At 38.1% G+C, this 65,572-nt stretch overlaps 2 protein-coding genes across 2 annotated transcripts; both read left to right on the top strand.

The window, feature by feature from the left end:
- Nucleotides 1-9,674: 9,674 nt before the first annotated feature.
- LOC121419251 (retinol dehydrogenase 10-B-like) lies at nucleotides 9,675-48,650 on the top strand. Its single transcript, XM_041613636.1, has 8 exons — nucleotides 9,675-10,138; nucleotides 30,087-30,232; nucleotides 38,650-38,886; nucleotides 43,124-43,369; nucleotides 44,134-44,405; nucleotides 46,103-46,353; nucleotides 47,066-47,191; nucleotides 47,497-48,650. Exons 4-8 carry the CDS (start codon nucleotides 43,129-43,131, stop codon nucleotides 47,618-47,620), a joined length of 1,014 nt encoding a protein of 337 aa, XP_041469570.1. The 5' UTR covers nucleotides 9,675-10,138; nucleotides 30,087-30,232; nucleotides 38,650-38,886; nucleotides 43,124-43,128; the 3' UTR covers nucleotides 47,621-48,650.
- Nucleotides 48,651-50,418: 1,768 nt separating this feature from the next.
- On the top strand, nucleotides 50,419-62,936 carry LOC121431426 (sialin-like). The gene is made up of 10 exons (XM_041628999.1): nucleotides 50,419-50,768; nucleotides 53,174-53,376; nucleotides 53,800-54,036; nucleotides 55,560-55,647; nucleotides 57,593-57,688; nucleotides 58,804-58,925; nucleotides 59,634-59,789; nucleotides 60,623-60,755; nucleotides 62,140-62,381; nucleotides 62,775-62,936. Exons 1-10 carry the CDS (start codon nucleotides 50,531-50,533, stop codon nucleotides 62,934-62,936), a joined length of 1,677 nt encoding a protein of 558 aa, XP_041484933.1. The 5' UTR covers nucleotides 50,419-50,530.
- Nucleotides 62,937-65,572: the final 2,636 nt, after the last annotated feature.

Genomic DNA, 65,572 nt, shown 5'->3' with positions numbered 1-65,572 from the left:
CCCCATTGGCATCTCAAAGTTGATTTTTGTTTGTTTCTTTGAAGGGACCCTCACAGAAGTCACTTATTAGCTATATTCTTATAAAAACAACGTGAATATGAAATCATCTCATAAGCCCTATTTGTTATTATTGTTATTATTATTATTTTTTTTGGGGGGGGAGTTATATATTTTTTCCTAAAAATTCGAAATCCTGTGCAATGTTTGTGATCCTGAACAAGATGCTGTAATTATTTAACTAAAGGCATGGTCACACCGCCCGAGCGTTGTTGGAGCGGTCGTGGAGCGGAGAGAAAAAAATTATCACCGCTCGCTACCGTTCACCATTTTCGATTTCGATTGTTTTTTTTTTTGTTTGGTTTTTTTCTCGGTTTTTCCCCCAATTTTGTGAGCGAAATTCGGCCCTCTTTCCCTACCGCTCCACGACCGCTCCAACAACGCTCGGGCGGTGTGACCTTAATAAAAAAATAACAATGAACGTTCTGGTCTGATCGAAAAGGGACCCGTTAAAGATTGTTTGCAGTGAACCATGAAGACCAAACATAATGTCAACAATGAGAGCGCAATGCGCGAGCTGACAATTTTTGACATTGAAAAAGGGTAATTTTAAGCACTTTTTGTAATCATGATAGAGATAGATATATAGATCTAAACAATAATGAGAGCGCGAAGTGCGAGCGGGAAAAAATTGAGATTTTAGACCTAAAAACGGGACACTCTATAAATATTTTGTAAACTATTAGTAAGATGGGATATGGGATATGATCCTATATACATTAATAATGCGATCGTGAAGCGAGAGCTGAAAATTATTGATATTCTGATTTTTTTTCAGGGGGGGGGGGGGCTCGTGGCCCACAGGATCCCCCTGATCACAATATTTCATATTTTTCAAAAAGCATAACCGTGATAAAATTGCAAAATTGTGTTATAAAAAAAGAAAGACAAAAATGCAAAGAGGGCTTCGTGAAACGGCTAGCGGACAGTAATGGCTCACTATCTCCGTTTTGGTCAAGAAGTTAGACTAATATGACGGTTTCTGAGAAGCGGGCCACAACATTCCATAAGCCTCAGTTTAATTATTATGATATCACACACATACTCTTTAGAGGTCACGTCCATCTTAGATTCACGTTATTCGAATAAATAGAGTAATATCAAACAATCAAGCATAACGCTGAAAATTTCATCAAAATCGCTTGTTAAATAAGAAAGTTATGACAGAATTAGGCTTATTTTTCACAAAACAGTGATATGCACAACTCAGTGACATGCAAATGAGACAGACGATGATGTCGCTTACTCACTATTTCGATTTTAATTGTTTGAATTATACAATATTTCATTTTTTTGTACAGATTTGACAACAAGGACCAATATGGCTGAGCCATATAGTATTAACAATGCTAATTCCATATGTTCAGAAAGGATTAACTGTTGTTTCACTTGACAACGAGGAGAAAATTAAAATATTTCATATAATAAAATACAAAAGAAAAAGTGAGTGGATGACGTCATCATTCTCCTCATTTGCATATTTTATGCATGTTTTGTTCATGTTTTGTGAAATCAAGCGAAACTTTAAAACTTTATTATTTCCGATTTTGATGAAATTTAAATGCTATGCTTGTTGGACTTTTCACTTTTTATTCAAATCAACTTTCTGTTCGGGTGGACTTGTCCTTTAACAAAATACATTATCGCATACCCTGCGTTGCTATGGAACATTGTTTATTCTAAATAATATTGTAGAACCAAAGCTTTTGAGTCTTCATACATGGAATAATATATCTCATTAAGGTTTTCGATGAAACCTTTGAAAACATTTTTTTCTTTCTAATTACGATTCCTCTATGGTATAGTAGTTCCTATATGGTATAGTATACGAAATACTTCGTATAACTCCGAACGGTATAGGTTTCAAGTTGATTTTTATTGATTTCAAATCCAAACATAAAGGATGATAATCAAAATAAAATGAACTGGTATATGACAGGGAGAGAGGGAGAGATGGGAGAGGGGGGGGGGGGGGATGGGAGGGGAGGGAGAAGGAGAGGGAGGGAGAAGGAGGGGAAGAAGAAAGAAAAGGGGGATATTAACACCATTATAAGCATCAACATCACTTTGTTAGGTCGAGCCCGAGATAAATCCCCATTCAATACAAATTTTATTTGGCGTTGATTGAAAAGTCACGGTTATTTACTTTGCGGAATTTTTCAATTTGAAGATCTACTTATCATCCTATGTCTCTTTAGAGGAAGGTAAAATTTGTAACAGTTTTATCATTACTTTTATTCATTCATTTCATTTCCTTTCATTTATTTCCACAATAGCAGGATAGTAGATACATTTTGTACGTCTCAACATCTTTATGGAAAAGGTACAATATACATTACACTGAAAATAACAATACAATACATTTGTGAAGGCATATACCATACAAGCTGTCATGTGGAGGAAAAGTTATAAAAGCAAGGCTTGTGAAACAGTTTCCCTTTAGCATAGATAATGGTATCATTGTTCATAATTTGAATCAATATATATATCCCATAAATACTGAGTTTTATGCTTGAACAGTCGAAGAACCTTATCTATTTTGAAGTTGGCAGACAGCTCTGGTAATCTGATCGAAATTATTTTTTTCAGAAGGTAAAATTTGTAACAGTTTTATCATTACTTTTATTCATTCATTTCATTTCCTTTCATTTATTTCCACAATAGCAGGATAGAAGATACATTTTGTACATCTCAACATCTTTATGGAAAAGGTACAATTTACATTACACTGAAAATAACAACACAATACATTATTTTGTGAAGGCAGATACCATACAAGCTGTCATGTGGAGGAAAACTTATAAAAGCAAGGCTTGTGAAACAGTTTCCCTTTAGCATAGATAATGGTATCATTGTTCATAATTTGAATCAATATATATATATATGTATATATATATATTATATATATATATATATATATATATATATATATCCCATAAATACTGACATTTATGCTTGAACAGTCGAAGAACCTTATCTATTTTGAAGTTGGCAGACAGCTCTGGTAATCTGATCGAAATTATTATTTTTTTTCAGAAAATAAAACGAATTTAAATACTCAGAATTTATAGGACTTCTTGAACGGATTACATGCAAGGCGACATGGTCATACGCAGCGACGGGCAGTGGCACCCAGTAATTTTGAAAACTTACATTTTTATACTGAAAATTTTCACGAATTTACCAAAAGGATGCACGAAATCCTTTAATTTCACTTCACAAAATGCAGGAGTTTCCCAATGACAAGCTCGGTTGCTTTGCTCCCCCCTTTCGAGTTTGTTAAAAAAAAAAAATTACGCATCCTGCCCCCCCCCCCCCCCGCCTCCCCCCAGCAAAAAATCTGGTTCGGCCATGCATGCAACTCGAGAGTCAGAAACTCAGACCAAGGTGGTTTTATATAGGCCTACTTCCATTCTGATTTTCAATTATTTATTCATGTACAATTGATTTATCGTTTTACGTAAAATTGTCGAAGATAGATCGATGGGGATTCCGTCTACATCGTCATCCAAATCTGTCACATGATTATAATTTGGGAACAAGTTTTCCACGGAACTTTTGCATGATGAAAAGGGTGCACGGAAGCAGAACAACTGGGTGGGGGTGGGCCGGAGGGGGAGGGAGGGGGGTCCAACTAGACGTGTTATAACAGTCAAACTTGAAATAAACTTTGCACTGACTGAGTGTGATAATATTTCAGTAAATGACATTTCAGCTGAGCGGTGGATGTCCTTGAGGACGCGATATAATGTTCATAAAACTATCCCAATGCAAATGGCCCGAGTTTGACGTCGCTTTGCGTTCTCGTCAATGAGATGGCTGAACCCAATACGTTAGGAACACTTCCATTCCAAGGCGTTTAGGGGACAATTTTGAAGACGTTGCCCTCTGACCTTGGAAGGGTGCGATTCGATCCGTCTTTGACCTTAATATCTGAGGACATCTCGGTCGCCTGGAGACTCTTATACAAACAAGTCCTGTCGAGATCTGGTGTAAGGTATACGCGGTATGATTTGATAGAATGATGGAGAGTTATTGCACGCCTGGGAGATATTGAGAAAAATGGAGAAAGATGAGGAATCCTATAAAGCGGGAAATGGATATAAACCATGCATAAGGACAGAATAATTGTTTGAGAGACCGGAGTTCGTCAAGCGAAAAATATACTCTAGGCACCAGTCTTTGCTTTAGTTTGTGAGGGTAAGTAATCAGTATTACATGTACTTTATTTGCTGTTCAATTATCTACAATCAATAATTTAGTGTAGGAATATCAGTCAAGAAGTAGTCCAATAGTCCAGTAGTCCAATGCGAGCAATGTAAATTTGATCGAAAGCATGGCCAAGGGGGCAGAGGGGGCTGATGCCCAGGCAAAATGGTCCGATTCGAAGGCGCCCGACCACACCATGAAAGTTTGGCGTTCGATTCCTGGCATGGCTATTGATGCCGACATGGGCACGTTTTATTTTTGTGAAGCTACATCATTATTAGGCCGATACATTTTGAAATAGTGTTTGGCCTACATTGATCGCATGGGTATTATCAAGGATTTGCATAGCACACTTATCCACCCTGCTAGGTGCTCTAGGCACTCCTACATTACCCCGACTACACACTAAGAAATAAAGGTTCAAAATTGAACCCCGAAAGGATGATGCAAAATCAGCACCCTATGGGTTCAAAAATTGAACCCTGCGGTTGGGGGTCATTAATTTTTTGCACCCTGCGGGTTTAAAACTGCACCCCTAAATTTTAAATTGAAACCCAAGGGGTGCAGTTTCGAACCCGCAGGGTACAAAAATGAACCCCAACCGCAGGGTTCAATTTTTGAACCCCAAAATGAATTTTTTAACCCAAAGGGTGCTGATTTGCATCAACCTTTCTTGGTAAAATTTTGAACCTTTGTTTCTTTGTGTCTAGGCCGATACATTTTGAAATAGTGTTTGGCCTACTTTGATAGCATGGGTATTATCAGGGATTTGTACAGCACACTTATCCACCCTGCTATAGGAGCTCAAGGCGCTCCTATAAATACCCCGACTACACACTAGGAAATAAAGGTTCAAATTTGAACCCCGAAAGGTTGATGCAAAATCAGCACCCTATATGGGTTCAAAAATTGAACCCCTGATTTGGGGTTCAAAAATTGAACCCTGCTGTTGGGGTTCATTTTGCACCCTGCGGGTTCAAAACTGCACCCCTAAATTTTAAATTGAAGCCCTAGGGGTGCATTTTTGAACCCGCGGTTGGGGTTCATTGAACCCTGCGGTTGGGTTTCATTTTTGCACCCCAAATCAGGAGTTCAATTTTCGATTCCGGTGCGCGCAGATTTTTGAGGCATTTTTTAAAGCATTTCTGCTGGTACCCATTTTCTGCACCTGGGTTGTGTGTAGCACAATGTGGGTAAATTTATTGCTGAACGAACTTACGAAATTGGAATCGAACATACGTCCTTTAGATTGAGTGTTAACCACTCGACCATGACACCTCCACATACAGAATGAACAAACAAGTGGAAATTAGTATGACCGCATGAACTAAAGATCTATTCCTTCGAAACAGTATGAAGTTATACTGTTAGTTTCTACTTGTTTGTTTATTGCTCCTATGTCGAGTACTCTTACGGCCATGGTGTTTTGCACCACTACTACTACTACTACTACTACTACTACTACTACTACTACTACTACTACTACTACTACTACTACTACTACTACTACTAATAATATACTACTACTACTAATATACTACTACTACTGCTGCTGCTGCTGCTACTACTATACTACTACTACTACTACTACTACTACTACTACTACTACTACCACTACTAATATATTTTTGTTTTGTTCTGTAATAGTATTTATTAAAATCATTCAGTTCAAATCATAAAAGTAATAGTATATCAACAAAACACTGTTCACAAAGTCAAATAATTATTCATAATACAAAAAATGTACCAAAAAATACAGAGTATAACATTCAAATCATCTAGAACAAAGCCTGTAGAAAATAAAAAAATAGAATAGAGATATTACAAAAAAGAAATTTACAGCGACGCAATTAAACTGAATGAGCATTAAAAGTCAAACACCCTCCCATCCCAACTGCCCCCCCCCCCATATCCCATCCAAGCCCAGGAAGCGCGGCCTGCTTCCCTCCCCTAAACCCCAGCCTACCCTCCATTTCAATCTACATTCTGTACCTCAACCGTGATCTAACTTGCGCACCTGAATCTTCAATGCAAAAGAGCCACTCCGGCATCCTATCAGAGACTATATAGTCACTCCAGAAGCGGGATTCATATCCCCGAGAGCGCGCCATAGCTGCAGCTCCCTCTGGAGCGAACAGCGTATATTTTTTTCTTATATAAATATATATAAATATATATATATTATATATATATCGCTTTATTTATGGATCTAAGTAAAGCCTTTGACACCATTGATCATAAGATTTCATTACATAAATTATATAATTACGGAATACGTGGAGTTGCCTGGTCATGGATTAAAAGTTATCTTTCAAATCGACAACAATTCGTCTCAATTAATGATATTAAATCTCCGTTGTCCTTTCTTAATTGTGGAGTGCCACAAGGTTCGATTTTGGGGCCACTTCTGTTTTTGATATATATTAATGATATAGTAAAATTCTTCCCCAAATTCTTTCGTTTATTTTATATGCTGACGACTCCAACATTTTATTGTCTCACAGGAATTTAGATGAATTGATGGATACAATGAATTTAGAACTAAAAAATGTTTCGTCGTGGTTTAAATGTAACAAGTTATCCTTAAACATAAGTAAAACTCATTTTGTTCATTTTCAAGCCACTCATAGGAATGACGATTTTCCCAAAGACATTCTAATTGACAATGAGCCAATAGATAAAAAAGAATCTGTGAAATTTCTGGGCATAACAATAGACAAACATTTACCATGGAACCAACACGTAAGCAAAATGTCCTCATCAATGGCTAAAGGAATTGGAATATTATACAAATTGAAGTATTTTTTGCCAGAGCACTCCCTTTTAATGATATACAATGCATTGATACTACCATATATTAATTATTGTAACCTTATTTGGGGAAACTGTAGTAAAACCAACCTTGAACATTTACTTTTATTACAAAAGAAAGCTGTTAGAATCTGCACAAAATCAACATATCTTTCACACACTGATCCTCTTTTTTATCGTCTAAAAACGTATAAGATATATGATATAAATACCATACAAATAGCTATTTTAATGTATAAATATCATTACAAACTGCTTCCTTCTGTATTTACCGATTTCTTTTCATATAATAACAAATTACTTTCATATCCAACACGGACTTGTCAGAATATTCACTTAGAAAATCCTAGAACACTATTAGCACATAAAACACTTAGACATCATGGGCCTGACATATGGAATACATTGCCTAGTTCGCTGAAACAGTTAAGATTCATTTCTCCTTTCAAAAAAGGTATTAAATCACTATTATTGAATAAATATTCACAAAGTTAATAGGCTATTTCTCTATATCTTATGAAATACATGTTTTAAAAAACAGGAAAACAACAACTATAAGAATACAAATAAAGCATACATTATGAGGACCAAGCGCCCCCCCTTCCCTGTCATTATGCACCTGCACCCTTACGTTAAGATAATGTAGTAAGAATAATTATCATCGTTTTCTGGGGTTGCCACGCAGTCAAGCTCAGCTTATAGTGGCAACCCCTGCAACCTTCTAATAATCGATGTTTTAATAGAAAATGCATTATTATTATTTTTTTGTATGTTTTGCTTGTCAGTTATATGTATATTATTATTGTATTTTCTTTGTTAATATGTTCATGAAAAAGTGTTGCAGAAACCAATAAATAAATGAATATATATATTTACATTTTCACTCCAGAAGGAACCACAATGCATTCCAAAGACACAAAACCCACCCCTAAGTGACTGCCCTGACCCACTCCAAGAGGAGTGCGACTCAGGGACCAGACCATCTCCCTTGCATTTAGAGTGTTAATAACTATATGCGTGAACTTTCTTTGCCCCAGCATCCCTAGAAAATAAACTTGTCCCATTTCATAAAAAGCCCATACAAAAATAATACTAAAATGGTAATTTTTAAAATTCATGTGCATACACTGAATCTTAACGTAGACAGGCCCGCTAAGCGGGCGGACCTCAACGAGGTTTTGTGTTTCTTCGAGGAAGGAGTGCATTTCCATCCCCCTTTCTACGGGTTGCACTTTGATAATTATAAGCATTGGTTCTTTTCATACATCGTTATTAGAAATTCCGATCTTTTTTCAAATCCCCTCAGGAGTTTGGAATGCAATTTCAAATATAAATGAAGTGATCACCTTTTCACCGAGGCTTGTCCGCCCATTTCCTTTGAAGTTGATCCCTGCTATTGTTGGCTTTCTTTGCATTGTTAACGAACTAAATCAATATTATGGCCCTGGAGTTGATGTGCTTGACGTTTTGGAGATTGAATGATCCATTAGCTTACTTTAACCCGTCTACCACTGAATTTTACTTACATCTCCAATAGAGTTTGCACATGGGTGACCAGTCGATGCGAGTTAGCAAATGGTTAACTCGTGCCGTGAGTGTGATGTCTTTGAAAAGCAAACTATTGTCATTCTTGTACATGATCTTTTTATATGCATCCTTTATACCCTAAAGTGATAAGAGGGGAAAAAGAGGAAAATTAGGTTAATCTCATATCGATGTGAATGGTATTTCATACTTCATGGCCATGACGGCAATAAAGCAGGTAAATGAAGGATATGAAATAAGATGAATCTATATAAAAAAAATATTTTGTGTTGTTTATGGAGGGGGCATGCAGGATGCGAAATGAGTGTATGATGCCACTGGCTTCCACATTATACAGGCCAGGAATGCACTGACATACATATGGGGGGGGGAGGGATAGGGTGAAATATATGATATTATTTTCTGAATATTATGTCACAATCTATTACAAACTTAGACTTTTGTAATGAAAAATGTCGGAATTGTTGCTCACTCGCAACTTTAAATCATTTTACACGATACGCCATATCGAGCCCCCTCAATTTTTGTGGCTCATTACGCCACTGCAGAAATATTTTTGAGAAAAAGGTGAAACTTGAAAAAAAAACTAAGGGATCCGTTGCATAAAACTTTTCGCCATGAAAAACTCTGGCAAATAAAAAAATCACTCTTGAAAATTACACATTAAAAAACTCTGGCCAAAAATTTGCCAGATTTTTCTATGGCAAAAGTTTTATGCAAAGGGTCCAAGGTCTTCCCAAGGTCTTTCTTATTTCAAATAATATTTTGATGAAATGTTTAGTGTTGCATTAATAATTGACTTACAATCTTTTTAAATTATAATTTTTTTTACATCGCGTCGTTGTTTGGTGTGGAACTCGCATGTTGATCATAAGCCAGCTTGTAATATCAAAAAGCGCACAAAGCCTCATTATTTGCATCTAACGAGAGAGCCAATTATTTCTAGATGGCTGAGTTTTGAAATTTTATTCTGCAAGGTGAACGACAAAACGTCTTTCATTCAACTGTTAATCAAAACACCGAGGAGTATGTGGTCTCTCTGTACACCGTGGTATACAACCTTCGTCCGTTGAACGTTGAACCAATACAGAATTGGTCTGTTGACTTAATACAACAACCTCGTATTCATATTCAAAGAAAGTTTATTGTACCCGGGATCGTACATACACGGTATGTAAATGGTGTGAAGGAAAGGGCTTTATATAGTACTTTCTTTGGAGCCGTGATTGACTGAGTGTTCGGAAGATGACAAAACGAGTTCACTAACTCAGGATTGTTCATCATACGTCAGAGAGCTAGGAGGGAAGAGAGCGGGATTATTCGGTGATGTCATCCCTGGCATCTTCCTCTGTAGATCTCCCCCAACGTCATTCGACCTCTCGTGCACACTCATCCACATCATCATTAGATGCTCGTATTCGTCCCTCAGTGACTTGAACCACCCAGTTTGAGCGGATCCTAGCTGGCGAGGAAACCCGTAACCTCCTCGTAGGAAATCAGGAGCAACCCGATCCAGGTAAGGATCCTTGGGGTGTGAGGGAGGAAACGTTGAAAATGGGGGAAAAAGTTGCGGATTTTCGACATTCCTGTTGATTTGGGACAAAGATTGTGTTTGGGATCCCTACTTAGTTGGCTATACTAGAATTTCGCAAAACAGGACATCTCGCTTAGGTCATGTTGTATCTTTGTGACGTCATGTGACATCATTTGATTCAAGAAGAGGCTGGAGAGCAATTCTTGAAACTTAGTACGTCTTCATATAGCCGAAGTGAGCCCTTCTCTATCATGTCTATGAGCTTGAAAGCTCAATGCTTTTTTTTTGTCAAATCTTAAAAAGTTTTATTTACTTGCTGTTGCTTAATGCTTTTATAACTAAAGAATTGCTACTATATCATGTATATAGTGTTATTTCCCCCAAAGCTGTGTTGTGTATGCTTCCGACTAAGTTCTGTCTGGGATGGCACGGGAATCTTCCAACGGTTTGACGTTTGCATTATCATTATTTTGCAAAAGCTAACCATTATAATCCACTCTCATTTGCCAAAAAAAATAATTGTGATTATACTTTAGAAAGAATGCGATAGCTGGAAAGTCACTATCTTTCTTTAACTTCTCTTTCATTTTGTTTTCTTTTCATGTTTTTTTTCAAAAGTTTTTATATAGGAATACAATTTCCCGCTTGACATAATATTAGGCTATAAATGGGGAGCAACCAGTTTGTTTGCGCAAATTATTTTCCAAGGGATTGTATGTGTATGTGCACTTTTATCTGCATTTTGAATATAGGCCTGCCAAGGGCTAAAATTACAAAACAATAAACAAAGCCTTGTAGTATTACACGACAAGTGGCGTAAAATTTCGTGCTTTGATTACACGTTACCATGGCAACTTATGACCTACATTCGACTATATTATTTTACCCATTTTGTAGAAACCTGATGGTGAGACTGTGTTTTTATTTGCTCTTGCATCAAGCGATCCCTCCTGTCTTTTATATGTATTAACATAATGGATTAAGGTTAAAGTCGGAACGGGGGAATGTGTTTGTAATAGTATAAAAATCAGGTTGAAAAATCTTGAAGGATATAATAGACATTAGCTAGCTCGAAGCCTCTCGAAGCTCGGGAGGAGAGACCTGCGGGTCATAGTGATTCAGTTCGCTATACTCCTCTCAGGCACAGGTGATGCCAAACAAATAATAATAATAACATTTGTTCGTCTTTCGCTGACATGCACGGTGAATAGTTTAATGGATTCAATATAGGTTTGGGGTTGAGGTTAAAGATATCATTTATGTTTAATAAAAACTGTTTTTAGAAGGAACATGTTTACAAAAGGATGAGTTTAATAACTTCTTGAAAAATATCTGCATCCTTCCCCAAGTAGAGCGGTGTATGGCGAACAATATTGCTTATTTTGTTTGAAAATCAGCACTGTCTATGAAACGCTGTCAACCGTGACCTTATACCTTACAACTCTCTTGGTTTCTCTTATTGTAGGATTTCAAGAAAGAGATCCAAAAGACTCAATAACCTCCGTTAAAGGGAAAGTTCACCCTGACGAAAAGTTTGTGTAAAATTACCCCCAAAAATATATTTGGAAAATATGCATGAAGGAAGGTTTGAGAAAATTCCATTAAACATTAAAAGTAATCTGAATTTTATTTGTTTTATTATTATTTTTTCTGCTGTTTCTTGAACAAACTTTTGACAAGGTGAACCTCCCTTTTAAAGATAGTATAATCATGTTTAGCAGGGGGAGGGGTTTCAAGTAAGCGAGGGGGCGACGTTATGGTTAGTGTTAATCCATGGGCGGCGATCGGGTGTGTGTGTGTGGGGGGGATGGGAGGTTGGAGGCGTGTCCCCTCTTGTACAGCATCCAGTAGGGGAGCATCACCCCCCCTCTGAATGAAAGACTCACGATATCACTGCGTCCTATGATGGCATCCTTGATATCAGAGAATAAAAAGTGAGCTACTGACGTCATAATTGGAGTTGATAGATTTTTAACCTATGTTCCTTTCACATTATTTTGTTTCATGTTTCTTTGGTTGGATATCGATGTCTACTTACGACCGTGGGGAGGGGGGGGGGGGCGGCGGTGCCGCCTTGAACATCTTTAATCTCTTAACATGAATAATGCTGATTACTAGTTTACTAAAATGTGTTTATTCTACAGTTGCATGTGCTTGCTACTTATCATGCTAATGCTTATTGTGAGTTAACGTTGTGTTTGCTCCAGCGTTTAGGGATTTTCTTCGATAAAATCTCAGAACCATGCCTACATTTTTCACCTATTATGTGAAAACCAGTCTTCTAGACTAGTGTTAAATTTCTCTGCATAGCTTTCCTTGATCCCTTTATGTTTCGATTTCATGCTCCTTGATTCGGGTTGTTATAAGATTATATACTTAATAATAGATTGTGTTATGAGATTATCCAGCATGTCAAGGGACCGGGAGAAGATTTAGCAGGTGCTTGGGAAACTGAGAGGGTTCTTAGTTGATACATCACATTACAGGTATTTTGAAGAGTCTGGTAAAACTGAATGACGCGAACATAGGGTTAAGTAAATGAATGAGAGAATACTGGGAGGGGAGAGGGAGACGTGTAGAAGAAAATAAGGGAGGAGTATAAGGGGCTGGAGGATAAGGGAGAGAGTGAGGGTGCGAAACTCCTGTAGCCCGGGTTTGATGATAGAGATCTCCATGGGGGTTGACCCCCCCATTGGAATTGCACTGCAGCTTCACAATGCTTTGCCACTGCTCTTGGTGGTCGCAACGCAAATCAAATTTATACTACTACTACTACTACTACTACTACTACTACTACTACTACTACTACTACTACTACTACTACTACTACTACTACTACTACTACTACTACTACTACTACTACTACTACTGCTACTACTTCTACTTCTACTACTACTACTACTACTACTTCTACTACTACTACTACTACTACTACTACTACTACTACTACTACTACTTCTACTACTACTACTACTTCTACTACTACTACTACTACTACTACTACTACTACTACTACTACTACTACTACTACTACTACTTCTACTACTACTACTACTAATGACAGTAACGATAATAATGTTAAAAATGATGATAATGATATTAATACATGAGGCTTATAAAACGCCCAATCCACTGTCTGTATAGAATGCTCAAGGGGCATAAAGAAATCAAAAAGTAAAAAGAAAGGTTTTAATAACCTTTTTAAAGACTCAACAGAGATACAATATGTGATGTCTTCAGGAAGTCTGTTCCATAGTATGGAACACGCATGAGCAAAGGACCACCCCCGCCACCATATATGTAATTAAATGACTTTCTATTCTGGTTGCAACAGTAAAATTTCTGACATTATCGGGTGCTAAGGTTAAAATATTATTTCCCTTTGTCTAGACTGCTGAATTATTAATTCATTCACTATCAATGTCTGATAAAAGAGAGTAGAATAACCATGGCAACATGGAAAGCGACTGAACTTCATGAACATAAAATCCTGCAGTGGCGGAACCAATAATAGATAGACATTATGGGGCGGGGTGCGACATTATTTTTCCCATCGCAGTTGTGGAAGCCAATATGAATCTTCAGGACTTGCATACTCTTATTCCGAAGACGCAGTATTCAGAAATATTGGTTTCCACATGCGATGAAAAAAATAATTTCGCGGGCGGGGTGAGGGCCCAGAGGGCATCTATTTTTATAATGATGTGGGGGAGCCATAGTTCTACCTCCCCCTCTCTCTGTCAAGGTGAAATATTAAGCATAACAAATTCTTATGTTTTCGTTCTTCCTTTTATTAAAGGAGGGGTGTGTCTTTTGTTTTTTATGCATTTTCTCTTGTTTTTCCTGAGATGCCTGCCACAGCAAGAGAAATGGTGCATAATTATGCAACCAAATATCCAATACCATTCAATGGTAACCATTGTACATGAAGCATAGAGCAATGAAGGTATAATTCCCCGCGTTTAATATCCATTTCTCTCTCTCTCTCTTTCTCTCATCCTATTTTAATATGCACAATTAAAATTCCCATTAAGGGGATCTGGTAGCTGACGTGTGAAATTACCTGTTAATTGAAGCGCAGTATCATATACACCCAGGCACTTCACTTTGGAGCTATCCACCAAAGTTCAAGGCTGCTATCATTGATAAAATTGATTACTGATAGTTGTTTCCGTCTTTATCATTTTTACATTAATCAGTATACGCCATGATAGGATGATTGGACCTAGTGATAAACGCAACCCTGAATTAGCCCTGAATGTAAACCAGGACGCGTGTGTATTGGCAAGGTGATATTGGCTTATAACTTCCAAACAAATTTATAATTGAAATAGGACACCGAAAAAAAATCATTACGTCCGTACGCAGTATTATCACGTACTTACGTAATAAATACCATCAATATGAAATATTACGTACATGCTTAAAAACATATATTTTTTTGTAAAAAATATTCGGTTTGGGGCTTCGTAAATTTAGCTGCCAGGGTAACAAAATTACCCTAATCTCCTCAACCTTTTTCGTACATTAAAGTGGTACTCCGGGTTGAAAACATTTGTGTCTTAATAAATAGAGTAAAATACACATAGCGTAAATGCTCAAAAAATAAAAATAATAACAAAAATCTCATAACAAATAAAGAAGTTATTGGATTTTAATGTTTAGCAACATTTTGTGTTAACAGTGACTTTATGCACGCCGTGATGAATACCCATTAGATGGGCTGATGACGTCACGTCTCCACTTTCCTTTTTTCTTATGTTATTACACTATGAAACCATTAATATTTCATATTTTCAAAACATGTATGTATGATATGTCTCCCTCTGATAAAATAAATTGCAGTAATGAATATCTAATGCATTAAATCGGGGGAGCGTTTCATGAAAGGACTTGTCGGACGTTTAATCCGACAAGTCCCATTTTATCCGACAGTTACAGTAACAGTGACTCTCAGCCGATCATAATCAAGGAAAAAAAACTTGGCGGACAAAACTGTTGATGAGACGGTCCCCGGGTGTCGATCAATATTTCAATCCTTGAAAGACAAAATTTGAAGAACCCCTCCCCCCCACAAAACAGAATAAGTGGAAATCGGCAGTTTGCCCATTGAATATTCGTGAAGACACGCAAAGAAATGTTTCCCCGAAATAATGAATATCTTGTATCCTAACTTCGTTATTCCGTGTACAATTTTTAATAAAATGTTCCGTGTTTTGTCTATTTTGTCTGTATATGTTCAAATCATATTATTTTCAGCCTTGCGTAGCCTTTTAAGCTCAAAATTAATATCAGAATCCAATGCCTCCATGCAGTATTATCGATCATTTAAACTTCTGACCATGATATGGCGTATTTATCATCAGAAAGTCATTGTCGAATGCTTTGTTGTACTGTCATAACTGTTATTTTTATGCGTAATCAAGGTATCGGATTGCTTTGGTACTGATTTTTTGGACGAAGAATCGTAAAATATGTAGAAAGAGGTCAATGAATACAGTTAACAATGTCAGGTGTATCATCAATCATTATAAACAAGTTTATTAACAATTGATCTGTGATGATTTGTCAGTCATCGTACCCGTGTTTGGATCGACGGGCTTCCATAGCTCTCAGTTGTTCGTATGATGGTAAAGTAGTTCAGGTCTTTCCCTTGAAGGTTATGCGCTTTACCTTGGTAGATGTGGTCAAACCCACTTTCATGAAAAGAAAAGAGAAAAAAAACAAGCACGATATTTACGAAAACATGAATTATCAAAAGCTAACATACAAAAAACATCAAAACCTTGATACACTTACATTAAATCGGGTGTGGCTCTGCAATAAAAAATGTCCCTTTGAGATGGTTTATTATACACTTTTTTGCGCGTTTTATACACATAAATGCTTAATTTTGTTTAGGGGGTGCTGACACTTCACGACGTAACCATAAAATGGTAATATTTACATTTTTTACACACGTTTACTGTAAAAAATTGGGAAGGGAGGCCGAGACGACCTCTTCAGCTCACCCCCACAACCTGGTCCCACGGCCCCTATAGGGCCATTTAATACACTTTTGAGTTACCAATTATGCTTTATGCAAATCAACAAGGAACAAAACTACTCGCTGATTTGCAAAAGGGTATGTAGGCATGGATCCTTCTATTTCTTGTGAGATCGACCATGTACTAGACTTGCTAGATAAAAATTAATATAGAAGTCTCATAACGGCTTAACGCCTATTGGTGTATGCCGTCACAACCCTGCCAACTAGTCATTCCTACCCTACCATGGACCCTACGTGGCTTCATCTCATGCACGAACTCATATATAGAACGAATTTAAGTTTTTATATCGATATGTCAATGGGAATACATATAATTCGTAGTGGATGAACTGGATGAAAAAGGGATCAGTGTGTGACGTATGTTTAAAGCTAGTCGGCCGATTTAGACAAACATCTATTTATATCGGTAACAGTTTGACGCAAAGCAATTATGAACAAATCCACGTGTGACACCCCTCCCCCACAAAAAACCCAACAAAATTTGAGGATAGACATATTTTCGTCGCTTTTGTTTAGAGCAGGTGGAACAGAAATCATATTATTGAGTTATGAATAACAATGAACACAGAGAGGATATTAGCCTATTATTTAAATTACAATAATATTGATAGTAATAATAATAATAGTTATAATAATAATAATATTAATGATAATGAAAATAATAAATACCACTACTACTACTACTACTACTAATAATAATAATAATAATCATGATGATAATAATAATTATTATCATTGTAGTAAAAAAATAATAAAAGTGATATTTAATATAATTATGATAATATTGATATTGACAGAATCATTCAAAAAAGTGATATTGATAATAATTATTAAAAACAATGTAGATTGATAACCGCGATTATTCCTTGACGGGTCATCTTGTCGGCCGTGGTCATGTGAAGTAGGCAAAATAAATATTACCTTTGAAATATGGGATCATAACTCGCGTGCAGCTGTTGAGCATCAGGGGCCTAGCAGAGACAATTAAGTGATTTTCCAGACGTCGTGCATTCCAATGAAATGGGTTTGACATATTCAAGTTCAAATCAAATGTAGGTCATGGAGAGTGTATAGCTCCCATCGGATAGGGGGTCGTCCAGTGTATAGGCCTTTATCATGAAAAGAAACGGATGTATGTCTGTCCTATACGGCAAGGGCGGCGTCACGGGGGGGGGGGGGTCATCGCTCCCTATGATTTTACCAGAACAAAGAGGATAGGGGGAGGTGAAGATTAAAGAGAAGAAGAAACTAAAAGAAAGAAGGACAAGTTTTAGAATTAGAGATATGGGTCATGCACTGAAAAAACTCCGGTGTTGATTTAGCACCAGCCTGGAATATATCCATACCAGAGAAGTGTTAATCAACATCGGTTTCGTTTTGGTCTAACACCAGTGGGTGTTCATACAACACCAATTAGTATTAAAACAGCATCGGTTCGATTCCAAACTGGTGTTGTTTCAATACTTCTCTGGTGTGGACATACATAGATTCCGGGCTGGTGTTAAATCAACACCGGAGTTTTTGCAGTGTGTAGTTTCATACAATAATACCCCAATAATTGAATTAGTAACTTATTGAAGATGAAATAGATGACGTATTTACTTCATGCTGCCCTTTCCCTGCAAAATATTCTGGCCACCCCCAAACATGCCAAACGTCGCCAATGATTCCATTTTCCTTATTCTCTCCTCCCCTGCACAATGACAGGTGTGGAATGGTATCGACTGCGATGCTCAGATGACACCACCCAGATGAAAAATACATCAATATCATTTTTGGTTTGAATGAAAGTCACAAATTCTCGTAATAAACCACGTTACCCGATACCTATATTTCCTACATGGGCGTTTTCACCTTCAGAGAAAAGAAGCTGGGGCAGTACAGGTCCATGGTTTCATAAAATTTCATTTTTTTTTGGGGGGGGGAGCCATGGACCCCAAAAAATTAACGACTGAGAAAGGAGAAAAAATGTCAGAAAAGGAAAAAAAAAGGTGAAATGTGATATATTGGTTAAATATCATTTCAAAATTCATCACAAAATTAGATATTTGCATTGAAAAGGGTCGAAATTTGTGCTCGCTCTCTTCGCTCCCTCCCATTATGAAAACCCTCATAGGCAAAGAACAGTATTGTGCCAGTCGTCGTCCTCAATCATGAACACTCATCGACAGCCATGCATACATAGCATGATCAGAGAAATTCATCATTTTGAATTTAATACTGAGATAGCAGGTCATCATATAACTAGGGGTTCCACGCACAAGTATATATGCATAATAATGCAATGCTCATTTCCATATTGTGTCTGACATCATTTTGTAAAAGTACTCTACAAGCTTTCGTTATGCTTATTTAAATATGTATTTGATTTATTTGATTTGCATTTTTAGTTTGACATGTTTGATGTATATTTGTTATGGAAATTCATTTTTTTAAATTTAGGACAAGGTGTCCCAAAATGCATATAATTGGGACACATCATAGATTCTATAAGGTTTTTATCTCTGCGGGACACATCCACCTCATCCAATTTATCACCGTTGTTATCACCCTTTTTCACAATGCCCAGCTAGTCTAGCTTTTTCCCACATGCCCAGGGAAATCGCATAGTATAGATCATAAACCGTGGGTATTAACGAATTTTTTAAGGATCCTTTGTTCTATTGATTATCTATTACCCGAATTCATTAATTTGCAAGGTCATAACTCAATTAATTTGAGCTTCCATCCACCGCACGATCAATGAAGTTATGACGCCCATATTTCCGATCCTGCTGATTTAGTGCCCCCCCCCCCCGCCCTCGGATGAGAAAATCAGCAACGTGATTGAAATTGTGCGGCTGCATCGGGCTTCATGAATGGTATCACCTTCATATCCTTACAAAGCATAACAAATGATGGCCTGACATTTGTAAGAGAAAGGTGGAACGAAGAAATTGGACTATGGCCTCTAAATTTCATCAATAAATTACTTATGATTTTATAACTCTCAAGCCCAACCTACTTCAATGCAGTACTTAATGCCCCATCATTCCAGACTGCCACACTGTTAGAAAAAATAAAAGAAGTTCCTGCAGCAGAGTCTCGAGAACACCTGTAATCTTACCGAATTGCGTAATCTTACAGGAAATTGGTATTTGATGTATGGAATCTTACAAATTTCCTTGAATAAAACACCCTTTTCCCTTTTTAAACAGACCTGTTCTGTTGAATTGCAGAAAAATTCTTGTTTTATGAATTTACAGAATGATTATTACGCAATTCGGTAAGATTACAGGTGTTCTCGAGACTCTGCTGCAGGAACTTCTTTTATTTTTTCTAACAGTGCACATGACTGAACTGATATGTTCAAAATGACGCAGGCCTCTGTAACACTTCACAAAAATATCTTGGTGACTGGTCATTAAAAATCCCCTGATAACTTTGTACAGTAAAAGCGTTATAGTACATGATTGACGGTATGATGTTATGCATTATTTGTTTCTCTTTGGGTGTGTTGCATCAGGGACGTCCCTGATTGCATAATGCAAGCAAGCGAGGCAACGAAGCAACTGGGTTTTCTTTTATATGTGTAAAACGAAATATAAGGATATAAGGCAACATGATGTAAAATTATAGTATAATTTTTTATGAAAGTATAATATAATTTTTTTATGAAAGTAGCATGATCGATAATGTAACTGCTTTTATGAATGACTAACGAAAATTTTGTTCAATACTCTTGATGTCTACGGCAAAGCAATTTTAATAGTCCATCATCATTATTGCCATAATCTATTGAATGGGGGAAAATGTAGATCGTAATACTAATATCCATAATTTTATGGTGTAATAAAATAGCCGAACTTAATCATGCTTCTACTCTCTACTATTCTTGAAAATTTTTCCTGACCATTTAAAACTTTCTAAATGGGCAAATTTAAGAATCGTTTAGCCAAAGCGAAACGGTCAATGTTGTGATTAGAGAAACTTTGATTTCCCATTGATTTTTTTCTCCCCCCCCCCAAGAAAAAACAGTTTCCACTGTTTTTTGGGGTTGGACTTTTGGCAGAAAAAAAAATCAAATCTGCATTTTTCTCCCTTGAGCTCTTCGGTTGATTATAATCATGTTCATCAGAAGTATAAATATAGTGTTTTCTCCAATAACATACTATATTCCTGATAGTTGTACCTTTATGCCTGACTTTACTTGACCGATTTTCAGATCAAGATGAGATTATTGAAATAATAGCGTAAAAATAATGTTGATGGGGACCATTGTCTGTAATCCGATTATCATATTCGCAATCATGATTATATCACTTGTAGCATTGTTGGTCGTGTTGAGGTTCCAAGAGAATGAATTTTTTGGTTGGATTATGTCACATTCGATTGCCCACCAGTGTCTCTTCATCGTTGCGCTTATCAGCACATCTGTCATGTTCCTTTTCGCTTGATCAAGAGCGCAATACAGTCTTCCGATTCACAAGAAAAGATAGCCATCTCATAAAAAAAACCGATTTGAATCTCATTAAAAAAATGATCCACTGAATTGAATTTAGATTCCACCAGGACGATAGTTATATTTCGCAAAACCAGTGATAATGATGAATATTGGAATTAACTTTTTTTGTTGCGCGCGCGCGTACAACAGTGTTTTGTTACCCCTTTTCAGAGTTTAATTCTACCATAATTATTGGTCATGACCAGTCGACTGAGTTGAATCAGTTGATTGGCGATATTCTGATTAGATGGATTGGATGGGAGGGGAGGGGACTCCGGGGGGAGGGGGGGGGGTCTTTCCTAGCATTACATGAACTCCATACATTACATTGTGTTACCTTCAGAGTTTTCATTTTCATATTCCTGCCATTAAAATTGGCTCGCACTGGTGACGGGGCTAGGACCCCTCAAAAGTTTAACGACTATAAGAAAAAAAGAGGAGAAAATGAAAGAAAAAGATAAGGAAAATGGAGCAATACGCTGTTGATTTCTGAATATTATGTCAAAATCTATCACAAAATGAGATGTTTGTATAAAAGGTTAGAATTCAAGCTCGTGAACAGATCTACACATGTAATAAAACGTTCTGCGATGTCACATTGCGAAGACGTAGTCAGAAGTATATATGCATATCAAAGTTTATCAATAATGACGAGAAATTTAATTGACGCAGCGATTCCTCGTGAATAACCCTTTTTGTTTTTGTATGAAGTTAGCTATAATTTATGCTTAATGATTTAAAAAAAATGTAAATTCATATTAAATATTCACATGTGTTTTCATCCAATTCTAGTTTTTAACGATAAAGCAAACTCACCTGAATTAAAGAAAGGTATAATAGAGTTTTTAAAAAATGATAAAGTGGTAAAAAAAAAACATGGTAAAATGGGTTGGTAAGAACATTATAATTATTCTCCTCAGATCATGAAGGTTGATGAAATGTTTTTTGTGTTATCTTTACATAATATACTTGATTTAAACCAGAAAGTAATTAGGAATATATGATTTTGACTTGATTATCAACTTTACACATGTGGATGTGAATAAGCGGTATCCTATGTTATACTGCACCTTATTATATGATGTTGGAAGGGGTTGGAGGGCGGGACGGTTGGAGTTGGAGAAGAATGTGTCTCTGTCCATATCATTAACAACTATCACTGGCAATTGCATTAATGAGTGATGTATCTAATAATGGTAGTTCAGTGGAATCCAGTGGAGTGCATCGATTGTATCATGTTTGCCTTGACATTATTCTGAACACGATGTCTTTAGGCTTAATATCTCACAATCCTGATACTTATAGAGATGGTCCGGTCTGAAAATATCTCTATCTAAATAAATAGAGTTAAATTCACGGAACAACATGCTGAAAATTTCATCAAAATCGGATGACAAATAACGAAGTTATTGAATTTTAAAGTTTATCAATATTTTGTGAAAACATATTATGCACATCGTCATATATATTCATAAGGTGGGCTGATGATATCATATCCCCACCCCACATTTTCTTCTGTTATTACAAGAAATCATGAATGTGTCATAATTGATGTGTCTCCATTATGATGAAATAGTTGTCAATCCAATTGTTATAGTTCTTGGTAGAAAAGTTTTGAATAAACCTAATTTCATATACTAGTAATAAAATACGAAAGAACAAGTGGGGATATGACATCATCAGCCCACCTAGTGAATATTCATGACGTTGTAGAAATGACTGTTTTTCACAAAATATTGAAAATCCTTGAAATTCAATAACTTCAATAACTGTTATTTGTTATCCAATTTTGATCAAATATTAAGCATTTTGCTCTGTGAATTTGACTCTATTTATTGAGATAAAAATATTTCCAGCCTGGACCATCCCTTTAAGCTTTTGCTTTTATACTTCGCAAGATAACATAAGCTCCTTGATTAGACTTACAAGCGAACCAAAAGCTGCAAATTATTTACTCTTTGCTATTGGAATTAGAACATTGCCAAATAGCCAAATTAATTTTGATTTTTTGTTTATCATAATTGGAGAGGGTCGTTTGATGTGCTTCCCAATTTTCCTAATCCTCCCCGTATCTAATTTAATTCATCATTCAACATTCTCTTCATGAATAGTAAGAGATGTGATTAATGACTGTCTCCTTGAAATTTAATTCAATTATATTATGGGATCATATCTGTCATCAATCAAAGAAATAACATAAAAGAGACTTGAAATGATATGGGATTTGGGATCTTGCTATACCCATATACAATCTACTTGGAAAATAGATTGAAAACCTGAATGAAAAAGGATTTAAAAAAGGGGAGGAATGGTAGAAGAGGGAGGAGAAAAGGGAAAAGTAGAAGTAGATATGAAGAAAGAAGAAGAAGAAGATGAAGGAAAAGAAGAAGGAGGAGGAGGATAAGAAGTAAAATCACATCAACAATTACAAAAAGGTGATACGAGTGACGATAAGAAATAAATGACAAACAAAATAGGAAAGGATTTGTAGCAAATTCTTTTCTTAACTTGAGTCAAACTTGAAATTAAATTATTGGGAATGTCTTTTGTGTGCACATCGTCCAAAGTTGAAATGTGGTTAACAGTTTTAAAGCAAATAACATTGTTTTTCCAGAATTCAACTCAGATTATGATCATAAATGTAATATTTTGTTTTAAAAAGTATAGGGGGTGCGTAACCATGGGAGCTCCATGAAACAGCGAGTAAAATAATCTCAGGCTTGATCGTTACTTTTATTATTTATCATTAATTTTAAACCATCTTATGGTCGCTGTTTAAGTAGGGCAGGTTTGCTTTAATTGTGGGAAATTCATTTTGACTTAAGGGTCACTTCAAGCATGTCATATAGTCCAGCGAATATTGGATGACATCAAGATGACCTTGAAACTCGTAATCATTGACCATCTGCAACGAGGAAGGTCAAGTTTTGACCCATCTAAAATATCAGACTCATCCACACTGTTCATTACCATGCATGCTGTTGGGATTCGCCCCTTTCTTATCATTGAGACAATTTTACCCGACAGCATGCAAAACTTAGCACGTCAGTGAAAATAATTTAAACCTGTAAAGCAGAATCTTTCAAAACAAGAATAATTTTCTTAAAATCACCACCATATAACGTTGAGGACCATGCATTATGTCTCGATCAATAGAGGAAAGAGTGTCAGTATAGATGACACTCTGGGATGGTTTCTTATTATATGACAACCTTGTTTGGCTTCCGTCCACGTCAGATGAAAATGTCACTATCCGACAAAGTCATCATATTATACACCCAAACAAAACCGAAAGACCTTACATGCGAACAATACAGAGAAAGTTTAAAAACGGGGTACGGTATAATGTACTGTAAATCAGGGTATATATGATTTGAATTCTGACTGCCAATCAGCGATTTGGTTCGCTAATTTACCACATTACGCGTCGAATTAAGGCTCTCTTTGATATCAGATCAAATAAAAGATAGCTCTTCTTGACGTTTTCAAAGAAAAACCTAACAATAGAAAGAAAACTACAATAAACAAACAGATGAAGAAAAGTGAAAGAAAGTTGTGGTATACAATTTGACAAATGTTGCGTAATGTTGACAGGTCAAAAAAAAACTTTAATAGACACTCACTAGCTTGCATTGAAAATGGGAGAGAATGATGTAACAGTAAAATTCACCCTACTTGCTCCGTAACGCAATGTTTGCAATCAATCGTTAAATACCAATGACCAATCAAGATCACCGTTGCATGCATGCGCACTCTGTTTAAAACACCGACTGGGAGCTAATGAGTGCGGTTCTTTTATAAAATTATTTGCAAACCATCACAAACCTTTATGTTACGGAGCCCAGGGGCCCGTAACACAAAGCTTAGCAATGATCGAAGAACATTTTTCGACGATTGATTCCATTGACCACAATGTACTTTCAATCGTAAAAATCAAGCGTACGATATATAATATAATATCTAACCTTTGTATACGGGACCCGGCCAGGTCTACTAGCAGATCATGGTAACTAGGGTTTAATAGGGCTGAAGAAACTTGGTCCATCAATGTCATAATTCTTCCTCTCAGACCAACCATCACCGTCTTGGCTTAATACTTGCGTTAACTATCATTTAGTCTAATGCCTATAGATGGTTTAATTTCTACTACGTCTTCTTCGCACTTCATGAATGAAAATTAGGTTTAATAATTAATCCAAATCATCTTGGCCACTCTAGTCTTAGGCAAACTGGGTTTTAGACGAAATGGATATAACCTAACTGGAAATTAGACCCAATGATGAGTGTACGATCTGGTTGAAGACGAAATGGGATTATTGTGTGTTATGAGACCAAATGACAAAATACAACGAGCTGGTAATTACGTCCATTCGATGGAAATTAAGGACCTCCTTTTGAAGTTAATGGCCCGAATTCACAAAGGTGGTTTTTACAGAAACCATGGTTTTTGAAAAACCATGGTTTCTAAATGCACGGTTTCTAAAAACCATGGTTTCAAACGAAAACACCTTTGTGAATTCGGGCCATTGGCTCATAATGAAGTCACCATTAGATCTACTAGGTGAATATTTATACTGTACTCAGTCAAACAAAACAGTGAAAATTTCATCGAAATTGGACAAGGAATAACAAAGTTTCGATTTTTGAATGTTTTGCATTATTTGGGTGAAACATTTCTAACTCCCGCTCACTAATTTGCAAAAGGCGAACACGTGATGTCATCTCACTTTATCATGTTTATTCATATTTGTTCTACCAATAAAGTAGAATGGGCTTGACTTTTGATTAATTGTATTTTGTAATCATTGCTGAAACTTATTTCGTTACTGGGCGATATCATGAAATCTGAAATACTTGATATTAAAACGGAAAGGGCGACACTACATCATACACATAATGCATAATAAAAGATAACATAAATATCTTCACAAAATATTGCCGAACTTAAATCATTATTTTTCAGCATCCTGCTTGTTTTCTCCACATACTATATCATTATTTTCGCCCCGGAGTACCCCCTGTAAGCTAAAGGGGCAATACAGGAGTTGGGCTGCATTCAACAAGTTATTTTCAACCCCCCCCCCCCCGTCTCTCTCAAAAAAAGTTCCTCCTAGCTCTCTCGCCCTCTACCGTCCACACTTCTATTTAAAATCGTGACTTAGCCAATAACGCGACTAATCCTATAGTCTGTGAGAGTGAATGGTTATCATGCTGGTAGCTAAAGCCTCACGAAAGGGAGGTCGTTAGTCGATACTCTTCAATAGTTTCTTATAAAAACAGATTTGTATGAAGAAACCGACTCTCATCCCTGAAACGTGATTTTTTTTCAGAATGATCTCGTGATCAAGATTAGATTTAGATTTAGATTTATTTCCGTTCAACAATTTTTTTTTCAAAATACAATCAAAGTAACAATACATATTCAATATAATAGATATTACAGACAAATCAATGACATTTCATAACAAATGTTGAATATATATTCAACAAAACTACAATTTGTTGCAGTAATTTTATCAATGAAAAGAAACAAGAAATGAACGGAGGGACTTGCCAAGAAAAGCAAAAGCTTGTAAAGAAGGCAAGCCCCTAAACTTAGTTTCAATGCTAATTATAAACAAACTATATACAACTATATACAAAAATCGAGACGGACGCAGAAGACAAACTTAAAACAAGTTATCCACAAAATGTAAAAATAAAACGAATAAGCGACAAAAAAATAAGAGAAAGTAGTTCAAATAATAGTGGTAACACACACAAAAAAGGACTTACAAGGTTGCAAGGTAAATGCTCCATGTTTTAAAAATTTTCTAAATCTGCAAACAAACTGAAGAGGAATCGATATTGTGACATCATCGATGCCTCAATCACACCAAACGGTACCAATACAGCCCGATCAAAAATATCACGTTATTTTTAAAATGCACCATCTGATAATTTAGATGTATTTGGAAATTTTTGGACAGTTCTGAAACTTAGGACAAAACTGCTGTTCCAGTTCGCCAATATTCGACAAAGACCTTTTCTTTGTCATTACTTTGACGAACTTTTTTCAATACATTTACTGGTTTATTGAATCTTCCGTACATCGCATAGTGAAAAATCCCCAGGGAACAGAGGGTGCTTTCCTCGTGACAAGAAGTGTGTGACTTTTGTAATCAAGACGCGTGGATCTTATGATTATGAATTCCTTTGATGAAAAACAAGATTTTTATGATTTCCTGACGTAGGAAATCCGTAGAAGTGGAGATATGATAGAGTGGCGTTTAGTGCATTGTTAGGTGCAATGAGCTTCCGTTATGTCATAAACATGAAAATCCCTCTTTTAATCCGGCTATAGTCTTCCAAGGAAAAATAATTTCCAAACTGACTTGGTAAAACGCTTTCAAGAACGAACAGTTACCCAACAGCGGAGTTATTTCAAGGATTTGTATAGCTCAACCAGCGTATCAGTAAGATATACTGAAAACCAAAATATAATTATTGTTGTTGTTGTTGAATGTTGAAATATTTACGGACTTAGTTTCTTGATTTTTGTTAATGGTATAACGAGGTTTCTTAGAAATAATTGATTACTCGATATGTAAGGAATGATGTAAATAATTATGTAGATCCAATGGATGTGGATGGGTCTCATACAGATTATTTGAGGTAAGTCTCACTCGCTCTCCAAATAAACAAAAATAATGATAGTAATAATTGGGATAGAGGGCAAATCGACCGGTGCTTAAGAAAAGGAAGACAAATCAAAATGTCAAAAATCTTTCATTATTATTATTATTATCATGAGCACCCAATGTCTCTTGTTGAACCGTAACTCGAGCATACTCATAGAAGAGCAGGCAGAGACAAGTTATAAATTACTTTTTTCAGTGTAACTCTTTGAATATTGTATATCATTTTATTTTTGTCCTTGCACTTTGACTAGCTATCATGATCAAATAAGGTGAATAGCCTGGTCAGCTTTGCATCTCTATCCAAAATTAATTAATATAGATTTGAAATTTCTATCCAAAATTTACAAATCCTTTATAAACCTCACATGGGTTTAGATATTATTTGTCTTAGACTTATTTTTATTCTAGTTGATTTTTTTTTGTATTTTGCTTGATTCCTTTTTATTCGTGTATTCCTTTTAATTGAAATCACGATTGATAAAAGTATGCGAATGTCATGATAATACAAACCCAACCCCCTGTTCGAAGTAGTCACAAGATAGAGGCGGTACTACGGAGAAAGGGGTGGGGGCAGGGGTCAACAACTCCTGATAATGATTGTTCAGGTAGAGTAGAGGGGTAGAAAAAGAGCCGAAAACGAGAGAGGGAGGGGGGGGTGAAGACAAGAAGAATAGGAGACAGAAGGCTACCAACCACGAGAATTGTTGAGCCTTGGAATTAATCAATTCCTGTCATTATGTCGTCTTGCTGTCATGGCCCTGCCCGCCCCGCCCTTATTGTAATAAAGTCAGAGGGTAAGCATGCTTGATGTACTGTTGGCTTGTACTCCGGTCTTGGACCTTGCCTGCCATGGCAACAGTCAATACCATGCACGGGGGCTTGACTTTTCAAATATTAGGGAGAAATATAAGGAGAAAATAAAGGAAAATGAAAGGATTAGAAGGAAAGTTCTTCTCTATACCCCTTTGATTTAATTGAAAAATATATATATAAATTTGCGCCCATCAAATTTACGTGACGCCGCCCTTGGACTTTGCTTAAACCGATCCCGTACCAACATCTATCAAACCAGGTACCATTAAAAAAATAAACAAAAATTATAATCCCTGTATGGCCCTTGCTTTCAAAAGACTAAAGATACTTCGCAGAATTTGCAAATTTCCGTCAGAATAGGCAAAAGACAGATTTTCTTGAATTTGACAATAACTATAATTAAATTAGTCCGTGTCGAGTGCAACCAAACCAAAGCAACAATAATCGAACAATTCTACACAGGTAAATGGGATCTGTGCCAAACCTTCCGACTGTTCTGACAGTCCCATGTCTTGAAAGTGTATTTTTTGTATCATCTTCATGTTTCTGCTCTGTTCGACCAACATTGATTTAAAAGAGCTGAGAGGTCTATACATTTTGATTACCTTTCGACTATTATGACTATTCGAAATGTGTCTGACTGTAACAGTATTCTAGGTATGCTAATGCCCTATTCAATGAACTGCATTCCAGAAAGAATCGCTTTTGTCATGTTTGTATAACTCAAACGAAAGATCTAGGCTAATTGTGCCGTTTTCGGTATGCGTAAACATTAAGAATTCTCGAAAAGTCATAATTACTTACAGTTTTGTATACAAAAATATACATCAGAATTGAATCTACGGATTTGTCATCGTTTCGTCTATACATTTTCACATCACCATCGTGATTTGGCGCAAACTGGAATACTGACGTTGATGGGATATGCATCAATACAATCGTTTTCATGTATAGATGCACATAGACTGAAAACAAATGTAAAGATAACTAATCTAATATTCCATTTACCTATCTTGTGCGGTTATGTTTCTGAATTTAGACTCGTCGTTAACATCAAAAGATGAAAATATTTCCTGACACCGTAATATAATATAAAGGGAACGATTAAACTAAAAACAAATTGATATTGAATAATTACTTATATATTTTCCATGGAAGCGTGCGAGTGGTTTTATTCTCCATGTTATGAGAAATTTGTTGTTCGAATCGTATACCACGGCGCGGTCATCCACATTTTGCCAAACTCCACAGCCTCATCAGTCTCGTAAGAGCAGTAACTGAATTCGAAAGCTTTGGTTATACCGTTAAAATTCTCCCAAGAGAGTGAAGTAAGTTTGCAGATTTTTTTCATGAGGGCAAAGAAGAATCCGAATACTGCCATCTAAACTATACCATTTTTTTTATAAAGTACTAATAGATAATAAATAACGCGATTCTCTTCATATCTTACAAAAATCGTACAGCAATTCAATATGTGCGATTTCCCCCCTTTCTTTATTTTCTTTTATATATTCGGCTTCATTTGAATGAAATATAAATCTTTTTCGTTGTAAATTTGGTCTCTGTAACTTGATTCCTCATTTGCTTCTACAATCAGGAGGTTTATATATAGTTTGTCATGAAATATGATAAACCCTATAATACCATCATAATATTTAAGCATATATATAGGTATCAAGATGGTTTTTGTTTTCCCATCGAAGTTGATTATTTTGTTGCTAATAATCACAGCAACCTTTAGTCATAAACATTGATTATCTCTTCCAGTAAACATTTCTAGCATCGAATGTGAAGGGCGTACAATTTGATGGCGACTTTGGACAAAGATGAGTATATAATTAACATGATTAATGATATCCTTCTCGAGCAATGTCTGATAGCAATGTTGTTTTGTTTTGTCTACAGGTTGGCCAATCTGTTTCGTTTGTCATGCATCTGTATCATCGAGAAGATAAAATGGATAGTATTTTGAGCTGAACCCCATTTTTCTCGAAACTAGGAATCTGACATGTAGCTCATCACAACCAGAGGGAAGAATAAAGCCGGTCAATGTAAGTTTTACGATAGTTGAATGTTTCGATTAAAATTGGTTAAAGCTTTGATTTATCGGGTTATGTACCCTATGCTTACGCCATGCAGCGCATACGATTTAAGGCCCGGTCTCACTGCACTTACGGATGCAAAGCCGATTTGATCCGTTGGAAAACGCTATGCATCCGTTGTGTACTCGTTGCATACGTGTTACATACGGTCTATCCATCGAGCATCCGTCCACTGTGATTTCTTCCGCGCAAAAAGTTTTGAGCTGCACAAAAGTTACATAGATCGGAATCATCGGATAAATTTCCGCCGGCACGATGTAATGTAAATCTGCAACATAACGAGAAACAAACGTTCCATATCCGGTATCATCCGTTAAGGGTCCGCTGTATCCTCTCTGCACCCTCGCAACTCTGATCCACTGAAGCTGAACAACGGATGGAGGGAGGAAAGATAAGGTACATGGAACGTATGCATCTCGTAAATAAGTATTCAAAACCCTCGGTAACCCCTTCGGAGCTGTAATCCACTTCCATCCGTTTTCATCCGCAAGGTTTACGATGAACAACCGTCATGACCGTTTAACATCCGCGCTACATATACCCACGTCCGTGCTTTTCCGTTATGTTTTCGAATTTTTTCGCCAATTTTGTCCATTTCTGGAGCGGATGAAAACGGATGGGGCCACCCGCGAAATTTTGCTCGTCCGCTGTATGTGTCCTTAATGAACTTATACGTTTTGTATCCGTCGGCCAGTGGGACCAGGCCTCAAGGTATAGCGGTTTTTCGTTTCAAAGATATAATCTACGAAGCTTCGATTTGTTATTTTTTAAGTTGTATTTTATTGAATTCATTAAACAAAAAATACAATATCATTATTTTTCAAGTAACACAGTACAAATAACACATATATGTGATTGTTTAAATATCCATTTGATTATAATTATGCTATAACCTAAATTGAAAGGTTTATATAGGCCTGTAAACTGATTTCTCTTCGGTGTAACTGTCTGATATACACTCTCGGAACCTATTGCCTGTTGCTAAAACTTTTTACCCGAGAAAACTCAGGTATTTTTTACCTGAGTTTTTGCCCTGTGTTAAAGTCAACGGCAGAAAAATCAGATTAACCTCAGTTTTCAGTTTTTACCGGAGTTTTCTCAGGTAAAAAGTTTTATTCAACAGGCTGCAGGTTGATTAAATGGGAAGTCCACCCCAATAAGAAGTTAATTTGAATGAAAGGAGAAAAATCAAGCAAACATAGCTCTGAAAATTTCATCAAATTCGGGTGTGAAATAAGACAGTAATTATGACATTCAAAGTTTCACTTAAGTTTACAAAACAGTCATTATGCATATCCTGGGCGGTATGCAAATTGAGGGACCGATGATATCACCCACTCACAATGTATTTTATTATTTGAAGTAGGTCTATTCTAATTTTCTCCTCATTGTGATGTGAAACAAATACCAATCCCTTCCTGAAAATGACTGGAAATACATTTTTATTTACTTCAATAACTCCATACATCTACTTGATTTGCTAGTTCAGCCCTCTGGACTGCCATACCCGAATAGAACTCCCAAGGATTTAAAAAGCGCGAGCGCGCCCTCTCCCGTTCAGGCTTACTACCCATGATCACCGCGCAATTAGCGTCCATCTTCCTCTTTTGCTTTCGGCAAGCCACCTGTCAAGACGTGCTCAGATAAGTCTCCTAAGAGCTCAAATCTTTTTGAGCTTTGGTATATTATTTTCGCTTATCTGTGGTGCATTCTCCCTTTTAATTTCAATCTTTCCATTTGTGTGTAAGATTGTGTTCAGAATTTACACTTGGCGTGACTTTTTAGACGTGTTTTTGGTGACACTTAAATTGTTTTTCTAACGTTTGAGTTCTCGTCGCGCCGCATCGCTAGCGCGTTCGCGAGGCACCGGGCTTGGCCTGCCTACGTGGCAGCAAGCCTTCACCACCTGTCATGGTTATTGTTCTTCACGTTCAAAGCGTGGTGGCTTTTGGTGCCGTTTTTGAATTAAATTCTAGACAGCCTCTACACTTTGTTGTCGAGGGTGTTATTGTTATTTCTTTTTGCAGGTTGGGATCTTCAACTCTGTTCCTTCCTTGCTTTCTGGAATTGATTTATTAAGATTTTCGATTGATTATTGATTGATTAATTCTTCAATTCTCTTTCCTTTCTGTTCTGAATAAATTTCTTAATTGATATTTTATTCACAGGCGGATCTTAAAGCTCAATTCGTTTTTCCTTCTGTTCTGAATAAATTTCTTGATTGATATTTTATTCACAGGCGGATCTTAAAGCTCAATTCCTTTTCCTTCTGTTCTGAATAAATTTCTTGATTGATATTTTATTCACAGGCGCATCCTAAAGCTCAATTCCTTTTCCTTTCTGTTCTGAATAAAATTCTTGATTAATATTTTATTCACAGACGCTTCGGGGATTGTTTAATTCGGCTTACGCAATTATACCTGATGATTGTTTGGTTATTCAATCCCCCCTAAAAAAAAAAAAAAAAAAAAATTTTGTTCTTTACAGGTGGGGTCTCCTTCCTGTTAGAAATTTTTTTGACCTGTCCCGGAATTGTTTTCTTCGTTCAATTCCCTCTTCCCTCCTAGTCTTATATATTTTTTATTTCGACAGGCGGGCTCTACGATTCCCTTTGAGGATTTACTGTGTCGTTCTTCCTCTTGGAATCGTTACTAGAGACGTTCCTCCTTCCTCCTGTTCTGAATTTCTTTACCTTTCCACAGGAGGTTACTTTTTTTTTCCTCTTGGAAATTATCGTTAAATTTCTCTTATCTGGAATTATTTGTCTCTCAATCCCTTTTCTTCCTGCTCTGAAATGCTTGTTTTTGTGTTTCTTCGCAGGTGGAAAGTTCGTTCTCTTCTGAACTTGCATTTATTTTTGAATTTTTGTTTCGAATTTTTCCTTCGGGCACAAAAAAGAGAATATAGTAGGGGAACCTTGTAGGAGTTTCTTTTTTCAAAGTCTCCGACCTCCTTTTTATTTTCTTACAGGCAGATACCTAAACTATTCTTAGTTTCTTCTTCCTCCCTACCCCTCCTCTCTTGTTTTGTTCTGTTTGCTCAAACAAACTCCTTTTAGGAGGAGGGAAAGACCACTCCGGTCTCCACCTTTAATCTAAGCGAGATCTTTGTAAAAAAAAAAAGAAAAAGAAAAATTCTTGTTTTTCCTTTTTCAGGGTAGAGAGAGGTATCTTTGAATGGGACTAACACAGCCCCAGAGGACCTGGTGCCCTCCACGGGGACCGTCCCGATTGCAAGTTACAGAAGTCGGCCGCCTCCAGGCGAGCAGGAAGGACGCCGCGGTGAGCGCCCAGCGGCGGTGAGTATGAGGGTGCGTCGATCAGCATTCCGAATTTGCGGTCGGATGCTAAGAGAAGGAAGGCCGAGACTGTGGTGCCACGGTCTCGGACAAAGGAAAAAGTGGTAGCCAAGGCTTCCAAGCCTAAACTAGGTCCTGCCGCCGCAGCACCCATAGGGCTATGCGACCCACCGGCTACCGGGTCACCAGAAGTCCGGAGGGAGAGTGCGGTTCTCTCCCCCCGGCACAGGTCAGGATCTCTGCCGTATAAGTCGTCCTCCGTTGACAGCATCGGGAGAGATCGCCCAGCCCCTGACCGCGAGAGGCGTCACACAGACTGTAACCACAATCTGATCGTGACCACAATCTGACCCCGTCAGATTCGGGTGAAGTTTCGTTGTTGGCGGCCGCCCTGCCAGGGGCGGCAAATCGTAAGAGATCACCCGTGCCTCTTGTGCCTTCTTCTGCTCCGGCCACGCCGGCGGAGCCCGCAAAAAGAAGAAGAAGAAGAGGTCGAAGGAGAGGTCGGCCAGCCCTGTTGCCATGGGCATTCCTCCTTCAGACCCTCTTATCGGTGGCCAGATGTTACAGTCATACATGTTATGCTGCTATATTCTGCTACCGCGAGAGGCGTCACACATCGGGCTGTGACCACAATCTGACCCCGTCAGATTCGGGTGAATTTTCATTGTCGGCGGCCGCCCTGCCAGGGGCGGCAAATCGTAAGAAATCACCCGTGCCTCTCATGCCTTCTTCTGCCCCGGCCACGCCGGCGGAGCCCGCAGAAAGAGAAGAAGAAGAGGTCGAAGGAGAGGTTGGCCAGCCCTGCTACCATGGGCGTTCCTCCTTCAGACCCTTGTGTCGGTGGTCAGATGTTACAGCTATTCATGCTGCTACATTCTGCTACCGCGAGAGGCGTCACACATCAGACTGTGACCACAATCTGACCCCGTCAGATTCGGGTGAAGTTTCGTTGTTGACGGCCGCCCTGCCAGGGGCGGCAAATCGTAAAAAGTCACCCGTGCCTCTTGTGCCTTCTTCTGCCCCGGCCACACCGGCGGAGGCCGCGAAGAAGAAGAGGTCGAAGGTGAGGTCGGCCAGCCCTGTTGCCATGGGCGTCCCTCCTTCAGACCCTTGTGTCGGTGGTCAGATGTTACAGCTATTCATGCTGCTACATTCTGCTTTCGAGTAGTGCGGGTTCACCCCACCCTCGACGTCTACTCACCCCGCTGATGCCCCTGAGCATCAAGCGAGACAAGTGGGCAATAACCACCAGACACCCGGGAAATCCTCGAGCGATTCTGTTAAATCGCCAGCCAGTGCACCGACTAACCGGGTGCCCCAAGATCGCGTGTGCTTTCCAGCATTTTCGTCGATCTCAGAGCACGTGTCCCAGCCGACACGCGGGGCCACCCCGGCGCTTACTGGACAACCCCCCGGTTCAGTCCATAGAGCGAGACTCCCTTTACGAGGACAACCCCTATCCCGCGGTCGACTTTTCAGTAAGCGCTCAGGCGCTGCTTGACAAGTATCTACCTCACATCTACCCTCCGAGTGGGGGTATTGATGAAGCAAGGGAGTCCATATTTTCTCGCCCCGCCTCTTCAGGCGCTCCGAGCTCAATCGGCCGAATTGGGGGTCTCGGAGAGTGACGGGGTCGCTCTAGACGAGGCGGCTCCTACGACGAGGAAGCCGCCAGCTCCGTGGGTGTAAACCCACCCCCGCTCTGCTGCTGCCCGGAAGCGCCAGGCTCCGGCGCCGCCGTCTCGAAATTTTCAAGCCTCTCGAGGCTAGCGAGAAGGCAGAGGCAGGGGGGGGGGCGATTATTATGCAGGTTCTCCCGAATTCGCCCTCTACGTCAAGCTCACATACGGCGACGACTCCTTCAGCGGTAACTCTCTCCATTCTTCCCCCTAAGCGGGCCCGTAGATTGGAGGTATGAATCTCTTACATACCGCATGCCGCACTTCTCTCGTGAGAATGTTTGGCTGCTTTGAGAGGACAACCTATCACGTCCGCCCAGGCGACGGGACCGTCGCTTTTCTGGCCTGAACCTCACTTTCTATTCGAAAGTAAGGGTGCCCTGTCTTACTTAGCTCCTACCCTTGCAACGCCAGAGTCAGGGCTAGTACAGACACCCGTTCTCCAGCGATCGCCGCTGAAGAGAGGGCGACTCTGATATGAGCACCATCACCGCTCAGCGGTATGTCTCACTATCTCATAGCTCTCCGAGCTTATGAGTATGTATATCGGATCTGAATGTCACGGCGATTAAAAGTTCTCCTGTGCTTAATAATCGCTATGCCTTCACCACCCGGTGCATTATGGTTATGTTAACCTATTTGTCTCGTATTCGGGCGGCTCGTACGAACCCTGCCCGAGCTGCCATCACCGGTCGTCCCCCGGACACCGCCGGCAGCACCCGCACCGAATACGTGGAAGGAATCAGCTTTTCATATGCTAGATATCCCTCCTGTTGACATTCACAGCTGTTCCCCGAGTCTTTCCCGGTTGGGTAAACATCATCTCGGAGGAAAGTAACCGCCGTACATCTCATGAGATTGTTGGCTATGTACGCGCGTTCAAACTTGTTTAAAGCCCCAGGATTCTCTGTCGGCATTCTATGCCTACTTTCTGGGCACACCCACCGTACCGGGTCGGCGAGTTCACACCAAACTGTACACCGCCAGACCATCGGTCGAGCTCTAACTGTCTATCTTATAGACTGCCCTCTATGTGGGTCAATCTTGCGGGCGTCTCCGCCGCTCCCTCCTTGTGCGGAGTGGTCTACGGTGGATGTCTTTACCGTGCCCGTTAGTCGAATCGGCTTCTTTCTTAGAAATTTTTTCACGGCACACTCGAGTCGCCCCGCATGCTGCTTTCATCCTCCTTCCATGCAAGGCATGTGGCCAGGGTCACCGCACGACCGAGGATGATGTAACAGTGGATGGATGTATGCTTATGCCTTCCTAACCACGATCACTACGACCCGCCTTCTCTCGGGCCGACTGTGGATGAGCCTCTCCATGTAAGTGATTTACTTCACTGGAGTTCTTCTTTTAGAAATTTAGATTCTCATCCCCCGCTGCTTAGGGCGTCATTTTTGCCGCCCCCCGCAGCTTTTTGGAGCTCCTTATCTTACCGATATCGGACTGTTCCACGCTGCCGCAACCGGCGCCGGCGGTGCTCGCTCTTACGATCACCTGAGAAACAGGCCTTGTGACTGTTTTTATAAACAACTGGTTCTCACCGCAGACTGATGGAAATTTTGTGATTACTTCCTCAAGTCTCCTTCGCTTGTTTCTTCAAGCGAGGACTTCGACACTCTTAGCCAGTTTCCGTCCCTAACTTGATAGGACAGGGCCGTTGCTACCTCATTCGATTCCGTTGGGAATGTAACGGTTGAGGTATCATATCTGGCGATGTCTGTTCGTTTAGAGCATCTCTTGATGGTCGTTTACACGTAATATCGTGACAGATTTTTTTTCGCCAGCTCCCTCTGGCGTACACTTGCTGCTGCTAGGGATTCCCCCGCCCAGCGGACAGCCATCGCAGCCTAGCCTCACGGGCTCTCTCGGCGATGGTGGCTTGAGCCAAGCCACCTCTTCCACCGCGGGCACTGCACCCTCAGATGGGTGCTTCAATCAGTATGGGAGAAAGGGGATCCTGAGTTCTCTCTCGATCACTCGGTCTAACACACTTTTGTCGTGATGTGTACCGCGCTGTATCCCTGACACGCCCGGTTGAGCTGTTTTGACCAGACTGCTCTATTCTACATAGGCAACATGTCCGCGGCATTCCTTATTAACAGGATGGCACTCAGTCGCTTTCTCGACCCTTGTCTGCCTTACGAGTGGTTTTCTTCCTAAATCCCTACTCTGCGTCGTTCCTGGTCCCCTTCGGACCGCTAGTAACTTTTTACCACAGCTCTCTATCAGAATTCTGCAGATTTCTGCCCTCACGCATTTGAGACAGATATCGAATTCTGGGCGCTTTCTCCCACGCGGAGGCTTCCCCTACAGAAATTTCCAAGCTTGCGGGAAGCGTGCGACTAGCTTGCGCAAGCTTGCGGCATGCTAGTAACTAGCATGCGGTTAGCTTAATAAGCGTGTGATATGCGTGCAGAGTAATAGTTAAGCGATCTTTTAGCGAGCAGGGACTGTTCGCTAGCATGCACTCGCTTATTAAGCGAGTGCCCTGCTAGTCGCATGCTAGTTACTAGCAAGCGGCACGCTTAAATTTCGGTAGGGGTTCTGAGATATCTCGCCTTCTCAGATTGGTCGATTGATCACTTACTGAGCCTTAAAAGCTTCAGTTTTCCGATCACGATTCTTGTTGAAATTTTCAACAAATTTCGTTTCTTACGCTCTAGTCAGCAGGTGATGTTGTTCTCCTGACACTAGGCCGAGGGCCCATGATACTTAGTATTCCTGAGTATACAGGGCATTCCTCTCGAGGACATTTTTGAGGGCCGCCTTTTGGCGCTCAACTAACTCCTTCACTTCTTTCTACTTGAAGGACATTCCGTCCAGCGAGGCGAGATTTGCTGCTTCGGCGCTTAAAGCAGCTGCGGCTTTTTCCCCCTCTCCCTAAATTTCGTTGTTTTTGTTTTTTTCTTTTAATTTTTCTTAGGCTTACAATTGAAAACATGCCTCCCTACGGTTTGAGTCCGTGCTGGTCTAGCAAATCAAGTAGATGTATGGAGTTATTGAAGTAAATTATGAAAATACTTACCTGATTTTCTTATTTACGAGATAACTCATACATCTACTTGATACCCTCCCACCGACCCTCCGCCTTGCGTAGCAACATGTTTCAACGTATGGGCTTGCGAAAGGTGAGGAAGATGGACGCTAATTGCGCGGTGATCATGGGTAGTAAGCCTGAACGGGAGAGGGCGCGCTCGCGCTTTTTAAATCCTTGGGAGTTCTATTCGGGTATGGCAGTCCAGAGGGCTGAACTAGCAAATCAAGTAGATGTATGAGTTATCTCGTAAATAAGAAAATCAGGTAAGTATTTTCATATTTTCTTAGAGTGTCAATATATCATGAAGTTCGTCACACTTATCTTACATTCCCTCCTTCTACAGACGTGAGCAGAAATTTTAGACATTGGACAGAGATAGGTGTTGTATATAGAGAAGCATCTATATCCGATACGCCATTTCGGTTCCGGGTTTTGAGAAGCGTCTATGTAAAATATCCGATTCCGATACGGTTCTGGATGTCGATTGGCAGATCGTTGGGCTAGTACCTGAGTGACACTCATCGAAACGAATGTGAAAGACACAGAAAACATACAGTTTCAAAGTGCAGTACTATATAAGGTATGTATAATGTCATTTTATGAATCTTCCGATCCGGGAAGGGCACATGTGTTAAAGGGGGACGCTATATAGGCTCAAATAATCATATCTTAATAAATACAATAAAATTCACCGAGCATCGTGCTGAAAATTTCTTCAAATTCTGAAAAAATCGAAAACTTTGAATCTTGAAGTTTAGCTATATTTTCAAAAATAACTGATATGCATGTCGTCATGAATATCATAAGGTAAAGTCATGATGTCATATCCCCGCTTTCCCTTTTACGTTATTACATGAAATTGTAATTATTTCATATTTTCATACATGTGTGTATGATATGTTTTCGATTATAAGTTGCAGCAATTAATATCTAATGGATTAAATCAGTTGTCAATCTAGTTTTTATATATTGTTGGAGGACGAAATATGAATAAACACATTATGACGTCATCGATTTGCTCATTGAATTTGTTTCACCGAAATAATGCCAATCATTAAAAGAAATAACTTCGTGATTCCTTGTCCGATTTAATCAAATTTTCAGTGTTTTCTTAATATTGATATTTCTGAGTCTGTACGAATCATACTATTTTCAGCCTGGCGTGTCCATCACTCTTCCATTTATTTCTTTGATAGAAAATGAAGTTAGCATTCAGCATATTGTTTATTTTGTTGTTGTTTGTTTATGTGTATTCGTTTGTTCTTAGGAATACAATAAGTTGTAGCCAACCTTATTTTTTAAATTTTATCCAACCAATGATGCACATTATTACGTATCTTGATCAATAAACATTAACAGGAACAGAGAGTATTGATTCTCAATCATCGTTCAAAGGTTTGTCAGATTAAAGTGCATTTTTTTAATTGATTTTACTCAATTCGAACTAGAATGAGATATTGTCGTCTTGTCATGATTATGTAATATTCTTGAGGGTTTCTCAGAAGATAACACCACTAGGTTACCTGTATATAGATTGCACAGGGTAATTATTCCTTGGAAAATTAGTGGTATTGGTATACTTGTCTCGATTTATAATAATGTACTAAAACATGGTCGTACGCGGAACTTTTTTGCTTGGGGGCAAGACGTGTATTAATGGTTTAAAAAAAAGCGACGCAGCGAAGCGACCGAGCTTGTTATTGGCGCTTTTGCATTTTGTAGAGTGAAATCATATAGCTATTAACCTCCATGGTGAAATTAAAGGATTTCGTGCATACTATTGTTGTCGATATTAAAACAATTTCATAAAGAAAAGGTAAGTTTTAAATATTTCGGGGCTGCTTACTGCCATGTATCGAAACAAAGAAGATACCAGGAAGATTCTCATTGTTTATCTTTACGGCACTCACTTCAGTCAGGTAAGATTGTGTGCCAGGCGCGAATCAATGCATCGGTGAACGCAGACCATGTCTCAAGACTGAACAGAAATGCTGGTCCACTTTTCTTTCGAATCCTAGGTCTCATCTCGAATCACTTATTATTTATGGCAAAGACAATGTATATAAAAAAATATCACTGAAATTAATGTCATATACTCATATCGTATTCTTCTATTTTTAACACATGGCCACGGTGCATGAATGAGTTGTAAACTGACACTCCATATACTCTCAAAACAAATCAGTCAAATTGACTAGAACAGTAGTCAGCTGGGTTCAACTGACATATATTCTAGTCAGAAATAACTCTGTTCTAATAAAATACGACTACAAATAGTCAAATATGACTAAAATAACAGTCGCACCCAGCTGACCCTATTAACTAGTCATTTTTGACTGATTTGTGTTTTTTTTTTCAGAGTTGAAAAAAGTGTGATGATATTCAAGCCAATGCTAAGATGATATACATCCCGTGATTAGATTGCATTGGTGTATATGTCTGCTTTAACGTGATAAGAAAATTATTATTATATATTCTTCATTAGGCCTATCATGTGCATATCAATAGATGGTGCAAAGGTGGAACTTGAGATATCGCATCATGTTTAGTTAATAGCCTATTGTGCTGACGCTGTTATCTTTGCTATATATATCTAAAAACCTAGTTGCATGCATCGTGCATTGTTTTTAAACCTCGTTGCATATCATGGATTCCACATCACAAGGGTCATTGAATTTGGTTCTTATGGTGACAACGCATTTGCTTATTTTGTGCCCAAAGTATGGAATAAACTGCATGTAACACCAAGATCTGCTGACAAGAATTTTCAGTCTCTGCTTAAAACACATTTATTTGCTCGCTGTGATTTTTTTCTCCTTTTATGATTTTGTTTGTGTAAGTGTTGGTTTGAATATTCATGTTTAGTTTTCTTGCGTAAGTTGTTTCTTTGTCAGTGTTTAGCATAGGCCTGGTGTTTTTAAAGCCCTTGTGAGTTATGAACCTGCCGGATTGCCTCCTGGGCAAGTTCTTTAAATTATGATCAGGCACCAGTCCCAATAGCTATAGTTATAAGTGCTGCTTAATGTAATTTCATTAATATTATTCTAAGTTATTTCTTGTACAGCGCTTTGATCATATTTATGGTAAAGCGCTATATAAAAATTAGTACCTGATATGTATGTATGTTATATAGGTACGTATTGAATTAATGTCACTGCAGGGATTCCGGGGGGGGGGGGCACTTACATCTACGTGTGGATACCATGCGCGACCAAAAAACACGTAAAAATTATGTCTTTTTCACGATAGGGCACGTTACGTACGTAACGTGATAAGGGTGTCGAAAACACAAAAATAATGAAAAAAGGGTATCTATTTCGCTAGGAAAGTTACGTGCTTAGGGTCAAATTTGTGGGGATGATAAAACAAAATTAAAATGTTTTATAAAGTATGTCCTTTTTGCCCCAACACTACGTGTTTAGAGTCCGATTTGCGCGAGGTGTGGAAGGTGGGGTCGTACAAACCAAATGATTTGTAAAGGTAAAACCGACGACCGAAGGACCCGTGGCATAACAATAAAATATTCCTGTACTTGTTTCCAATACTTGTTCTGGGTAGGATTTTACACGCCAATACTTGTTAAGGGGTGCATTTTCAGTATATGGAAAATACGTGTTTAGGGTGCTTTTTGAGACCCCATGGTCGGGCATGGTATCCAACCGTGAATGGAAGTCCCCCCCCCGGGAGGGATTCCCTGGTCAGTGAGTTATAAGGGGGGAGGTTAAACGGGCAAATTCCTCGAGTGACACTTTTAAGGGGACAAACACGTGAAAGAGGAAAAGGGGTGACAAAACGGACAAATATATCTATATATTTTTGAGGATTTTTGGCGAGGCAACTTCAATGTTTCCCCAGACGTCATAATACGCCGCTGATTTACAGCATCATATATCTCCGTCATAGTTTACTACTAGTACAAGAAGCTATGATCATATTACGCGGCAATGACCTTAGCATTCTATTTTTTCTAGGGCAGTTGAATTTTATGCTGGTACATAATCATGATAATAAGTACTCCTGAACTTTTAGTACTGTAAGAAATGTTTCAATGTGCAGCAAACTTAATGGGGACGATTCTTCATAAAAAAAATTATTGACTAGCAAGATATGTGGAAAGTTAAAACGAGTCGTACATTATTCATAAAATTACAATTTATATGAAAGTAGATTATCTGTTCGCTATTCAACAGTAGTTAGCTGAATAAATTACCACATAAGTACCACAAACGAACAACATATTGTAAACGTTTGCATAAATATTATATATTTTTTATTTTGCGCCCTTCGATTAACACGTCATGCATTGCCCATTAAATCAAAGAGAAAAAACTACTTTCTATCTGCAGCATAAATTTTAATTTAAGAAAATGACAAAGACGTTCTATAATGTGGGGGGGGGGCATTAATGAAGCGAGCAAGCTTTTCACCATGGTGTTATGTTCAACACGGGTGTATGATTTAATGCACACATGAAATGAATTGTGAAAAAATGCAATAAAAAGTACGTTTTTCAAAGTAGGGCAACTCCCACCCCGGGGCCCGGCGGCGTACGGCTATGCATTTGTTAGAGAGAGAGAGAGAGATCATCTTGCAAACACAATGCCAAGTTATTTTTCTTTGAATAAAAGGAGCGAAATATTACCCCGACAGGGCCCGGTTAAGCCACAATAGTGTGTGTTTTATCAGAATAAAGAGCATTGGTAAATCAGATACGAAGAGAGAGAGAGATAGAGGGGGGGGGGGGAGAGTTGGACATCCCCTTTGAGTGCGTTGTCAGAATTTACATGAAACTTTACCCGCCAAATTCTTTTCATTAGGGAAAATGTCTGACGCGTCAGCCGATCGTGACGGTGATCTAAGCAGGAGAGCGATGAATATCCTCGAGTTCATTGGTGAACTTGTGATCCTTCATCTCCACATTCTCTTGGTTACCATAGAGGCCTTCCTAATATGGATGATACCAAGTTTCCTGAGGTCGAAATCTCTGGAGGGTGAGACGATGCTCATTACGGGGGCTGGCAGCGGCATGGGCAGGCTCTTCGCGCTCAAGTTTTCTGCATTAGGTGAGTGGCTTGAAGGGGTAACCCCTGCCATACTTGGGGAGCGTTTCATGAAAGGATTGATATATGCTTTTTTCCGACAAGGTTTTCATTTATTTCCTAAAAGATTTTATCCAATATTAAACGCGAAAACAATTCATTTACTTTACAGCTGTACATCAGGGCACTAGAAACGTTTTTTTTCCACGGGGGATGCTGGTATATGTAATTATTATTGCAGGTGCTGATCCTGAAGATTATGACACAGTATGGTCTTCAGAGTTTGAAAATGGAAATAATCATTGTGCCCACACTTATGAAAACATGCTAAATGAGTGTGAAAACCTGTGTAACCCCGCCCCTCCCCGTGTGTATACTACGCAGTGTGGTAACAGATTCTCACAGATTGGTGGCATTCAGTGAAATATTCCACAGTGTAAGCCATACGGTGTGACCGCATTCTGAATACTCCGTGTCACCATCATCATAGTGTGAACAACATAACATCACAGTGTGGCTAGACTGGCTACCTTGTAGATTATATTCCACAGAATGGCTAACCTGTGAATACCATTTCATTGTGCTACTTTTAATTTCATAGTGCATCCACACCACCCAGTGCAAACAGAATGTGTTCTGACATCACATTGTGAATGGCAGTGTGAAATAACAATGTGGATCATAGTGTGAATACACTACATCGTTGTCCACACTGTGTTTCTTCCAGCAGGAACGTTCTAAATTTTCAATGGGAAAACTTTCTTTCTTATTCATTCGAATCCATGCAGGAGTACGAGTGGTATTGTGGGATATCAACGCCTCTGCCGTTGAAGAAACGGCAAAGATGGTACGCGTGAACGGCGGAAAGGCCTGGTGGTATACCTGTGACGTCACCAAGATGGAGAAGGTCAACGAGGCTGCACAGAGGGTGAGGGAAGAGGTCGGGGACGTGACCATGCTGGTTAACAACGCAGGCATTGTGACCGGGAAGTACTTCCAGGATTTGAAAGAAGAGGATTACCAGAGGACAATGAATGTTAATTCATTGGCTCATGCGTGGGTAAAGACTGATTTTTGCCTGTAATTGGTTATGGAAGTTTAATTGCCACTTAGGAGAGGCTGCAGGGAGGGGGGGGGGGTCGCCTGCATGATTTTATTTTTAAAGAAGAGAAAGGAGGAGAGGAAGAAAAGTGAGAAATGTCTGGGTTGAATAGCTCCATTCCATTTCATTCAATTAAAAGGGGGGGGGGGTATCCTTTACACCAACGCTGCGTCCATTCATTTCTCGCTGCGTCAGTGAAAAATTCCCGTGAAGCAGGAACTGCTACAGCGAACAGAGAGCGCAGCGAGAACTGTTATTGACGTGGCATAGTCTGCGTGATCTCCAGAGACACATTTTCCACTACGTGGATCTTGAACATGTCCAAAGTTCATGTAGCAGGAGCGCCATCTGAAGAGTGCATGGTAATGACGCAGCAAGGACCTACTAACAGCTCAAACGACGAAGCATAGATATGGTGGAATGGAACGAGAAACAACTCTGTCCATGTCTATTGTGTGGCCGCCACGCACATTCAGTTGTCATTACGTCCTATACATCAGGTGAAGTTCTCGCTACGTTGTTGAAGACCCGAAGAAAACCTAGCACCCGGCGCCACCTTCATTTGATTTTCTTTAAAAAAAATGTGAAATTGACAAGTGCATGCTACGTCCGCGCCAGGTTCTTCTTAAGTTTCTACTAGATTTATTCTTCGCTCAAATGTGGTCCATGCTGCGTCGAAGCGGTTCCTACATACAGCAGATTGCTGATTGTTGTACCTTCGTTTATTAGGACTTAGCACCAACTTGATATGCGTGATGGCCGTGTAGTGGTCACATAGAAGTAGTATAGGAGACATGGATAGAGTTGTTGCCACGTTCTCCCAGTGTCCTCAACGTAGATGCTACGTCAGTTGTTAGTAGGTCCTTACTGCGTCATTACGCACTGTTCAGACGGCGCTCTCGTTACGTGAACTTTTGACATGTTCAAAGTCCTCGTGGCGGATTTTCACTGCGCTTTCTGTACACCGTATAGTAGGCCTCACTGCGTCATGGCCATATTTCTTTGACGCGACGAGAACTACATTGACGTAGCTTTGCTTCAATGGGGTATCAGTTGGCGGTACGTCCAAATATACGAGGTGCAGCAAGTCGGAGTCGCGTAATCTACTGGATGTATTCAGAATGTAGCGGGGATCGTTTCGACGTAGCATGGACCGCTTTTGCTCGCAGAATAAACTTAGTGGGAGCGCCACACACCACGCATCATAAACCTCACAATGACGTAGCGCGAACGTAGCACGCAAATGAAAATCTTTCGAGAAATCAAACAAAGTTGGCGCCACGTCTGAATTTCGACAACGTAGAGGGAACTTCTATCATCTGGTGTAAAGCCCTTCTGACCGTGGCTTGATTTCGTATGAAACCAGGTTGCTAAATTTACTGTAGAGTTATGGTTTTGCCGGGTTAATAGTGATGTGCCTCCTTTAGGCTCGATAGAGTCTGTAAACGTCATTCTTTTAATTCATATCTTCTTTCTTATACCACTTCCCTCTCCTACCCCCCTCATTATTCCAAACTTCACATACCCTCCTGTTTTAATCTGTAATAACATTGGCACACTGAACTTTCACCGTGACTGTCTCAGCTGAGTCTTCTTCCTCTTGCTATTTATTGCTAACATTACTTTTTATCTCTCTATCTTTATTCTGACTTAAGACCCTGAAGGCGTTCCTTCCTCACATGTTGGAGAGAAATCACGGTCATATCGTCACTATAGCTAGTATCATGGGTGAGCTTGTAGTACCAGGATTGAGCGATTACTGTATGAGTAAATTCGCTGCTGTCGCACTCCACGAAAGTTTGCTACGCGAGGTCCGGGCTCAGCGGAAAGATGGGATCCATTTTACACTGGTCAATCCTTACAAGATCGACACCGGAATGTTTGACGGAGCGAGGATCAAAAAGTCGTGAGTGGGAACACAGCTCAATATCTATGTGTTTTATTACTTTGCAAATGGGAAATGAAAGAAAACACTCAATATAGATTATTTAAAAATGAAACCAGATTATTTGCGTTTAAAATGAATCTCAAATTAGTGTTTAGATATGAAATAATAATAATTAAACAATTTTTTCCAGAGTCTGAATTGTTTATCTCTAGATTCTATAACACTTTCTGATTGTTTTAAGATCTCTTACTCTCCAAATGCAAAAGGAGCTAATCGATCTAATCTCACTACTCTCAGCCTAGTAAGATGATGGACCAGTCCTGGTGGAATGAGATTTCATTCTTTCACGAATGATTTTTGCCTTTTTTTGAGTGACAGTGTAAAAAATGACCTTTCACAAAAAACAGTAAAAATTCACTCTTAATTGATTGAAATCTTATTTCATCAGAACTTGATCATCTCATCTCATCTTTGGCATGTTTAGGGACCTGAGTCCTTTGCATATAGAGTGGGTATAGACCCCACAAAAACATTCAAAGTGTCAGCGGAATATAAAATAGACCGGTTTTGATGATATAACTAAGATAGATAACTAAATAGATAAGATGAAAATTACATGGCTTTTGTTGGCATACCATCACTCCTCAACAGTCATTACTGGTTTGCGTCCAATATTTTGAAAACGCAATGACACTACTATGATGCTGATTCTATTGTGTTTTGATTACAGAGCAGAGTTGTTGTTCCCTACCCTTAAACCCGAGTACGTAGCTGACAAGGTTGTAGAAGCTGTACAAACTAACACAGACGTGGTCAGGACACCTTTCATCTTCAATATTGTTGTCATTATCTCAAAGTAAGCTCATTTTAGAACGTTTGATTTTACCCACTGAAATCACTGCTCACGATGGATAGCGCCATCATTCGCCATTGGCGATTCGTAATGTGTCATTAAAGGTCAAGTTCACCCCAGAAAAATGTTGATATGATTAAATATAGAAAAATTAAAGAAGCATAAATATTCTGAATGTGCCACATAGTTGGGACAAATAAGTGTATGTCATTGTCATGATTTTTATACATTAAATTTGTCAGATGAGTGATTCAGTACTTCCTAATGATTTTTCGTTTCATTTATTCGTCATTTCCTTCTGTACACAGAATACTACCTCTGAAGGCCATACTTCTCCTTGAAGACTTCGCTGGAAACGAGAAGGCAATGAAAACCTTTGTTGGACGTAGAGGGCAGACTGTCGATGAGCAAGCAGTGACAAAGATTGAGTGATTCTTCTTCTCTCGTCACACATGTCACATAATTATGACTCGACGAATCAAGCAGATAAAAGTCGTATTGATTTTTTAAAATGTAATCGCCGATGTTCGAGAGGGAGTATTAAACTCATCGTATTTCGAAATTCAATTTAACTCAGGCCTTGGTTTTTCGAATCCTCCATGCTGTAATGGCGATATTCTCAGAGAGTAACTTGTGCATAAGTGTTAAATTAGCAGATGATGAAATTTACTTATACTGTTAAGGATGTGTGTTACCATTTAACCATTTGCTATCCATTGTTAATCCAGGTTTACACCAGATCTCAAAATTGTATTGCATCTATCATACCTCGGTTACATTTACTCTACGGCGGCCGTATACAGCGATTCGAAAACAGCCGTTTTAACATTTTTGTTTGTACCATAAAATAAAAATAATTAAAACGACTGTTTTCGACTCGCCGTAAGGCCGCTGAAGAATACATGTGACCTAGGTATAATATATTTGTAGTCCAATTTAAACAGAAATAACATTTGTTTATCAAAGGTGAAGCACCAGTTGTATTTTCATAGTAAATTTTCTTTTAATGCTGAGCGATAAAAATCACACGTTTTGAATATTTGAACAAGATTGATAGTGGAGGTTCCGATTATACTGACTAAGCATTTTCACGTGTACGCACTGATGTTTCCAGCAAAGTGACGTGTCAACAAACTCGTTCACTGCCCTTAATTTTAAGACGCTGTTTGTTGCAAATATATCTGTCTTCTTCATGTCAGTGATTGTGGGAATATGTAAATGACACAGTCGAATATTGTGTGCATATTTTTAAATCTTAAATTATTGTATTTAATTAATGTATATAGCCCTTTTTCTTAATTGTGCGTAGTTTGCACTCACATGACTGGTGAATTATTTGTAGATATGGAATTCAATTAGTAAATGTACTTAAATATTGCTGCATTATATTATGTATGCTGCTAGTTCCCATGACTCATTTTCAATCAATTTATTTCAGAAATGTGCCATTGTATAGCAAATGATTCTCTATTTGCTGTGTACGAATTTCAACAAATAGTACTATATCTCAAATTGTCTTGTCTTGTTGTCATTTCACGTCTCATAACAACAAAGACGATTGCGATAACGACGACGATCATGATGATGATGATGTTGATGATGATGATGATATTGATGATAATGATGATGATCATGGTGATGACAATAATGATATTAATGATGGTGATGATGATGATGACAGTAATGATATTAATGATGGTGATGATGACAATAATGATGATAATGATGATGGTGATGATGGTGTTGATGATGATGATGATGGTGATGATGATATTGATGATGGCGATGATGATGATGTGATGATGATGAAGAAGATGATGTGATGATGACAATAATGATATTGATGATGATGATGGTGATGACAATAATGATATTGATGATGGTGATGATGACAATAATGATATTGATGATGGTGATGATGATGGTGATGACGATAATGATATTGATGATGGTGATGACGATAATGATATTGATGATGGTGATGATGACAATGATAATATTGATGACGACGACGGTGATGATGACAATGATGATATTGATGATGATGATGATGATGACAATTATGATTATGTTGATGATGGGGAGATGATGGTGGTGGTGGGAATGTTGAATTTGATACTACTTTCAATGTTCTTACGAGTGAAAGAAAACGAGAGATGTCGATGAAGATAATTCCGATAGCCGCAACAAGGATCAGAAACATAATAATGACGACAATAATAAGGATTTTGATCAAAAATAAGTCAAGTGCCCGCCAATATAATGACAGTGGCATAATGAAACAAGAATTTGAGGGACCTAACATGGCGTACGAGGGGAATGAACACGTAGACCTGAGTGGAAAAAGCGATCGAGCAAAAATACGTATTCATTCAAATATTGATAAATGTGACAGACTGGAAATAATACCTAGTAAGTCCTCAATATATTAAACCCGATTCATTTCATGTTTTTTTTCTTATTTTTTCTAGGTCGATTTTCTTTCTTTTATTAAGGGGGGGGGATGTGGGTGCCCACTCCCCATCTTCACCCGATGCTCAAAGTCCACAAGAACAGTGGACTGCTCGTTCAAGTGTCCAGTCACGTTACATACGTATACAGGTTTAAGTATCTAGGTCAATAACACTAAGTATAAGATTACGGACGATTAAAAAACCCGGCTGATTCATAAGGTATAAACTTACAATTCGCATGAAAATGAGGTAGTGATTTTTAATATTCCTTATCTACACCAGCAAAGCCTACATAAAACAAATTTAAAAAAAATGCCTTATCACGATAATTTGTTTTTATTTAATGTGCAGAGAAGTTTAATGGGACGTGCATGTATTTACATAGGTATGTAAATATCGGATACGATATAATAAAACCATCATGCAAAATACTCCAGTCAAAACCAAACTACAATTTAAATAGTTGTAAAGTGAAATATGTCCCGGGGGGGTGTCAGGTCCTTTTGCTCTGGCCCCCTACCATTGAGCCCCCGTTTTTGGTAGGCCATGCATATGCATTGATTTTCTTTTTCTTCAAAATATCAAAAGTGGATTTAGAGCCTTTTGGAAATGAGGTCTACAGATCTAGTCTCACCTTTATGACCAGTACATGGTTCCAAGGTTCTTTTTTTTCTGGGGGCAAAGATCATATTTATTTATCCTTTAACTCGGCCAGCATTTTTAATTTTCCAAACTATTTCACTTGTTCAGAGGTTGGGTCATTAAAGAGACTGATAGACAGGAAATTCAAAATAAGAAGTGGGACAGTGAGCAACCGACAACCTGTTAATACAGCCAGCTGATTTGATCTTAAGCTGATCGAACCATCACTGATAGAACCGATTAAATCATGCTTTCTAATAAATTCCCAGATGAAAGGACAGACTTGGTAAAATCCACTGAAGTGTCTTACACGAGCTCACATGGAAGTGATCCTGGAAATAGCAACGTTAAAATAACTTCACAAAGCTACCAAGGATATCAAAACGGACAATCTCCGAGACGAGAGACAACCAACGATGATGATGATAAACATGATGAAGACAGAGATGAGACAAAACCTCTTATTGAGTCTAATCTAAAGGCTGGTAAGAATGAAAATAATACATTTTTTAATTCATTGAGGGGATTACAATGTATACCATGGAGACGAGTTTACCTCCCTATATGCCTTTACATACCAGCTCAATGGAATAAGCAGGCATTGATCAAAGTTAGGGCCGATATCAAGAAATAGAACTCTTGATATTGATTGTTTTTATTCTTTTATTAGAAATATAAATAGGAATGAATGTTTTATATACATATAAGTTGCTATTTAAATGAATCACCATTTTAGTATACAAACTAGAGAGCCTGTCATACGCCCACCACCCCGCTCTTCATTTCAAGCCATGTTCGACGATGAGCAAAAATTTCGCCACGATGGAGTTTTTTGCTCGTCGACGTACGGAGGATAGGCGCCAAAGTAAATGTATTGTTAAATGTCCGTCTTAACACAGAACAGCAATGAAGCCTATGTCGAAAACTGTTCAGTAAAAAAAATATTTAAAAATAGTTTATTCCTTTGTTCTGGACAGACGATCAATCTGCAATGTTTCATCAGCTCTGCACTCTAAAAACAAATATCAGTCAAAAATGACTAGTTAATAGAGTCAGGTAGGAGCAATTGTTATTCTAGTCATATTTGACTATTTTCTTGTCATATTTTACTAGAACAGAGTTATTTCTGAATAGAATATATGTCAGAAATGTGAATATCAGTGATTGCTATATCAGTTGCTCCCAGCTGACTACTGGTCTAGTCAATTTGACTGATTTGTTTTAAGAGTGTGAAACCATAGGACAATGCGGCTCTTCTGGCTCACTAATTTTCAAGAAAAATGACTTCCTATTGTTATTCGTCATTTAGTGAGTTGAATTTGAAAACACGTTAATTCGGTTCTTGAATCATCCGAGCGTAGCTGAGCGTAAATTCCATTTTAAACCTCAAAGGCCCGGGGGAAGCGGAACCTGCCCCCCCCCCCGATATTTTTCAAGATTTTTTACTTGCAAGTCACGCGCAACTTTTGGGGAGACCAAAATTAGTGACGCCTGTGTAAACTACGAAACTGCATATTAACTAACATTCCATGTAAGTGCATGTTTGACCCCAAATTGCTCAAATACTGACGTGAATTCAGGTAAAATGTGTTACTAGTAACCAAAATTCGTAAATGTATCATTATCTCAACTTTACTGACTAAAATCAAATGAAATAAAGAAAAAAAGAAATACATCGTGTCTGACCAGAAATATTGGTAAAGGAATTACTGAGTATCACATTAGACTTCGCTGGATTATTCATGCCAATTGTATGAAAAATAAGTTTTGAATGAGAATTTCTTTGGCCGGACAAAATGATTATGTCCACGTGATTCGATAAATTCAATGCTCAAAACTTACACCGGAATTGATAAGGCGTGTCAAAACGGGACAGAAAGATAGACATTTACAGTAAGTCAGTTTAGACAGTTCGGTCACAAAGTCCAATATAGTAGGCCTATACATTTATAATAACTTTGATGTTTTCTTTAATACCAGCCCCAAAGTTTATCAAATCGATCACTTGTTTTCAACAACTTGTTATCACGAAATGTGAACGATGTTGTTATCCCCTTCTGCTGTGCAAACACAGTTAAGGGTCTGAAAGTGCATCCTAGTGCATCCTAGTAATGCCTTCCCCAATTATTTACGATAAACAAAGTAAAAGAGAGCAGGATGAAATATTAAATTATTTTCTGAATATATGTTTTGTCAATATTGCGAGATTGGGTTGTTTGCAATAAAAATGTTCAATATTTTTGCTCGCTCGCTACATTTTATGAATTTACGCGATAAGCCATTTTTTTTTATCTAGCTCCCCTCATTTTTTTTGCTCATTTACGCCACTGATTTCAACAGATTTACAACAATTTTTATTGCTTTGAATGACAAGTGAGATGATAAATATATTATCTGATTATATTGGAGAGAGAAGTCACAGAAGAAGCAATGGTTTCAAAGTATTAATGGAAGTATCAAAGAAGTACGAATTATCTCAATAATAACTACAAAAATAATAATGATAATAATAATGATGATAACAGTAATAATAATGATAATAATAATAATAACAAATAATAATAATGGTAATAATATCAATGATAATGATAATAACAACAACAATAATGATAATGATAACAATAATAATAATAATAATAATAGCAATAACAACAATATAAACATTTATAAAGCGCCAGTCTCGTAAAATTGTCAATTGTCATGCATTAAACAAATTTTCAAAATGAATTAATGGATATCCAATAAATTTCGGAGCAGGGTAAAAAAAACAGGAATGAAAATGCCCCCCATTAACTTTACGATAATACTTACGATTTTCGCCTTGAAATCTTATACTAATATTCTTATTAATATTACCTTTGTATCGGTTTTTTTTGTTTATTGTCCATAGAAATAACGGACTGCTTTCCTACTCGCTATGTTATCTGTACCATGGGATACATTGGGTTTGTTCTGGTATATTGCTTGCGTGTTACGGTAAGCATTGGGGTGGCGGCCATGGTGAACTCGTCCACGCCTCGTGCCTTAGATGACAATACGAGCGGTGAATACTGTTCAGATCGAGGAGGTATTAATAGCACTAGGCAAGATGAGGTAAGTCTGTTTCTGTTCCCGTAGGAAATCGATGCAATATGAAGACCTGTCATAATCTATTGAATCCTGTAATTCTGCAATTATGTTGATTTAATTGCATTCCTTTACATTATCATGCTGTTTATTGAACAATACACTTTGTTGACATATATTTTCATTGATTATTGTAGTATGTTTTGAGTTGTTAGATAAGTTGTGTTGTGTAATAATTTCTGATGTAAATGCGGAAATCAAATCAATCGCAATCTCTGCCACATACAATTAAATAATATCTTACTATAATTAATGTCTTGCCATACTTCAAGAATCATCGTGTGTAAGAGCAATTCAACAAATCCAATGCAATTTATTTGTTTGTTCAGAATAATATGGCATGTTTTTTATAAATAAAATACGAAATTAAACTTATCGTTTTTTAAAAAGGATATTGGTGAGTTCGACTGGGACAGCGAAACGCAAGAGTTTATCCTGGCCGGATTCTTCTATGGCTATATGTTCACTCAGTTGCTTGGCGGATGGCTCGCAGACAAATTTGGCGGGAAATTTATTTTCGCATTGGGCGTGCTGTGTACGAGTCTCTGTTCTTTGGTCTTCCCCGTCGCTTCCTACGCAGGACCTGGCGTCGTGTTTGCGACGAGAGTTATTTCGGGCCTGGGAGAGGTGAGACTATTCTGTATATTTTTTTTTAAATTGACATCAACGAAAGCGAAACGATTCCTATCACATTCCATAAACTGTTCATATTTGGTTTATATGTAGGCCCTATTTTTTTACGGCATTAGATATTGAAACTTGAATATCAAGTACTAAATATATTGAAAGAAAGAACGATCTCATTGTTAATTATTTTGAATTTCTTTTCAATCTTCTGTGAGAACAAGTGAATCTTTCGTTGGATTATTTATTGTATTTCAGGAAAAATGCACAGGAATGATTGATCCTATAATGCCACACTCACTAGGCCTATTAATTTTGTATTATTTGAATATAGGGGAAGGCGGGGTAAGTTGTGACAGTTTTTGCTTTTTGCATGATAGAATTGATATGATTAATAATCTTGTCGAAATAAGTACCTTGCCTTGAAATTTAATTCTTCTGAAATATTTTCCACCTATATACAACTTTCTATCCCCACACTGAAAGTCATCGTGACCTTTGAAAAAAACGATGTCAAATGGCTCAACTTGCCCCATATATGGGGTAAGTTTGAGCCACCTTCTGGGGTAAGTTGAGCCACAAAAACTATGTACAAAATGTATGAGGGGAGAACCAGCATGTCAATTTTTTGTTTAAAGTCTTTTCACTTGCTAATTCTCTATAAATACTAACATCCTTTAAAAGGAAGAGAACAGTCATGTAAATTTGCTCCTTTCAGCCAGAATTTCAATCGATTTTTATGGTTTGTTTGTTTTTTAAGATACATTACCATAGGAATTACCATGGCTCAACTTGCCCCATGCTGTTTGGCTCAACTTACCCCAGTCTGAACTTAGTGCGATAATTTTGTATCCACACATTTATTATGCATCCATCATATAAAAGACTATGACAAGAATGAAGATCCATACCTGGACTAATAATGTTGTTATCATGTCTTTATTATATTTAAAGACATGTGTGTTTATAAAGCACTTATCTATTTCACACTCTTTTTTACTTTTTTGGCTGAAATTCATATTTTTCCCTCTAAAAAAATACTTTTTGTTTCAAAGTTGAAAACAATGTGGTGGGGTTAGGGGTTATGCTATGGGTCATCAATACATGACACCACCACAATGTCTGACTCATTCATTATTGGCCTGGGGCTGGTGGCTCAACTTGCCCCTATGCTCAACTTACCCCGCCTTCCCCTACGTAATGTGAAATATTACAGCCTTTATATTAAAAAAATAAATTTACATATATGTTGATGAAGAGGAATTAAAATAATTGATGACATCATATTTCATTTAAGGAAATACAAAATATAAAGTGAATCACCGACGTCATTCGCTTCCACTATTTACATAATTATGCCTACTGAACACGATGCGTATGAGTAAAAATAAGTGAAAATTTTCAAAGCTCTTCTTATTTTCTATTCAATTTTGATGAAATTTCATTTTTATGCATGCTTTGTTTTCCAATCTGAGTTTGATTGAATGAATAAAAACGATGTGATATTACATTTACAATTACAACAGGGATTTACATTTCCAGCCATGTTTTCACTGTTCAGTAATTGGGTGCACCAGGAAGAGCGAGGTAGATTAGCCGTTGTTACCTTCTCAGGTGAGCGACTTTCCCTCTATTCCTACTCCTCATAATAATAATAATAATAATATAGGATTTGTATAGCGCATGTATCCATCTTGCTAGTAGTCCTTTGCCAGGACTGTTCTACTTTTCAGTTACGTTGTTGATCAATAACACAATCTTCGACCTCTACGCCCGAAATGAAAACAGCCGCACGATTTCCTAGTTGGTGAAGGGCGTGAAAGAGGCGATAGCGCTATCCATGTGGAAGGTGCGCAGGGGATGGAGAATGAAGCAAATGGAGAGAAATAACAAGTACACCGACGTCTAGAATCTAGACTACCTTGCTAGGTGCTCAAGGCGCTCCTTTATTACCCCGGCTAAAATAGTCTACCGATTCTGGAGCGCACTGCCTTTTTGAGGAATTACTTCCCCTGCCGTTACCCATTACCTCACCTGGGTCGAGTGCAGCACAGTGTGGATAAATTTCTTGCTGAAGGAAACACGCAATGGCTAGGATTCGAACCCACGACCCCCTGTTTGAAAGGCGAGAGTAAGAACTACTAGACCACGACGCGCCCATCATTATCATTAATAATTAATAATAATAATAACGTTTTATTTACCCAGGGTAGCCACTTCAGTTAGGAAACTGCTCTTCCAGTGGGCCCTGCATAACATAATTATATGTTATTTATTACCCTTCTCCAATCGTAATGCTGAACGCCTATTAAGCATGTTAAGAAGACAGAAGGTCCCGCTTTTTTTTATGCATGTATGACTCAGCGAGGATCGAACCCACGAGCTCCCATTCATGAGGCGGACGCTCTACCACTGAGCCACCTTTCGTTATCCATTATCATCAGCGCCGTCATCCCTATCATCATCATCATCATCATCACCCTCTAGTCATATATAAACAGTGGCAATATCAGCAGCAGGGGCATGGGACGAATAAAGGGGTGGGGGCTGGTTTGGAAATAATAATGACAAGGGAAAAAACCCGAAGGGTGGGGGCGGGGGCTCATGCTCTTAAAATAAAGGTATTTTTGTCAAATTTCTAGCATAGCATACCGACCTGATTTTCAGGGGTCAGTGGTGCTGCGGCTTTGGTGTATATCTTACTCAGCAAAATCTTGGGGATGATCCAGCACACTAGCAACCTCGCTTTCCGGGGCCATGATCACCAGCAACAGTAGTGGCAGAAGCAGTGGCAACATCAACATAATCATTATCATCATTATCATCATCATCATCATCATCACCATCATCATCATCATCATCATCATCTTTATCATCATCATCATCATTTCATCACCATCATTATCATTATCATCATCATCATCATCATCATCATCATCATCATCATCATCATCATCATCATTATCATCATTATCATCATTATCATCATCATCATCCTCAGTTCTAGCAGCAGTGGTAACATAATCATTAGCAGAGTCAACATCATGGGCCAGGATCATCAGCGTCCACTCACCATGGTAACCGTGGTCATCACTATCATTAGAATCATCATCAATCATTGTCATTTTAATTAGCATCATCATCATCATCGTCGTCGCCATCATAGTTCCTTTCACGTTCCTCCTCATTTTTGTCATCATTTCCACCGACGGTCGTCATCATCGTCGTCATTGTCGTAGTCATCGTTTTCATCATTACATCAACACCACTTTATCATGTTTATCGCGGTGTTGATCATCTTTATTCTGTATAATTATCATCTCCATCATTCTCATCAAAATCTTTACTGGCTTTTGGCATCAATACCATCGTCGTCTTTCCATTATTACCCCCAATAATGCCACAATCACACACACCAATGAAACCGTCTACAAACCAATCGATGATATGTCATTGGAAATAACGTAATAGCTTTGATCGGTCTGATGTTGGTTTCGTTGGTGTAACTGAACCTACCGCCATGCCCTTACTACGTTTTGATTCTTGTTTCTCTCCATAGGTTCGTGTCTTGGTAATATCCTCGGTCAGGCAATTTCCGGAGTGACTGCATCCACTGGTGTCTTGGGAGGATGGCCATTGCCATTTTATATATTCGGTAACGGGTACTTTCATTGTCAAAACTAGAGCCTTGTATGGTGCCGTGGCCGAGTGGTCTAGGCCAAGGCGCCCGACTACAACATGGATGTTCGGGGTTCGATTCCCGGCATGGTCCTTGACCAAGGCATTATCTGCATTATTAAATCTTACATCAAAATAATAAAACTGATGTAAAAAGAAAGAGAATATCAACAACTTATAGAAGACTGAGATGAGGTTTGACGATCGAAACTGGGGAGGTGAGGGGGGGGGGGGGGGGAATGGTCTTAAACAATCCCATGTACAGTTGTATATCATAACTGGGATTGGGCCCTTAAATCAAGATAGGCGAAATGTTTTGTTATACAGAAGCTACCAGCTCTGGTTATGTGCCGCATTATATCGCAACAAATCTCCTCGTTAATAATTGTGTTTTATTTTTTTCACAGCAATATACCTAGTAAGACCTTACATGAAATAAGTGATTGTATATTATTCTAATCAAAAGATTCAATGGTTACTTCTTCGCTTTGTTTTTACTCTTTCTTTAAGTGAAAACTATTAAAACTATCGTTTAAATCTTCCTTGGATAAAAAAATAAGATACTTCCTTGACCCCCTCCCCAAAAGAATACCACAAGACTAGTTAGAGAACAGAAATCACGTAAGATTTTTTGCTTCGTATTGTATTATCACAAATTCGAATCTTGAATAATAATTTTTTGAATTAACTGCACAATCAAAACAAATCAGTCAAAATGACTAGTTAGTCGGGTCAGCTGGGTATAACTTATTTTAAGTCATACTTGACTATTTTTCTAGTCTTATTTTACTAGAACAGAGTTATTCCTGACAAGTATATACGTCAGAAATGTGACTAGACATATCAGTTGCACCCAGCTGACTTCTGATCTAGTCAATTTAACTGATTTGTTTTAAGAGTGTGTAGTTCAGGTTAATGTCACATCTTTACATTTCATTATTGAGAGCTTCACTCCTTTTAAACTTTTGACTACGATTTTATTTCTACGGCATTTTGCTCAACCAATTGTAGTTATTTAATTCCTTAATGCTTGCCGAAGCCATGGAAGAAGACTATTTCTATATTACTCCCTTTCTATATATTCTCTTTTAGGAAGCATAGGACTTGTCTGGTTTGTAGCTTGGTTATTTCTCGCATACAATACCCCTGCAGAGCACCCAAGAATTTCTCTGGCTGAACGAAAGTATATCGAATCAGGGGTATCAATAAAAAAGGTTTGTCGTGACATTCTTCTTTCATTGACTTGATTTAATGGAATAGGTCCGTATCAACCTAAAATCCATCGAGAATAACGCATGTATGAACAAAAATATGGGAAAGAGAGAGAGAGAGAGAAAGAGAGACGAAGGGGTAAAGACTATTAATTGGGGGATGCAGGCAACTTATCCTGTTTAATTTGTCATGTTGGTACATTCATTATCCCAATCCTTCGCGGTCTTACGATATAAAACTACATATTCATTATTGGTGGAAGTTAAAAATTCATTCTTATTACAAACCCAGTTCCTAAGATGGTCTGAATTATAGTTTGAAAAAGTGAACTCCAACAACAGGGGGACGTTTCATGAAAGTGCTTTTATTTATTAATTTATTTATTTATCTGTTTATTTATCTTTCTATCTATTTATTTATCAATTTATTTATCAATCTATTTATTTATTCATTTATTATTTGTGTAAGAGCGGGGAAGCCCATTGAACAATCCAACAAGTCCCGTTTTATCCGAAAGTTACCATAGGAAGAGTGGCTTTCAGCCAATCAAAATCAGGGAACGATGTCGGATCTTAAAAATGTTGATGTAACGCTCCCCAGGACTCTATTCAATGTTTTCTTTCTATCCTTTTAATTACGTGGTAATAATGAATTTTTCATACTTGCTGATATATGAAACTTTGATTTGGGGATCATTCTTCTGCTTGTAGACTGCTAAAGTGAGAGTTCCATGGAATAAGATTTTGACATCCATGCCGGTTTGGGCTCAGGTGATCGCTCACATGACTGCGTGCTGGGGCTACTTCACACTCCTAACGAATTTACCAATCTACATGAATGATGTACTCAGATATGACTTAACTATGGTAAGCTTCCCTTCCATCGTTATTAAAAAAATGTATTAACAAAACTGCGTTAAATCCACGTTTTGATGCATCAGACATACTGCGCTTTTTCAAGTACATTTAATATATTGAATTGTATTGATTGTACTTATATATGTTGCCATATTATAGTTTGATTCTTTTGATAAAAATGTTAGGCCTACACTCTAAAACAATTTACTCGTCAAAAGTGACTAGTTAATAGGGTCAGATGGGTGCAACTGTTATTCTAGTCATATTTTACTGTTTTCTAGTCGTATTTTGCTAGAACATAGTTATTTCTGACAATGTCAGAAATGTGACAAGACATATCAGTTGCACCCAGCTGACAACTGGTCTAGTCCGTTTGACTGATTTGTTTTAAGAGTGTATGTTCTGCAAAGACATCTATTAATTTTCTTGATCAGGTTTTGGGAAATGGATTTAGTGTCATACTCTAAAATAAAGTATAATTTCATCTCTGTGAGTTTGCGCTTATGATAAAGTCCGTGGCGGTGCTACAGGGAGGGCGCCTGTTATTATTTTCCACGAGGCGAAAGAGGGGGAGTATTTGAAGAAAAAAGAGGAAAATATGGAAAAAGTGGATGGGAGAAGGAAGTCGAGCCTCAATTCGAAAAATAATATTCGTGCAACTAAATACAAATATAGAGAACAAATGGCATATAAGTGACGATAAATGGCGATAAGATTTCGCATTATATACGTCAGACAGAGATTCACCATTACACAAAGCTATATCTTTTTTTAATTCATATATTGTCATTTTCAAAAATTCATTTAAGTTCTATTGTTCTTTATATTTTTCTTAAATCCAGGCTGGTATATTATCGGCTGTACCGTACGCAGTGCAATGGGCATCTATGGTAATAGGGGGGATGCTGTCTGATCATCTTATCAACACTGCATTCATGTCAAGAACAGGCATTAGAAAACTCTTCGTGACAACAGGTAGGTTCTTGATAAAGACATTCCTAAAATTACACACGACTTTATGAGCGACAGGAATTTGCATGATAGGCATAAAAAGGGAAAGTAGGGCCGCAAACCTTGGGGGTTTCATGTCCCCTGCCTCCCCACCCCTCTTTTTTCATGAGTACTTTGATTGTTTGAGATATAATATTAAATGTAAAAGCATTAATAATAATAATACTTGTATTTAAAGGGATGGTCCAGGCTGAAAATATTATATCTTATTACATAGAGTAGAATTCACTGAGCAAAATGCCCAAAATTTCATCAAAATCGGATAACAAATAATAAAGTTATTGAAGTTTAAAGTTTAGCAATATTTTATGAAAACAGTCGTCATGAATATTTCATTAGTGGACTGATGATGTCACATCTCCACTTTCCGTTTTCTTACGTCATTATATAAAATCGTATTTTTTTTCTTCATTATTTCATACTTGTGTGAATAATATGTCTCCCTTATAATGAAATAAGTTGCAGCAATAAATATCTAATGCACTAAATCAGTTGTCAATCCAACTTGAATAAACCTAATTTCATATAATAAAATACAAAAAAACAAGTGGGGATGTGACATCATCAGCCCACGTAATGAATATTCGTGACGACTTTTTTTTACAAAATATTGCTAAAATTTAAAATTCAATAACTTTGTTATTTGTTATCCGATTTTGATGAAATTTTCGACATTTTGCTTAGTGAATTCTACTCAATTTATTACACTATAAATACTTTCAGCCTGGACCATCCCTTTAAGAAACGCTATTCACGCTTGTACCATAGAAAAGCATTCAGGGAATAATCCTGTCATATTTTGTCTGAGTATCCCTATCTATACATTTTTCTTCTCCATGTTCTCGTCATGGCAATGGCTCCTATATATCTTTCCCATTCTTTTATTTTTTCACATAGTTAACAAATTAGGAGGCGCAATAGGTCGGTGGAGCGGGTTTTTTGGATTCGGTGACCTGGGTTCGATTTCCAACTTGGTGCTCTAGTGTCCTTTGGTAATCCTCATTCCCGGTCTTCATTACTAGGTCACTCGGAGGGGACCTTAAGCCGTCGGTCCTCTGGTTGCTTGCTTAAAAGCAATTTCGTGCTTTCTTAGCACTCAGATAAAAAAGCACCACCTTACAACAAAATCAAGAAACATACTACCAATTAAGGAACACAAGTAATGTATTGTAATTACACAGAACTAAACGTAAACAATCATCACTTTGATGATGTAAACAAGGGTCATAATTCAAAAATATGTAAACATTTCCTTTGTGTAAAACTTAACGTTTTAAAATTTGACTCTGCGAAAAAAAATATTCTTAAGAAATATATATTTTTTTCCTAATGGTGTTTGATCATTTAGGACTTTTCGCATATGGGGTCACGCAGGTTCTAGTTGCTGTTGTAGGCTGCAATGGCGCCCTCTCTGTTACATTCATTTCTCTTGGACTTGGAGTAGTTGGCGTCGCGTTCTCGGGATACCTCCCGAATACATTAGATCTCGCTCCCGCCTATTCGGGCAGCATCGGAGGCCTGGTGCAGAGTGCTGGACCAATCTCGGGCATCCTTGGTCCATATCTTGTCGGAGTTTTCACAGAAGACCAGGTGGGTTGTTCCAAATGGAATGCTTTATGGTATCCTAAAAGGGACGAAATCTATAATATTGCTGCGATGCGATATAATTTTTTGTTAGGACCGATCACTTTTTTTTAAACTTGAATATCATGATTGCCCATATAGGCCTGTTGTCATCTCATGGAAAAGAAAAATGAAATATTCGACATATATTACGTAAAACATGTATAATAAAATACAAAAAGTTAACTTATTTACGGACTTTATAGTTCATATTTCATGGTTCTCCAAAATGATTACCATGAATTTTAAACCTACAAAAATCACGAACTTAATGTCTCATGTTTTAACTGAACCCTCTTTAATGAGTATGATAATTCCGTTTATCATCAAACTATTATTCCCCTGTTTTCATTTTGGCAGAGAAACTTAGAGGGATGGCAGTATGTATTCTACATTTCCTTTGGAGTCACTACTTTTGGAGCCATTTTTTACCTCATCTTTGCATCCGGAGAGGAACAAACCTGGGCATCAAAAAACACTCAAACACATGAACACGATGAGAGCGATTATGATAAAATTTGAATCCTGCGATACGGAGAACTGAATAACAGGTTCCTGATCGACCATTATCATTCTCAGCTATGGAAATTCATCAATGTCATAGATACGGAGGAGATAGTAGTCACGGGTCCTCGTTTTGAAATAGTGATAGATTCGACCAAATCAGTCTCGAATCCATTACCTGAAGAAGATCATCATGCATGTCATGGGTACTGATTTGTAAAGAGTATTGAGTGTCCGATCCGTCTCAGCTATGCATATCCATCTATGTCGTCTTTGATGTAGAGAAGATCGTCGGATGTTCCGTTTTACAAAGAAGACCCCACTCAAGACAATCTAAAATAGACTATCACTTTCGTATTTACTACGGAGAAGATTTCCCAGGGGACCGTTTCATGAAATGATTTGTCGGACGTTGTCGACAAATCCTGTTTCATCAGATAGTTACCATAGTAACAAGTGTCTCTCAGTATCGGTCTTTTAAAGAGTAGGGGAAGGCGGGGTAAGTTGAGCATAGGGGCAAGTTGAGCCACCAGCCCCAGGCCAATAATGAATGAGTCAGACATTGTGGTGGTGTCATGTATTGATGACCCATAGCATAACCCCTAACCCCACCACATTGTTTCCAACTTTGAAACAAAAAGTAATTTTTTAGAGGGAAAAATATGAATTTCAGCCAAAAAAGTAAAAAAGAGTGTGAAATAGATAAGTGCTTTATAAACACACACGTCTTTAAATATAATAAATACATGATAACAACATTATTAGTCCAGGTATGGATCTTCATTCTTGTCATAGTCTTTTATATGATGGATGCATAATAAATGTGTGGATGCAAAATTATCGCACTAAGTTCGGACTGGGGTAAGTTGAGCCAAACAGCATGGGGCAAGTTGAGCCATGGTAATTCCTATGATAATGTATCTTAAAAAACAAACAAACCATAAAAATCGATTGAAATGCAGGCTGAAATGAGCAAATTTACATGACTGCTCTTTTCCTTTTACAAGATGTTAGTATTTATAGAGAATTAGCAAGTGAAAAGACTTTAAACAAAAAATTGACATGCTGGTTCTCCCCCCATACATTTTGTACATAGTTTTTGTGGCTCAACTTACCCCAGAAGGTGGCTCAAACTTACCCCATATATGGGGCAAGTTGAGCCATTTGACATTGTTTTTTTCAAAGGTCACGATGACTTTCAGTGTGGGGATAGAAAGTTATATATAGGTGGAAAATATTTCAGAAGAATTAAATTTCAAGGCAAGGTACTTATTTCGACAAGATTATTAATCATATCAATTCTAACATGCAAAAAGCAAAAACTGTCACAACTTACCCCGCCTTCCCCTAATGATCGATCCGACCCAACCAGTCCCAAATCTATCAATGTCATATATCAATGTGGAGCGTTGTGGCCCAGTGGACGAGTCTCCAGACTTTGAAAAAGAGGGTTGTGGGTTCAAATCCCAGCCATGGCGTAGCTTCCTTCAGCAAGAAATTTTTCCACATTGTGCTGCACTCAACCCAGGTGAGGTGAATGGGTACCCGGCAGGAATTAATTCCTTGAAATGCTGAGTCCTGGTGGGCGTTTCATCAATACTTTCGTCCGACAAGTTGTCAGATCTTACAACTTTCCTGGATTCTGATTGGTTGAGAAGCACTGTTACTATAGTAACTGTCGGATAAAACAGGACTTGTCGGATAAAACGTCTGACAAGTCCTTTCATGAAACGCTCCCCTGGAAAGGCTGCTTGAGCTACAGCCAGGGTAATGATATCCAAGTCCTATGGAAGCGCATAGGGACGTTGTTCATGTGTTATGCGCTATACAAGAACTGACTATTACTATCATTATTAGTTTATTGGTCCCGTCTTTTAAAAAGCAATGATTGATTCGACCCAAAACAGTCTCAGCTATGGAAACTCATCAGAGTCATCATTTTATACCATGCATATAGAGTATGGAAACGAAGAGAAGCTCACTTATTGACCAAGTTAGTGATGTACGTGTGGTTGTTGTTTAGAAGATAACTATTTGAATAGACGTATTGAGATGTTGGTGTTACTGGCTTTCCATTTGCTTTCGATCGATCAAGTCAGTACAAACTGTTCAAGACAGGTTCTTGGCAGCATATACTAATATAGGGAATATTTGCGGTTGATAGTTGTGAAAGGAGTTGCTATGGGGTGTTGGGATGGGAAGGTTAATTGGATGGGAAATAAACAATGAAAACGTGTCGAGAGAGCAGGGCTCATATTTTGTAAAACAATGTGAAGTTCTTAAAGGACTGTAAACCAGATGAGACTTGACGACTCAAAGAAAAGCGGGACAATAGATATATTCATGAAGTGCTGTCAGGAAATTCTCTTAAGAACAGCAAATTTATGGATTAAAAAAAAACATTTCATCATACTGTGATGTCACAGCAAATTCTATTCCGTTCATTTCTGTTATAAATTCCACAAAGTGCAAGTAAGAAGGAGTAATTGGTGTTTGGGATATCTGCAAACCCTTACTATTTTTGTAGATGTTGCAATGCGTCTCAGAAAATTGATAATAACATTTTCTGTGAATTCAGTCACATTATATTCAGAAACATTTCGTACACACTTGTACAGGATATGAAAAAAATTTATATACATGTTTTCAACTGT

This window comes from Lytechinus variegatus, chromosome 1, assembly GCF_018143015.1.
Source record: "Lytechinus variegatus isolate NC3 chromosome 1, Lvar_3.0, whole genome shotgun sequence".
Lineage (NCBI taxonomy): Eukaryota > Metazoa > Echinodermata > Echinoidea > Temnopleuroida > Toxopneustidae > Lytechinus > Lytechinus variegatus.
This window is presented reverse-complemented; position numbering and strand designations above follow the sequence as displayed.

What these genes read in the sequence shown, in the direction of transcription:
- LOC121419251 (XM_041613636.1), top strand. Translation starts at nt 43,129, where the DNA reads ATGTCTGACGCGTCAGCCGATCGTGACGGTGATCTAAGCAGGAGAGCG. An exon ending in ATTCATTGGCTCATGCGTGG is followed by an intron (nt 44,406 to 46,102) that starts GTAAAGACTGAT and finishes TTCTGACTTAAG; the next exon opens with ACCCTGAAGGCGTTCCTTCC. An exon ending in GGAGCGAGGATCAAAAAGTC is followed by an intron (nt 46,354 to 47,065) that starts GTGAGTGGGAAC and finishes TTTTGATTACAG; the next exon opens with AGCAGAGTTGTTGTTCCCTA.
- LOC121431426 (XM_041628999.1), top strand. Translation starts at nt 50,531, where the DNA reads ATGCTTTCTAATAAATTCCCAGATGAAAGGACAGACTTGGTAAAATCC. An exon ending in CAGGGGTATCAATAAAAAAG is followed by an intron (nt 58,926 to 59,633) that starts GTTTGTCGTGAC and finishes TTCTGCTTGTAG; the next exon opens with ACTGCTAAAGTGAGAGTTCC. An exon ending in TCAGATATGACTTAACTATG is followed by an intron (nt 59,790 to 60,622) that starts GTAAGCTTCCCT and finishes TCTTAAATCCAG; the next exon opens with GCTGGTATATTATCGGCTGT.